The 63,981-nt window shown below is 44.1% G+C and overlaps 1 protein-coding gene across 3 annotated transcripts; it reads left to right on the top strand.

Annotated features, from left to right (window-relative positions):
* Window positions 1–10,658: 10,658 nt before the first annotated feature.
* On the top strand, window positions 10,659–32,082 carry LOC311225423 (sushi domain-containing protein 6-like). Of its 3 annotated transcripts, none has more exons than XM_084310697.1 (9): window positions 10,659–10,822; window positions 11,496–11,644; window positions 14,294–14,485; window positions 19,900–20,097; window positions 20,884–21,075; window positions 21,902–22,096; window positions 28,039–28,171; window positions 28,290–28,705; window positions 29,812–32,082. In XM_084310697.1, the coding sequence occupies exons 2-9, from the start codon at window positions 11,527–11,529 to the stop codon at window positions 29,835–29,837; spliced, it is 1,470 nt and encodes a 489-aa protein (XP_084166823.1). In that variant the 5' UTR covers window positions 10,659–10,822; window positions 11,496–11,526; the 3' UTR covers window positions 29,838–32,082. The 3 variants fall into 3 exon arrangements, with proteins under 3 accessions (XP_084166823.1, XP_084166824.1, XP_084166825.1); XM_084310698.1 differs by having other exon boundaries at window positions 10,688–10,799; XM_084310699.1 differs by having other exon boundaries at window positions 10,743–10,799; window positions 11,502–11,644.
* Window positions 32,083–63,981: the final 31,899 nt, after the last annotated feature.

Here is a 63,981-nt window from a genome sequence, read left to right on the forward strand (position 1 = left end):
AGTACGTTAACTTGATTTTCTAGTCGAGTTGAGTTGTTGTATTTCAGAGAATTAAATAACGTTGAGTAAAGCGTTTCCAGCTCATCCAGTTTTGTCAAAGGGTTTTTAAGAGGTGTAGGTCTGTCTGATTGTGTCAGGAAGGATTCCAGAGATGAGGGATATATCATTTCCTCCTCCATCCTGACCCAAGCAGGTGCCTCCTCAGACGAGTGATTCAGTTTGGAGAGCTGGGAGAGCGAGAATGCATAGTGATACCAGTCTAGTTTAGGCAGGGATAAACCGCCATTTTCCTTTGCTGCATACATTTTGGTCCGTCCAAACAGCGGCCTTTTGCCCCCCCACAGATATACATTAATGACTTTGTCATACTGTTTGAGTAACTGGGTCGGGAGAGTCAGCGGCAACATATATAGGATATAGTTTAATTTGGGAGCTAATATCATTTTCACTAGGTTTATCTTTCCCAGGAGGGACATATTCATTTTGGCCCAATTCTGGGTCAGAGCACTAATGTGTTCGATTATAGGGGCAATATTGGCTTGCATCAACTCTTTCAGACCTGGGATCAGCTTTATTCCTAGGTATATCAATCCTGACGGCATCCATCTGTATTGCCACCCCCTTCTGATATCAGGGGGACAGCATTTAGAGAGAGGCATTGCTTCTGACTTGCTCCAGTTGATTGTGTATCCAGATATTTCGGAGAAGGACTCGATAACATTTCCAATGATCCCAACTGCTGTTCGAGGATTGCTGGATACCAATAAGATATCGTCCGCATATAAGAATAATTTATGTTCTACCTGCCCCGCTATTATCCCTTTGATGTCCTGATTATTCCTCAGTGCGATAGCAAGTGGTTCGAGGAAAAGCGCAAACATTTGGGGAGAAAGCGGGGAACCTTGCCTCGTCCCCCGCCCTAGGTTAAAGGGCGAGGACACAATCCCGTTGGTCAATACTGATGCCATCGGATTTGTGTATAACAGTTTTACCCACCCAGTAAACGATGGACCAAACCCGAAGCGCTCTAGCGTGTGAAATAAGAATGCAAATTCCACCTTATCAAAGGCCTTTTCGGCATCCAATGAGAAGGCCACTGTAGGTTCTATATCATTCCTTACCTTCCACATTATGTGTAGGAGTCTGTGGATATTATCAGCTGAGTTTCTCCCCTTCACAAAGCCCACTTGATCTGAATGCACCAAAGTTGGTAGTACATCTTCTATTCTATTCGCAAGTATCTTTGCCAATACTTTTTCTTCCAAATTGCTCAGGGATATAGGTCTATAGCTTCCACAGCATTGAGGGTCTTTGCCCTTTTTCTGTATTAATGTAATAGTGGCAGATCTCAGGCTAGTGGGCAATCCCCCCTTTATCAGTGAGTCCTCATATACTTTTAATAATCTCGGAGCGATTATATCACTGAATTGTTTGTAGAAATCGGGAGTAAACCCGTCGTCTCCTGGTGCTTTACCCAATTTAAGGCTGTTGATTGCCGCGTGTATTTCTTCTATCGAGACCCCCCCCTCCATTGATTTTACCTGTTGTTTCGATAATGACGGTAATTTGATTTTGTCGAAGAACGGGTCCATTTTTTGCTGATCCACCGCCTTCTGTGGGGTATATAAGTCCTGGTAGAAGCACCTGAAGACATTATTAATTTCCTTTTTGTCTGTAATAATCTTGTCATCTTTATTACGAATCGAGGATATAATATTCTGATTATGCATTTGTTTAACCCGATTCGCTAATATTTTACCCGCTCTCTCCCCTTGTTCATAATATTTTTGGTTGGTCCTAAATAACGCATATTCAGCCTTCTTTTGATATATGTTGTTCAATTCGTATTTGGATTTGCTTAGGTTCCTCCACGTTTCTGGGTCTGGTCTTTGGCTGTGCTGTTTCGAAAGTATTTTAATTTCCTCATCTAACATTGTAATTTTTTGTTTCTCCGCCCTTTTTAGTATCGCACCGTATTGTATGAGTCGTCCTCTCATGTAAGCTTTACATGTGTCCCACATTATGCCACTATCATCTATTGACCCTTCATTAAGTTCCCAAAATTCCTTAAATATAGTTCTAATGTATGTACACGATCCTTCATCATTTAACATTAGGTTATTGAATCGCCATCTCCGAGATCGTTGCCCTTCTTCCATGGATGTGATCACTAAATCAACCGGAGCATGGTCAGATATTACAATGTTCCCTATCCCAGTACTTGCAACCTGTTCTACAAGTGCGCTAGAGATCAGGAAATAATCTATTCTAGAGTATGAGGAATGTGGGTGAGAGTAAAACGTGTAGTCTCTTTCTTGTGGGTTCATAACCCTCCAAACATCCACTAGACCCAATTCCTCTATCAGAACACCAACCGCCAGTCTCCCTGTGTTGTCAGCGGTTTTGGGTTGGTATGATCTGTCTATCAAGGTGTTTCCAACCAAGTTGAAGTCCCCCCCTATGATTACGTTGCTATTCCCTATTTTCCTGATCACCTCACATACCTCATGGAAAAAGTCTGAGGACGACCCGTTGGGCGCATATATATTAGCTAAAGTAGTCCTCTGTCCCTCTAACTCAGCATCCAGTATAACCCATCTTCCCTCATCATGTGAGAAACTATTGTGTACCTTTAGGTCTAAGTTTTTTCTCACCAATATTGCCACCCCCCTCTTCCTAGAAGAGAACGTGCTATAGTATATTTGTCCCACCCAATCCCTTTTAAGCTTGGCCGACTCTTCTTCATCCAGGTGTGATTCCTGAATTAGTGCAATATCTGCCTTTTTTTGTTTCAAGAACGTCAATATCTTCTTTCTCTTAATGGGATGATGACATCCGTCTATATTCCACGATATTATTTTAATCAGCCCCATATTTCTCGTAGTGCATCTCCCCTGTGCAATCCATGACGTAGTCTAGTGCCTGAGAGTGTGAAGATATATATACAGTAGTATAGCATACAATGAAATAAAAAAGAACATATATAAACATAAATACACTTCCCCCCCCCACATTTACCCAAGCTACGTTCGATATGACCCCAGATAGAACAGTCGTACCGAGGGTGAAATCGATACTCACCCATGCACCTAGGTCCCCCTCGACTAACAGAGGAGTGCATACAGCACGAGGCAGATTGCCCAAAACTGTGCCCCTATTATCTTGTAAACCCTGACGTAACGTATGGCTCACACTGTAATCTATATACAGTGCGATCAATTCAACTGAACTTGACAAAACGGTAACGTTTCCAAGCATTAACATTTGTATATCTTTCAGATATATCTTGGTACATTGTAACTTCTATGACATAGCCATGATGGCCTGTGGTTCATTTCGTTATATTTTTCCTGTATCCATCTGGGATATTTCCCCTCCCATACTTTTATTATATTCTTCTAACCATTGCCCTCTATTTTCATTTCACGTCTCTTTTTTTTTTTTTTTTTTTATTATTTTTCTTTCTCTTTTCCAATCAATTTTTTTTTTTTTTTTTTTTTCCTCTATATACATATTGACATTTTTTGATGTTATTTACTCTATGACGATGCCCCCGTGACTTATCTGTATTCATGCGCTTCATGAACTTTATCTCAATTGTCCGCCTCCGACTGTCCCCGTCTGAATCCCTGTAGTTTCTCCCGGTATCCGTGATGACCATTGCCCTGCTGTGTGGGGCGCTCAGTCCCCGTCGTCTGCATGTCGTCCCCCGGTCCCCGTTTTCCTCCCATCGTCTGCCAGGTAGACAGCCGCATTATCTCCTCTCGGTCCGGGTCGGTAGTCGGGTTCACCACGGTGATCTTGAATCCACGCTTTGCCATATCCGCCGTCGCCTCCGCCGCGCTCTGGTACAGGCGGGTGCCATCTTCGTAGAATACCCTCATCTTCGCTGGATACGGTGTCTGGAACTTGAGATTCTTCTCCTTCATTATTCTCTTGGCCTCGGCATATTCTCCTCGCTTCTTCAGTATTTCGGTGGGGAAGTCATGGTCGACATAGAAGCGATCGTTGCCACATGAGACGTTCTTCTTCTGCCATGTTCGGCGTATTATCTCTTCCTTCATTTTGTAACTCCCAAACTTAACCACGATTGACCGTGGCTTCAGCTGTGGGTTGTTAGGCCTCGGGGCCAGTGCCCGGTGTGCTCTTTCGATACGAAGGTCCATGTCATGAGGCAGACCGAGGGCATCTTTAAACAAGCCGTCTAGAAATCCATGCATGTCTTTCCCCTCTTTTTCCTCCGGGATACCATACACCCGCAGGTTCTCTCTCCTCGTCCTGCCCTCCTGGTCGAGTAGTTTAGCCTCCACGTCGGCCTGCCTCTGCATTAGCTTTTTTATTAGAGCCGTCGCCGCATCAAGCACATTTTCATTTTCTCCGATTCTCCCCTCAGTTTCATCGAGCCTGTCGTTCATTTTGTTCATGTCATTTCTTATCTCCCAAAATTGACGCTCATTGTCTTTTCTGAAGTCTTTGAGCTCGTTGTATATGTTCAACAGCGTGGCTTCTTGTTCACAGTCATCGTCGCCATCTTTTCCTCCCGTCACTTCGTCATTCTCTGCCATTCCGTCGTCCTTTTCAGTTGGAATCGTGTGCGCCATACGTCTCGTGATAGCCCCTTTTTTCATCCCTATTAAATATGTACCCTGGTGTTGTTAATAAATGTTTTCCGGGGCTAAGTCATTTTGCTGTCGGGGAGCTCGCGAGTTAAGCAGCCATGTTCTTCCGCGGTCAAACCGGAAGTCCTTGGGTTTGCATCTTGATGTTCCACACACACTCTGCAGGATCTGCACACCCTTTCGATGTCATCACTCATTTTGATCCAATAGACAATTTCTCTGGCAAGGCGACACGTTTTCTCAATCCCTTGGTGGCCCACATGTAACTGTTTCAGGATGTCCTCAGTCATGGAGTCTGGGATGAGTACCTGTCTACCTTTGAATATGACTCCTGATTCCATTGCAAGCTCATCCCTGAAGGACCAGTAAGCACGCAGGTCCTTCGGCAGGTCTTTGATGTGCTCTGGCCATCCTAGGTGAATGACTTCTTTGAGGGCATTAAGTTTGAGATCCCTCACTGTTTCTGTACGGAGAGCATCCTGTTTCTCAGGGGAGAAGTTTATTAATGCAATGGTATATTGCTTCTGATCCTCGGTCTCCATATCAACTCCATCAATGCGCTCATCTAGCTCTATGTCCCCATGGTTTTATGGGTTTGGCAACCGGATGAGGGTGTCTGCCAGGACCATTTGAGTACCGGGTCGGTACATGACTTCATAATTGTACCCTTGTGTCTTTATCAGCATGCGCTGGAGTCGTGGTGGTGCAGCATGCAGTGGTTTTGCACATATGGTCACGAGTGGTTTGTGGTCTGTTACCATGAGAAACGATTTCCCATATAGGTACGTGTGGTATCGCTGCATCCCATATACAATGGCTAGCATCTCTCGCTCTATATTGCTGTATCTTGACTGGCAGTCAGTCAGTGTCTTTGAGCCAAAGGCGATGGGTCTGTTGTTCTGCACCAAAGCAATGCCCAATCCCTTCTGTGATGCATCCACTTCAAGGGTTAAAGGTGTGTTTGGGTCATAGTACTTCAGACATGCATGCTCGGTGACTGTTGACTTCAGGTCCTCGAAGCATTTCTGGTGGTCAGTGTCCCATATCCATGGAGCTTCGTTTTTTAGCAGCCCCCTCAAGGTGTGAGCCTTATCTGCAAACTTTGGTATATAGGGGGACAGGTATGTTAGCATTCCCATGAATCTGTGCAGATCATCTTTGTTTTGGGGTGTTGGCATGTGTTGTATGTCCCTGATCTTATCTGGGTCTGGCATGATGCCTTTGCCTGTGTACAGGTTGCCGAAGAAGGAAATGCTGCTTTGTTTTATGGTGCACTTGTCGCTGTTGAAAACAACACCTGCCTCGCCAGCTCGTTGCATCAGGTTGGTCAGGTTCTTGTCATGCTCTTCCTCGTTTGCTCCATATACTGCTATGTCATCAGCTATGCTGACAACACCTTGGAGCCCCTCTAGGATCTGGTCCATCTTGGCCTGGAAGAGGTCTTGAGAGACACTCAGACCGAATGGTAAGCGCTTCCAGCAGTACCGGCCAAATGGAGTCCGGAATGTTGTTAGGAGTTGTGAGTCTTTATCCAGGTGTATAGACCAATACCCTGCTTTTGCGTCAAGCTTGCTAAATATTTTGGCATTAGCCAATTCTGGGTTTAATTCCTCCACAGTTGGAATTTTGTGTGGGCATCTCCTAAGGCTGGCATTCAGTTTTTGAGGATCTAGGCATAGCCTAAGGGAGCCGTCTTTTTTCGTGCCGTACGTCAGACTGGAGCACCAGTCTGTGTGTTCTTCCACCTTTCTTATCACCTCTTGCTCCACCATTTTATCCAGCTCTGATTTTAGCTTGTCTTTGATGTGGATACTGCATTTCCGTGGTGGGTCAATGAAAGGTTCAGCATCCTTTTTCAAAAAGAGCTTAGCGGTTCCACTAAAATTGCCTAATTTATCAAACTGGTCTAGGTAAGCTTTCTTTAGCTCCGCAATGTTTGATATCCTCTTCAGTGGTCTCTGGCTGTTGTTAACCTTCTTGTTTACTGTATCAACATTGACAGTTACCAGGTTTAACAGCTCACTGGTTGGCAGTCCAACTACAGCTGGACCTGGCACATCCACAACATAGAACCTGGCATTGATCCATTGTGAGTCTTTGTACTGGCATGGAATGTCGATAGTACCCATACAGGGAATCTGATGACCACTGTATGCCGATAGCCTCCTGTAATTTTTCCTCAGCTTTTCCTGCGCACACGCATCCTTGCCATACATCTGTCTGAAGGTGCGTAGTGGAAGAGTATTGCCTGATGCCCCTGTGTCTATTTTTAGACGGAGTGTATGTCTGTGGCCTGGTAGGTCAGGTGGTCTCACGTTCAGTGTTGTGTATGCCTCTTCTCTGGGTGGCTTGCTCTCAATGCTGTGCATGCACTTCTCACTGATGGTGATTGAGTAGAATTTTGTTTGGTACTCCCCTTCTTCATCAGCCTCTGTGCTGTCTATAGCATTGATATGGGACTCACCCCGCTGTCTGTGGTAACTCCTGGAGGCCTGTTGTCTGTCCTGTCTTTGTGGTGGTGGGGGAGACTTGCTTCTTTGGCTTTGACCGAAGCGTTGTTGTCCCTGCCGCCTGCTTTTCCTGCAGCACTTCGCCCAGTGGCCTCTGGTACCACAGGCAGAGCATTCATCGTTGAATGCAGGACATTGACAGGGTTTATGGCTCCTGCCACAGTTTTGGCATATTCGCCCTCTGTCCACTGCATGTATTTTCTCACCATGTGACATACCCAGTTGGTGTAACTGTTCATTGCCTGCTGATAGGGCTTCATATTTCCACCCCTCTTGTAGCACCTCTTGTAGAGGATGGCCTTTGGGTTTGCTGTACAGGTCATTCCTCAGAGCATTGTGGGGTGTGCTGGCAATGATCAGCTCCATTAAACGTTCATCAATAAACTGGCATTTTTGAGCTAATGTTCTGGCTCTGGTCACAAAATCATCAATGCTTTCGTCTGTTTTTTGTCTATATTGCATTAATTGGAGCCTATGGATTCTAAAGTTAACATTCAATTTTAACTGACCTTCATAGCATTCAGCCGTTTCAGTCCTTCATCTCCAATGCCACGACATATTTTTCGTGCCTGTTTAGCATCGCCAGCTTTTTCCTCATCTTCCAGGTAAAGAGACATTTTTTGTTTAAACAATGAAATAGCCTCACCCTGATCCGGGTCGGCCCAATTCATTGTTGGCAAATGTGATGCCATGACGTCTTCTCATTCGGGTTGCGCTTCCAGCGTGTGGACTGCTGCTGTCAGTTGTCAGCTGTCAGATTGCTTCATTAGCGCCGAGTTAGCACTGACGGAGTGACGGGTTTCCTACGTGCCGATGCAGAATTATCCTCAGACAATCTCCCGTCCTGCTTGTAGCAATCCACTACTGTTACCGCTGTCACCATGAAGTGTTATCGAGACAATGAAGACAACAAGTTGCAGACTGGACTCAAGTTTACTTGGTTGACATAGAGACGCTCATACATACTGGTGCACTCTTATATATCGTCCGGGTTGCACACCGGCATTATATGGTACCTACTGCATATCACTACAGAGAACTGTGTGAATAAATAAGTGAACTGAGAAATACATCTGCCTCGAGAGTCGTGATAACGTTTGGAAACCGCGAACGTTACGATACTGTGACATCACAACGGAGCATGTTTGAGTGCCATTTGAATAATATAAATAATATGTACGTAAGGCTGTCCCCGAAGCCTGTTTTTGGGATTCAAACTTCGTCAGGGTTCTTCGAACGGACGTTCGAACCTTCGTTTAAAAAAAAGAAATTAAGAAAATTATAACAACTTTTTTCTTTTTTTTATCCTCAAACTAAATCCTTAATTTGAATAAAGTTATTCAAACTTCGTCAGGGTTTTTCGAACGGACGTTCGAACCTTCGTTTTTAAAGGTGCTATGCATTATAAATGTCATTTTTCAGTCTCTAGCATTGTATTATAGTAATAGGAGTTCGTATCAATGTGTTTTTGGGCCTAAATACTATATTGGCGAATTCCTCAGCTACAGCCCATCCCCTCTTTGCCTCTAGTAAATCAGGTCATGTTGATTTGACGACCTGGTGCACGTCACAGGGCGCTGTTTATAGCGCACGGTGATGTGATTGGCTCTGTGGTTTTAGTAATGCCCGCCTCCATTCTTGCTACCTGCAGGGTGGAAGGCTTGTCCAGAAGATCACTAATCAGCTGAAGCCTGATGCGGTTCCCTCGGTCTTCGACAGACAGACCGGCGTTAGCTCTCGGGACTCGGGAGCGATCGCTAGCTACTTAGCACCAGCCGGGGCCGGCGTTAGCAACCGGGAGCGTCGTTGAGCATTCAGCCTGCTGGCTACCTAGATCCACTTCAACCAGCGTCGCGGAGCATTCAGCCTGCTGGCTACACAGCTTGTCGGTGTGCTGGAGCCTCTGCAAGCTAACGGTAGCTGGCTCCAGGCTATTAGCACATCGACAAGCTGCTGGAGCTCCCGACGCTCGGCTGGTTGAAGTGGATCTAGGTAGCCAGCAGGCTGAATGCTCCGCGACGCTCCCGGTTGCTATCATGTGCAGGTCCTCTTCTCAGACCTGTGTGGCAAAGCACTGCACACGCATCATGCAAGCTACACATCGCTGCATGTTGATCAATGGTGGCCCACTCGGTGCATCACAGTGGGCTACTATTGTGCTAACAACAACCGCGGTGTCCGGCTTGTCGGCCGGCATGAGTGCTCGATTTGGGGTGGTTCTCTCCTCCTTGTGTGCCCCCGTTCTCGCGGGTGTCCTGCCGGGGAGCTTGTGGACGCGACAACAGCGGCGGCCGTAGCGTTAGTTAGCTCATAGCTATTGTGTACCACTAGCGTTACGGCGGGCTCGAGCACCCTACGGCTGCCGCCGTTGTCGCGTCCATGGGCTCCCCGGCAGGGTACCCGTGGGGACGGGGGTGTACAGAGAGGAGAGAACCATTTTGTGTCGGGCGTGCATGCCGGCCAGCGAGCCGGACGTCGGGATATGTTGTTAGCACAATAGCTACCAAGCTAAGCTATGTTAGCTTCTAACGGTGTATACACAATATGTACAACGACACAATGATTTACATTATTACAAATATGGTAACGTGGTTGTGGCTTTTACAAATAGTGGTAACATATATATAGATAGACAGTACTGCTACATCTCTATATTTATGACATACCATATTTGTATGTAACCTGAAACCTAATCTCTGACGGGGAGATGGGCGGAGCTATTTGGTGGGTGGCTGTCACTCAAAGCATTCTGCTAGTATGGTTGGAGCCAAGCCAATAATAGCCTGCTTTCATGAGGCTGAAAAATGCTGGTTTTGAGTACAAGATTAGAAATATAAAACAATGATTATTTTTGGAATAAAAATTACAGATGTGTTACATAGACTCACAGGAAGTGTGTAAATATAGTGCTAGGAATAGCAGTGCATAACCCCTTTAATTAAAAAAGTAAAATAAAAATAAATTTTAATTTTTTCCCCCTAAATTATTATTATACATTTTTTTTATATCCTCAAACTAAATCCTCAATTTGAATAAAGTGATTCATCTGATTAAATGAGTATTCTTTCTTTTATTAAATCAACTTTCCAGCCCCCTGTCAACTGTCAAATGATGTCAACTGTCAACCCGAATTAACATTCAGTATTCAATATTGTCTCTGATTCGATATTAACATTCAGTATTCAAGTAGAACAGCTATAGCTAGCCGTTGTGGACACTCACCTTTCAGCAAAACGGTAGGCAATGCACCTTGGTTGAGAAATGCAGGCAGATGTTTAGTCTATCTGTTCAGTACTGTTCCAAGATACACAATGAGATCTAACAACGCCACTGGTTATATACAAACACGCATTGATTTGGTAACGTTATAGCGAACTAAACGAACGTGCTAGCTAGCGAATCACAAATGTGGTAACCAAGGATACAAACTCTCCCGGATGCTGTGTAACTATGGACATCTCTACTGGTACCTATGGTAACGGGACGAAATCGAGGCAGCACAGCTGACGTTACTGGTTAGCCGTTAGGAAGCTAGCTAATGTTAGCTGCAGCAATATTTCCCCTTGTCAGCCAAGCAAATTGATCTGGCTTATCTATAAAGTAAATGCCTTCGGTATAACTTACTGAGTTGGTTTGAAGTCTTGCTAGATGTCCACGCTGTGACCAGGGTGTGAGTGGAAGAGGGTTGTTGTGGTGGGTAACGTTATGCTGAGACATGTTTGCTATGTTATGTTATCTAGCGCTAGCTATCTGGCTAAGCTATGCAATGTACATTAGCTAGTAAGATAACAATGAAAGATACTAACATTCCCGATTTGATGCCAGCAACATGCTTGTCAAACTACAGCGTAGCAACTAAAGTGATCAGTTTGATGGAAATGTGGCTGTGTTTGTTGTCTCTAGTTTTGGCCTTATTTTATGACATAGTAACGTTACCAAGCGTAGCTTAGCAAGCTAACGCTAGCAATTTTTTTTAGGAAGCGGTGAAAATGGGTGTGTATAGCTGATTGAAATAACATTAAGCAGAAGCAGTAGCCGAGCTCGACTTTTAAGGTGCATTGTTATCAATTTTGATGTATCGCTACGCCGATTAGCTAAAAAACTGGACATTAATTTCGATCGAGCTAGCTAGCTACATTAAGCTTCGAGGTGATCTCATGGTTATTGATTATGTGGTTTTCTTTCTTATTTTCATTTAAAGCAACGGCTTAACGTTATACAGTATGGATCACGCCCATCTCACTGGCACCTGTCCAAGATATGCAGAATATTATTTCCACAAGGCAGGTGTCAGCATATGATCAAGGCCAACGGGGTTTGGTTTATTGCACTGCAGTAAATTGCATCTCTGATCGTTTCTTCTCAGATTCAGTTGACTCTGAAGGGGACGCAGGAAGATGTGCAATGGAATGTTAGAGTCCATATCAAACGCCTTTGGGCCCCCCACCTCAGCCAACAAACGGCCCCTCTCCCTGCTGCTGGTGCTTACCGTGGTGTCCACCGGACAAGGGTCAGGTAAGAGGCTATCATGGGTGATTTATAGTGCTACTACTTGTACAGTACCATTAGGGCCTACATGTCCGGTTATTGCTCTATAGTATTAGCCTTTCTTCTGTCCATTGAGGAAACCACAATTCAGATGCATAGAGTGAACAGAGCTGATGGGGAAACTCCTGTAAGTGGGTGTGAGGCTGCAGACCTGCCTCTTTCTTTCAGTTTCCACTTGGCTCCCTTTACCTACAGCATATGACTCATAACAATGTTATATAAGGCACTCTGTTGAGTGGGTATTTCACAGGCAAAAAATAAGCAAAAACCCACTTGTGCTGACCGACACAACTGCATCGATAATTTGTATCAACAATGAAAATATGCTTGGCCTGTCCATCAAGAGGTATTTTCATGATAGGACCGAGATGCAACACTATAATAAGAATAAAAATAATAAATTGTATTTGTAGTGCACTTTTCATTCACTAGGATCCCAAAATGCTACAGGGTTCAAATATACTTTAAACAAATTATAATAAATAAAATATAATAAAACATAGTATAAACAAAAAAAAAGTTAAAACAACAGCACAAGAAGAAGAAAAAAATCACTAGAAATAGCTAGCAATCAAAGGCCTCTTGAAATAGGAATGTTTTCAGGCCTGCTTTAAAAGAGTCCAGGCTCTGTGGTGCCCTTAGTTGAATGGGGAGGCTGTTCCACAGGCGTGGTGCAGCCGAGCAGAAGGCTCGGTCCCCCATGGTGCAGAGCCTGGTACTGGGGACCCGGAGGAGCAGGCTACCTGCAGATCTGAGGGTACGGGTGGAGGACTTTGGACACTAAATGTGAAACTGGTGCTACTAATCGGTGGAACCAGTACATGATTAGTTGGTATCAAAATACAGTCTCAGCATACAGTATCAACCAGTAATGCATACTCAGTGTTTCCCCTGAAAAACATTTCAACAGCGGTGCTGTGCTGCGCGTGTGCTGCCGGAAACCATATTTGTGCGTGCGCAAAGCGCATGTGCCATTGGAATCCATGTTAGTGCACGCTTCCGGAGAAATAACTTAAAACTACCTTAGAATTGTTCGAGCTAGGTTATTCGTGTTCATGGAGTCATGTGCTTGTGAATTTTCTAGGATGTTTTTGGTGTGTCCGGCAAACTATTGGCAAACTATTTCAGAATTCCTATTGTGGTTGTGAACCAGACTTCAATGAGAACCTGAAGAAGAATTGACTTTGTACTGGTGGTGAGGCCTAGGCCTTTGCAGGGGTGACCTGAAGGCTAGAGAAGCCTCTCCTCCAGACTGGCAGGAAAACCTGGGTGATGGAAGCAAAGAGCTCTAATCTATATCTATATTATAGATAACATGCTCCCATTCCTCTCTTTAATGTCATAACAATCTCCCCTCCTTCCTCTAATATAATCATCTCCCTCATCTCCCCAATGACACTCCCCCATCCCTCAACACCCACTGTTGAGGGGCTTGAGCACAAGGCACTTAACCCCTCCACTGTTCCAGTGGAGCTGCTCAGTGGCCAACCCAGTAAAAGACTGTGGATGTACTGGGCAGTTCCCAGATGAGAATGTGTTGAGCTGCGTCAGTGTGAAGCAGGGCATTGCTGGAAAAGAGCATATGTGCCCAGCGAATCTTCCCTGGGTAAATTAAGGTTCAAGCATATGATCTGACTGAATTGTATTTATTAGTTTACCAACTGAAAGAAAATGTAGGGGACAAGGCCTGGACTGAATGCGGTCACTGCCATGGTAATTGACAACAACATCCAGATTTGAGTGCTTCATGGTTGATGTTTTCAAAAATCTACAATTTTGTTAATGTGTGTTACTTGTTTTTGGACATTACAACATCATCATATCATTTTTAACACGATACTTACTTAATACAATACTAGACAGTATTCTTGTACTTCTATTTTTGTAAATATTAAAACACTTCATAGATGGATAAGAAAAATACCACACACAAAAAAGTACTTTTGTAGAGTCATCAGTCTGATGCTTGCTGACATATTAGGCTGAAGTCATGAGAATAAAACATTTACTTTTGAAAACAAGCAACTGATCTCATCTGTAGGAGACAGAGTATATTATAAGACCTTTCCTCAGACTAGTGGAATACATAGTTACTTATTGGTCAGACTGAAAGTGCAGATGGTACAGGATGACATGTTAAAAGAACATCAACTATTCCCTTCTGCAAATCCAATCCTACGGTAAAATGCTCTTATAAATCAAATCAAATTTATTTGTAAAGCCCACAAACACACGTCAATGTCCCCAAGGTCAAGAAGAAACCTCACAATAAATCTAAAACAAAACACCCATCATGAAATCCACAACAACACTCCCAGACATACCCCAGCGAAGGTAAGGAAAAACTCACTAAAAACCTAGCAATAGGAAAAAAGCACCACACAGGCAACATGGAGGAGAGAAACCTTAGGGCTGTGTATCACCATCATACACATAAAATCATGGTTATGAATTGCCCTCCTAGGTATGATTATTATGTTCTAGGTCAATCCGTTGCTGTAACCCGACTATAGTGTGCAAGGTGTGTCAGTTCAGGCGTACTAAGCCTAAGGTCGTCATCTTTAATCATTCAGATTCAGTAGCAAGTTCTCACAAGGCAGTGTCTTCTCCCACCAGGATGCGTGAGGCCATACATGGTCCAGAACAGCTGGGTCAACCTGACGGAGACCAACAGGGGCTCCTTCCCCGCGGGCACGGTGCTGCAGTACAGCTGTGACCCAGGCTACCTGGCTAATGGACCCAGCACCATCACCTGCACCCAACTGGGACTCTGGTCTTCAGAGCCGCCTCGTTGCATACGCAGTGACGGTAAGGTTCTCTCTCTCTCTCTCTCCCCTCCCTTCTTTATCTCTCCATCATTCTCTCTCTCCATCCTTCTCTCTCTCTCTCTCTAGCATATGAAGTAGATTGATATTCACTCCGAATTGACATGTGATAGTGTTGGAACATCAGGTGGTGTTGATAGTCGGTGCCTCCTCCAGCAGCAGGCAACAAAGTAAGCCACAGGGTTAAGATCGACCCACGTGTTTCCCCGTAACAAGATGTTCCTGTGTGATATAAAAGTAATGGAACTGAGGGTGCTCCTTAGGCATTGCTGCCCATCTGGGTTTTTGTTGTTGCTTGTCTGTTTTAGAATCTGTGTCTGAGTCCTTTCTCAGCACAATCCTCTACTGTTCCTCATTTTAGTTCCCGCTAGTTGGCCACAAACGTGTGCAAGCTGACTGAGCACAACTGAGATCTACTCCACAGGGCACACCATGTAGTAGATTTCAGTTGTCTTCAGCCGGCTTCTATAGAATAGAAATACCTTATTCATCCCGAGGGAAATTTGGCACTACAAATCGCTCACAATAAACAGTAATTATTTAGGTAGACAAAAACAAAAAGTCATGAATAAGAATAAAAATGAGCCTAAGAATAAAATATGGTCCGGGATATACATTTCCTATGTTACATTCTAATATAAAATATACAGTAAAAATATCCAGAATATACAGTAAGTGTAAAATTGTACTATGTCGGTCTAAAAGGAAAAGTTAAAGTCCAGGAAGATGGTACTGTCACCCTGTGCTCAATGATGCAGTGAGGCACAGTGATGCATTATAAAGTCTGAAGGCTGTTGGAATGAAGGACTTCCTGTGCCATTCAGTGCTACATCTTGGGAGTCTTAGTCTAGCACTGAACTAGCCCCTTTCGGGGGCGGTGATGCACAGAGTGAATACACCGTCCCTTATACCTTCATAGGAAAATCTCACAATTAACTCTGAAGAACTGGTCCTCAGCAAAACGCTTGTCATACAAGTATCGCAGACAAATTTCAAAGGTACTCACAGTTGCACAAGGGTTTCAGACAGACAAACACTAGGGTTTGAAAGCTCTGCGTTGCTAATAAACATTTAAAATAATTTTTATAAACTGGTCAACACTGCTCAAAACGGCTTTATTTCCGGCTCTGGCTGCCTGATGCGCCTGTGCTGTGATCACAGTGCATGCGCATCAGGCACCGAACCCCGGAAATAAAGCAGTGTTGACCAGTTTATAAAAAAAAAAATTAAATGTTTATTAGCAATGTCGAGCTTTCAAACCCTAGCGTTTGTCTGTCCGAAACCCTCGTGCAACTGTAAGTACCTTTGAAATGTCTCTGCGATACTTGTATGACTACTTTTGCTGAGGACCAGTTCTTCAGAGTTAATTGTGAGATTTTCCTATGAAGGTATAAGGGGTGCATCACCGTCCCAAAAGGGGCTAGCTCTGAACGTGCTCCTTCTGTCAGCCAGGTCTGTGTATAGTGGGTATGGTAATGGTATGGTATGGTTTATTTCTTAATCCCAGAGGGGAAACATGGTTTGCCACCATGTTTTGGTACAGAGAGAAGCCACCTATTCTCGGTCCTCACTCCACAATGGTGGAATGAACTTCAAGACTTCCCACCACAGTCAGGACAGCTGAATCTCGACCAATCTTTCGCTGTTGACTAAAAACACACTTCTTCAATCAATATCTGAAATGGGGGGGAAAACGCTAACCTTTTTACTGTCCTATACTACCATGCACTCCTCCTACTATACTAAAGTCTATGCACTCAATACTGCAGCACCCAAGTTTCAGCACTGTTTGAAAGAGTTGTACCCCTCCTGCTGACTTGTCGTACAGCTAAATGACATAATGTAATGTAAATGTACAGACAGGAGTTTGACCCCATTGACGTTGCGTTGGGTTGTGGCTAGTAGTCGGAGCTAGTATGAGGAGCAGCATAGATTCTATTGAGAAAAGGCTCTTGATCAAGAACATCATTAGTAAGTAGTAAGGGCTCCCTTTAACCCATTCGAGGCCAAACCCGAGATAAGTCGGGTTAACTCGCCATGCCCTGGCGCCAAACCCGAGAAATCTCGGGTTTTAATTGATATTTCTTTGATTCGCTATATCATTAATTTTTCATCCATCTAGCCTGACGTTATCATTCGGAATGGGTCTGAGCTCGCAAAGGACAAATACCACCGCCTATCGTCTCCCGGATGGTATTGCACATCATTGGAATCCCTCTGGCTGGGGTTGTGCATAAAAAAAAAGAGTCCGGTCCAGGTTTTCCTTCTCGGGCATGCAGTATCGTTATAACAGATGGCTCACTGGGGACACTCTGAGCAGCGTGGATTATGTGTTTTGGATGTATAACGTTGGATCAATAAACGTGATCAATATTTGGAATGGCTATCAGGAATTGGATTAATCTTTTTGCAGGACATCAGATGTGAGGTAAGGACTCTATGTTACCAATCTTGGGTTAATCAGATGTTTCTTTCACAGCGATCCCAACGTGTGTGTGTGTGGTGTGTGTGTGTGAGAGATAAGCTATTTTTCAGCCCGCTTCTGTATCGTGCATGAGGACACATATACTATAGATAATCTAGCGTTTATTTGAAAACGATTCATAAATCAGCCGGAAAATTACAACGTGTTTCGTGTATTCCACTAAAGGGCTATTATCGCATCTTTCTCTGGAATTACTAGAAATCACAAGTTTCAAGTTTCTTTAATAGTTGTCATACAGAAGTACAGAATACTTTTATACAAAATGCTTCTTACTGTTACGCTCCAGAGACTGTGCAAGACAAGATAAGTATGAAATAAAATAACATAGTATAGCATGTAAATTAGAAGTAAAAAAAAATGAGGTCAGTGTTCAGTATAGACATTAGGCTTGGGCGGTATAATTTTTTTCATACCGTCATAATCTGATGACCTAATACCCCGGTATACGGTATATGACGGTATGACTTTCATTTTCATCAGCGGGGGGGGTGCGGCGGAGCTAACAATATACTCTTGTTATTATCACCATACATAACGCTTGCTTATATTGAAACACGTTGAGATTAGGGCCGTTCTTTCAACCTGAAAGTGCACTTTCTTCAACCTCGAAGTAAACAAATCACAGAAGGTAGCCCACTGCCGCCACCATCCAGGTATTGACGTGAGCTAACAGTAGCTAGTTAGCCGGCAGCCCGGCACCATCGTATCAACGTGAGCCAGTTGCATTAGGATTAAAAAATGTCAACACTCACTCACCCCGTTTTATATTACATTCCCAAAGAAGTGCCTCCGTCTCTCGTAGTCGTTGTGCTGGATGAAGTCACTGGCGACTCGTGGCGGCGAGGGTTTTGCTTAAATCCGAACAGACTCCAGTCCTTTAATTGTCCAAATGCGACAAGTGTGTGCAAGTTTAGCTCTTGTTTGACAAAACGTTAGCCATCTGTGGTCAAAGGGTTCATCGTGGGCTGGAGTGACGGTGGTTAACTTCGACGCTTTATCGTTCAATGGTAACGTATTATTATTATTGCTTTAGCAGTCTGCTCAGAGATAGAGGAAATGCATACAGGTTAGTGTGACGCACCTCTGTGTTCTCCTCACGTGTCTCACAATAGCCAATGCTGCCGCCATCTTGCTCAGCTCAGCTCTGTGCTGGAAATACGGACCGCCTCCCCTGCCCTCTGCTGGCCGTGCTGTGTGTGTGCACTACAACCAATGCAGTCCCTGTCGAAACTCCGTGTAAATAGAAACTGAACCCCAACTGTGATTTTGACTGTATTGATTTTCAATACCGTCGGTATCTCTATATACCCCGGTATACCGTAATACCGTCATACCGCCCAAGCCTAATAGACATATGTACAATGTTCGATGCAGAATAAACGTAACTGAGTTACCATATAATATACAATATACTATGCAGTGTACTAATATACAATACTATATAGTGCAAGGCAGAAATGGGATGAGGTGCAATTTAGGTACAATTTACAGTAGGTGTACGAGTTGTAGTGCAAATCTTTTATCAATAAATATAAAGTGTGTTTGTGTGATCTAAAGTGTGGAGAGTGGGTGCTGCAGTGTGTTGTTTGTTTAAGTGAGTGTGGGTGTGTGTGCTGTGTGCATTTGATGGTTGTTGCATAGTGTTTATTGTTCGTTTAGCAGCCTGATGGCCTGGGGATAGAAGCTTCTTCTGAGTCTTTCTGTGCTCACCTTAAGACTCCGGTATCGCTTGCCTGACCGCAGCAGTTCAAAGAGGCAGTTGTTCGGGTGGCTGGAGTCCTTGATGATTCTCTTAGCCTTCCCCCTGCACTGCTTGTTGTAAATGTTCTGGAGGGTGGGAAGCCCCCCTCCAATTGTGCGTTCGGCTGAACGTGTCACTCTTTGTAGTCTGCTACGGTCTTGTGCAGTGCTATTCCCAAACCAGGAGGTGATGTTGCCAGTCAGGATGCTCTCTATTGTACATGAGTAGAAGTTCCTAAGGATCTTCTGACTGACTTGGAACTTCCTTAGGCGCCTGAGGAAGTAGAGGCGTTGTCGTGCCTTCACAGTGTCTTCACAACACTTGTCAATGTGTGTGGTCCATGTCAAGTCCTCGGATATGTGGGCTCCGAGGTACTTGAAACTGTTCACTCTCTCAACCGGTGCCCCGTCGATGCTGAGGGGGCTGTAGTCCTTGACCCCCGACCTCCTGAAGTCCACAATCATCTCTTTTGTTTTGCTGACGTTCAGGGAGAGGCAGTTCTCCTGACACCACTGTGACAGATTCTCTACCTCTTCCAGGTAGGCCCTCTCGTCGTTGGCAGAGATCAGGCCCACCACTGCTGTGTCATCAGCTAATTTGATGATTGTGTTGTTGTTCCGCTGTGCCACGCAGTCATGTGTGTACAGGGAGTAGAGGAGGGGGCTCAGAACACAGCCCTGGGGGGCCCCTATGTTGAGCGTGATGGATGAGGAGGTGCAGTTGCCTGCTCTTACCACCTGGGGTCTGCCCGTCAGGAAGTCCAAGACCCACTGGCAGAGGTCATAGTTCAAGCCCAGGTCCCTGAGCTTGGCTATGAGTTTGGAGGGGACTATGGTATTGAATGCTGAGCTGTAGTCGATGAACAGCAAACTATACTCTTATTCAAAACGGTATAAAACGGAAATGTACAGATGAAAAAAACAATCCGTTTTGTACATGTTGACTGCAAGCAACTCATTGATAAGCGACGGGTGTATTAGACCCATAGCCATAATTTTAAGATATATTCTAAGCACTCGCAAATAAGTCATATCCTACATTGGATAAAGCACTGGCACTAAAGGGTCACAGCGCCCTCTGCTGTTGGCGCCGGAAGTGTTAAGTAAAAAAAAATAAAAAATAAAAAAAATAAAGATTAAATCAATAATGTGTGTTTTCTGTTTTTCATCAGTGTGTCTGCCCCCGTCGGAGCCGGAGAACGGGGGCTACTCCTGCCATCCGGCCCCCTGTCGCAGGTTCTCCCATGGCACTGTGATCGAGTTCTTCTGCGATGAAGGCTTCATTTGCTATGAAGGAGACTTTTATAAATACCTGACCTGTAAAGATGGACAATGGGATGGGCCCATGCCAACCAGCTGTGTCAGCCAAGGTTGGCTCCTCCTCTTCCCAGTCCTCCCACTCAACGTGTTTTTTTAATATCACTTGCTCATCATAATGCCGGGCAGTCGTCTTTAGTGCAGAAAGCCATATTAATATTTCATACTTGTACTGAATTTACCGATTGGCAGCTGTGTTGATGTTAAAGCTACGTTCATGTTTCAGAAAGGTTTGAATGTTGTGTGTGTGCATCCCCCAACTGTGTGTGTGTGAGTGTGAGTGATAGGCCCTGTTTTATGGTGTTTGTGCTCAAATAATATTTTAATATACTTTCCGGACTATAAGCCGCGGCTTTTTTCCCCATTTTTTTACCCTGCGGCTTATATAACGGTGCGGCTTATATGTGACTCGACGTGACCAAACTCGAAAATGTAAACATCTAAATATTGCTTTTTTGACTGCATTGAAAGGTTATTTATCTGTTCCCTTATTTGCTAAACTTAATACAACTTGTAAATGAGTTAATGCTTGTTATTTGTCCGACAGTATTGTGTCCCAAAGCTAATTACATATGGTAATTAAACATTAAAACACCTGCGGCTTATAGTCCAGTGCGGCTTATATATGTACACATCATTCAATTTAGCTGCTGCGGCTTATAGTCAGGTGCGGCTTATAGTGCGAAAAGTACGGTAGTATAGCCTGATAGTTCTGATGACTTGTGTGGCATACACCCCCCTTCTCTCAGGGTGTGTTAGGTCCTTCATGTTGCAACATGGTAACATCTCTCTCTCTCTCTCTCTCTCTCTCTCTCTCTCTCTCTCTCTCTCTCTCTCAGGTTGTGTTAGGCCCTTCATGATGCAGCATGGTACAGCTAACCTGACAGAGACCAACAGCGGCTCCTTCCCTGTGGGCACGGTGCTGCAGTACAGCTGCGATTCAGGCTACTTGGAAGAAGGACCCAGCACCATCACCTGCACCCCACTGGGACACTGGTCCTCTGAGCCGCCTCGCTGCATACGCAGTGACGGTAAACCTCCCCGACGCTTTTTAAAAGTTCTCACACACCCATTAACTCAAAGTTCTCAAGCTTGAACATGGAACGAATACCTGAGCACACTGGTGTTGTTGCCTCTTCACCTTCATGGGGAAACATGCCAACGTGTCCATCAACAGGCCTAAATTATCTTAATTATTCATGTATATTTCCACATAAAGGTGAAGAAGCGAGAATGCCAGTGTGTGCTTGAGTGTTCTTTCTCTGTTCAAAATAAACCCAGAAGATCCCTCTGCATGTGGGAGTCTCTTTTGTCCCATGTCATATCATACTATGTACTCAATAACAGCAAATAACAGAAATCGGAATCAGAAACACTATATTCGTCAAAATACAGAAAATGTACAGAAATGTGTCTCTGTGATAATTGTGCAGAGACATTAAAACGGGTTTCACAGTAGAACAGACATACACGGAACTGTGACGACAGGACAACTTGCCACACAGGACAGGACAGGGGCTACAGGCAGCAGGCTATGCATACCACTGTTCATACATTCAAAACTAAGTACAACCGTAAGTAGGTGAGGGAAGTGATGAGTGTCCAGCGGTACATAGTCCAGGGCTCATATTCCGAGTAGGAGTGCTGATTTGGGACCAGTGACCCAGGAACACTAAGGTCTTCATGACCTTATTCAAATGAACAGAGACTGACTCCAGATCATCACTCTCACCTCAAGGCTTAGGGGATATGGTCTGGACCCTGAGCACCACAAGGTAATTCTGCTGAATATAGTAAAGGGAGCGGGAGAAATACATTGGTCAATCTGACGAAGCTTCCCCTGTTTCTTGTGGACAGTGTGCCTGCCACCGTACGAGCCGGAGAACGGGGGCTACTCCTGCCACCCGACCCCCTGCCGACGGCTCTCCCACGGCACGGTGATCGAGTACTTCTGTGACGAAGGGTTCATCCTGAAGGGCGACTACAAATACCTCACCTGCCAGGGCGGGGACTGGGACGGCCCCATGCAGATCAGCTGCCTGCTAGACCAAGGTGAAGACAGATTAGCTGGCATAAATTAGGGATATTACACTAATGTCTTTTCTCATTAGCTCATTAAAAGACAAACTACATGAGTGTTGTTACAAGGTTTGGAAGTTATGAATAAACCAAAGAAGCAGGGGGGGAAAGACTCGGTTGTACTTGATGCATGTGCTACAGTTTGGGGACTGGCTACTGGCTAGCTAAGGTTAAGCCACTAAAGCACTACACACACACGCCACACAACCTGCTTTGCTGCTATAAAATTGACGATGAATTGATGGGGGTTACAGAATTTTGCGGCCTGCTGGTGCGAACGTTGGCAGCTAGCAACTATCACCATCACTAACATTAAGTTAAGCTAGAGGCGACCAGTACTACTAGGCTAGGGTGACCAAATGTCCTCTTTTGCCCGGACATGTCCTCTTTTCACGCCCTGTCCGGGAGGGGGGGGGGGGTATAAATTCATGAAAATTTCCGGGTTTCATCATTTTTCAGTTTCACTGCACTTTGCGAGGGTCTGAAGGCTCGGGCTGCATTTTTTGCAGAACATATAAATGACAGAATTAAAGCACTATTTGTTGCCGTTTGAATGCCATCTAAATCATCAAAATCCGTGCCTCGGTTCTCTAGTTACATGCCGATATGTCAGGCGTGCAACTTTTTACGCGCGCGCATCAGATTATCACCCCAGACTCCCGAGGCTCCAGAAGTCAATCATCCGCCGATTGCGAAAATTATTGGTCAGCGTTGTAACTTGTAGCCAACAATGAGTGTAGCTTTTCCAGTGATATCCCACGTGGGGGTGTGCGAATCAGGGATCTACCGGTAGGTGAAAATTGACAAGCGAAAACAGGATCAAGTGATAAAAATTCCAAATGAATTTACTTGGATGAGGAAATGGAGAGATGGAGAGCTTTTTTCTTGGCACACGGTTTACCCGGATGTCTCTAGAAGACTCATTTCTGAATGGATTTTTATAAAAATGTTACCTGTACTACATAAGACTTCAGGCTATGGATTTGCGGTGTTTTCCAGCTTATACAAAAAATATATACCGGTATATATTATTTTGGAATATTGCAACTACTACACAAAAACGTACACAAGTTCAACTCAAGTTCAGCCCTATGTTACTCATTAGCACTAAAATGATTTTTCTTTATTGTGTAAGAAACTTCAGAATGTTATCTTTCAAAAGAGACCAGGCTTATGCATGTGCTATAAGCATAAACTTTAAAGTATAAAGATAAGCTTTGCAAAAAAAGTATGCAGTCCTCAAGTTCAAGTAAAAAAATTGCCACTTTTCTGGGCGCATGTTATGTGGTTACATTTGGGGTATTGCAACCATTACAGAAAAATGTGAGTACACAAGTTCAAGTTCAGACCTATATGCTACTCTATTTCATTAGCACTAAAAGTTATTTTCCTTTTTTGCATTAGTAACTTCAGAATGTTATCTTTCAAAAGAGACCAGGCTTATGCATGTGCTATAAGCACAACGTATAAAGAACTTTGCAAAAAAAGTATGCAGTCCTCAAGTTCAAGTAAAAATAATTGCAGCTTTTCTGGGTGCATGTTAACTCATTCCGGGCCAGCACCGCCCTCTGCTGATGGGCCTTCCATGCCAACGCTATATCCAATGGAGAATAGGACTTATTTGCGAGTACTTAAAACATATCAAATATAATAGCAATAGATATAACACAGTGATCATCAATGAGTTGCTTCCAGTCAACATGCACAAAACAGATAATTTTTTCATACATACATTTCCATTTTATACCGTGATGAATATCAATATATTTCTAGAGCGTTCTGTCTCATCTCAATAAATTCCAGCAAATCGAGCTTAAATGTATTTCCTTAGAAATCATGCCATTTGTCGCTTGATTTATGAATCGTTTTCAAATAAACGCTAGATTATCGATATTATATGTGCACTTATGCACGAAGAGAAGCAGGGTCTGAAAAATCGCTTCTCCGTACTTTGGTCGGCGCGAACCTCACACACCCACACACACAGGCTCCGATGGCGGTGATAGGAACATCTGATTACCCCAAGATTCGTAACATAAAGGCCTTATCTGATGTCATGCAAAAAGATTAATCCAATTCCTGATCGCCATTCCAAATATCGACCGCGTTTGTAGTCATATAGTCTAAAACATAATGATCCACGATGCTCCCAGTGGGGGGACTCAATGCAATTGCAATAGTATCCAGCTGCATGCCCGAGAAGTAAAACCTGGACCGGACTTATTTTTTTGATGCACAGTCCCAGCCAATCCAATCCAATGATGTGCAATGTTTGTGATTGGCACAGAAGCGATGGCGAGTTAACCCGACTATACTTGTGGTTGGCGATGAATGGGTTAAGAGGTTAAAACAATAAGGCATAGGGGCGCCTTCGTGGCGCATACCATAGTGCCTCGCGCACCTATGCGGCCGACCCGGGTTCGATCCCAGCTCCCGTCGTTATTTGTCGCATGTCCTCCCCACGTCTCCTCCCGTTCGCCCTCTCCTCTGTCGGTCCTGCGTGACCAATAAAGCTGTAAAAATGCTAAAAAATATATATATATTAATAATAATAATAATAAAAAATAAACAAGGCATCTTTGCGTAAACTCTGAGTAGAGATTCAAGAGGTTTATTCATCACATACATACACAAGACATATAGTGAAATGAAGGTGGCCATGCGATTCGATTGTGCTAAGTATCTCGAGGCTGGGCCCAGCATGTCCTCTTTTTTGGAAATCAAAATATGGTCACCCTATACTAGGCAAAGCTAACATTACCCCCAAGCCGTGTCTTTGCTTCGATAAGGGCGATTTAAATAGCATCAAATACATGTTAATTAACACATCCCACGCCATAAACGTTGTACGACGTGTTTCAAGTTCATGCTAATTCTGCCAATCCACGGCGTACGACGTTATTGAGATCATATAAAAAAAATTCGCCATGTTATTCATATTTCCCTCACGGAGCCTGGTCTGATGCAGTGTGAGCCGGCACAACTCTGCAACGCTTCAATACTGCCCCCTGGTGGATGATCGGCGAGTTGCCAAACCGGAAATGGACGAGTCGATCTCGGTGCGTCTCCGAAATGCGTCCGGCCACTTGCATATTGTTGCGGGACTGTAGACACACGTCCGTGTGTAGCGATCACTGCCATAACGCAATAATCGATACGATTTGGCCGTGTATTATGATTATACAAACCGGAAATGGATTTAGGCGATCGCCGTCAAATAAGTGGGATCTTTTTTCTCCAGTCTCATCGTCGAACGGTAAGAGGACGCTGACGTTACTTTCAGCCTGTTTGTTTATTATTATCCATGCAAACTGCTCTGATCAATATATCACCCATATTACATAAAGCATTTAACGACGATCACGGAATTATAAATCGACCCCCCCCCCCCCCCTCCGTTCATCCGCGCATGATCAGTCATAACGTTTAGGATCATGTACAGTTGAAATTTTTAATATAACGTGGATCGGCAACAATCGGCATTTGATAATCTTATGCATTTATGCCTATATCTCACGTTCTAGGAATTACTGCAGAAAACGATAAAAACATTTATATTCTAGACGATATTTTCGTATGAATGAAAAAGTAAAACGTTCCTACATCCTGAACGATAGATAATCGATGTTGAATGGGCCATAGTAATGTCAATTTAGCAATACAATTAAAAAAAGTTATAGCCCTGCAAAGAAGGTGAACATCTCCATAGACTTACAGTGCTGGCGGAGAATGGTATAAGATGCTCAAATTGCATGGCAGGGAATGTGTTAAGCAAAGATGCTAAAGGAAACAAAGCAATGAAATCGATGAATTGATATCCGATGCAAGAAACTGATAGAACTCCAAGTCAGACAATGCAGAGTGAATGTAGCGTCAGCTACTGTTGGAAATGCACAACACTGGGGCGGCCGGGTAGCGCAGCGGATTAAGCGTCTGTCTACCACCGCAGAGACAGTGGGATCGAATCCAGCTGCGGTACCTCCGGCTTGGTCAGCCGTCCATACTGACACAATTGGCAGTGTCAGCGGGTGGGAAAGCCGGTGGGGTGGGTCCTGGTCGTTGTAAACAGCGACTCCTACAGTTCGGTCGGGGCGCCTGCACAGCGAGGGAAGGATCTGGGGGAGGTAGTGTGACCCTTCCACGCGTTACACTAGGGCTGGGCGATATGACGATATTATATAAATATCGGGTACAGTTCATTAACGATACACTTTTTTAACGTATCGTGGATATCGTGATGTTTTGCCCAAGAGGATTGTGTCGCGTCAATCTGGTCCACCCCGTTCAAACTTTTGAACAACGCCGCTCCCACACACACACTACTGCATCAAAGTTAGTTAGTACTTATGATTAACAAAGGCATTCGTTTTGTGGCATCAACATTATATAGTTACACGTTATATAGTTACACATCAGCGTATTTACCCAAACATAGCAACGTCCGACGACGACATAGATAGCAAGCGTTACTGTTCATATCTCAGTCCGTGCCGAGTTGTGCGTGCCCATTCTGCGGTCTGTTAATAAAGTTTTCAATCAGACAGATGTATGGAAAGGCTTTTATTATAACATTTGTTGCAGTAAAATCATTATGCCTCGTTGTCATGCTGCGGTGCGCTAGTAATCACTCGTCGGCTGCGGTGAGCTGTTGTTGTTGTCGTTGAGCTGAGCTCTCGTTAAAATCAAGGAGGGCATTCAGGAAGTAAAAAAAGAATAGCGCTGCTTGCCGATTGGTGCTAAGCACAGCAGGGCGGGTACAAGCGGTGTGACGTAATTGGCAGACTCGACTGTCAATCAAAATTATTTGTTGCCGGCTGAATGATTGAATGAATGAACGTTATTAACGATTGCAGAATGGGTACAATACAATACAGCTCAATACAACAACAGTGGACTGACTGGAGGATGAAGACCAGAAAAAGACTTTCGGCTTTTTTACATAAGGGTCCTCCATTTTCAATTCATCAAAACATTTAGAGACATACAAATATACAGTAGTTTCATAAAAATGCTAAAATCCTATTGATTGATTTAAAACTTTATTAACATATTGCAGAATGGGTACAGTACAGCTCAATACATACAATTGTTAAGGGGATGCAGACCAGCGAAAGACTTTCGTCTTGTTTACATCAGGGTCCCCCATTTTCAATTCATCATATTTCATATCTAAATCATATAATATCTCATTGCTAAATATATGCAATATATAATCTAATAATCCAATAATCTAAATCTAATATATAATATAAAAATGCTAAATGCATGGGGATTTTATTTTGTCTTTAATGTTAGCTTGCAAACTCAAATACTGTCTTGGTAAGCCTCATAATGAATTGTTTGGGGAAAAAAAGAAAAACATCGTGATGCGTATCGTGTATCGCCGAAAGGTCAGAAAATATCGTGATATCATATTTAGGCCATATCGCCCAGCCCTACGTTACACTCCCCCAGTGAGAGTCCGCGCTGCCAGCTGAAAAGAAGCGGTGGGCTGGCTACACATGTGTTGGAGGAAGCATGTGATAGTCTCCGCCCTCCCAGACCGACGGTAGGGGGTAGAGTGCGCAACGACCAGGAACGGGATTGGGAATTGGCATAACGACTAACATTGGGATGGGAGAAAAACGGAAAAAGGAGGGGGGGGGGGGGGGGGGAGAGATGATCATTGTTTTTTTTTTTTTTTTTTTTACAAAATCTGCTGTTTGTGCAGCTCCAGCCGCTCTGGTGCTCTGGTTCGGTCAGTAGGCTACAACACTCACACATGTGTGTTTCAACAACGTGGAGTCAGTCACTCAGTAAGAGGCTTGTATTGGCCGGCCTCTGGTTTTCCAAAAGATTCATTCCACTTTAAAGAGAACCTACTAAACAAACATCCTCGTTTTGATGATCACCTTTGGTTCAATATCACTTCACAGATCGAGACCCGACTCTGCCGCTGGGAATGCCCACCTTGTCCATAGTGGCGTCTACAGCCAGCTCCGTGGCTCTCATCCTGTTGCTAGTGGTGCTGTTTGTGTTGCTGCAGCCCAAACTCAAGTCCTTCCACCGGTGAGTGTTACAGTTTCAGCTCATATCTATTAACTACAACCAAAAGTTAAAGTATATGGAAAACTGAAAGTGGATGGATTCTCTCTCTCTCTCTCTCTCTCTGGTCTCACACATCCAGGCGGGAACAGGGGGTATCTGGCCAGCCCGTGTCCATCATGGTAGAAGGGGTCCAGGTGACCTTGCCCTCTTACGAGGAGGCTGTGAGTGGTGGTGGAGGAGGTGGTAGTGGGGGCAACGGAGGAGGTGGTGGACTGACCTCACCCTCCGCCCTCAGCTCAGAGTCCCGTATCCAGATAGTGCTGTCGGAGGGCCAGCATGCCGAGGCCGGGCCCTCCTCCTACCTCACCCACCAGCACTCTGAGATGGCAGTCGTCCACCCTGTGCCACCCTCGTCCTCCTCCCCCTCTCCCTCTTCCTCCTGCTGGGGTCTCGAGCAGGCAGGCGCTGTGGCTCCACCTTCACGGAGGAGGTCCTCCACAAGCAGCGAGGAGCATAGCCTGCCCCTCCTGGATTCTGAGATGGACTACTCTGATGGTAAGGCCCTTTCGTAGAGGGGAGGGTCAGAGAATCTTGTGAATTCTCAGGGGAGGTGAATGGATGACTTTACAGGTAATCTCATTTTACAACTTGCTTCGCTTTGCAGTAGATCAGAAGGTCTCGATGTTTTAAAAACAGAGGGACGGCTGTTCACGACCCCCCTGCATAGACATAGTATAGTCACAGAATGGTGAACTTTGACATTAAAATAATGATTTTTAAAAGGTCCCCTTTTCAGGCTATTTATCTTGAATAATGTATAGGAGGGGGGGGCTTTAGACTTCAAATATTCATCATTTCACAGGGGGAAAGTATATCTACCAAAGATTATAACCATGATTGTATAGCCTATCTTTTCAAATCTTTGTAAGATATGTTATGTATATCTTTTCAGAAAATGTAAATCATCTCACAACCCCAAGGTAGAGAATCATGACATTAGATGGAGGTTATCAGCCATTGTCACACATCGTATTGCCACTTTTTCACAGCAAGGCCGAAGAGACTGTTTATCCCTTTAAGAACATATTTCAACAATAAAAGCCTTAGGCAAATGTTTGTGTAGTTCTCTTTCTTCCAGCATGGCTGCCTGTAATATAGCAACTATTGTTTTGTACATGGCAATGGAAGAGACAACGGTTGCCATGTGTTGATTTATGAGAAATATATCAACAAAAACATAACAATTTTGTGTCTTATTACTGGATATTGTAGACCAGTCGCAGTCGAACAGTGATATCAAGCTTTATTATTTATTTTATTTTGCCTAATCTAAAGACTGCACAGGCATTCTCTTTTGAAAGTGGTTCAATTCATTATGAATTGAAAATGGGGGACCCTGATGTAAACAAGACGAAAGTCTTTCTCTGGTCTGCATCCCAGATTGTGTGTATTGAGCCGTACTGTATTGTACCCATTCTACAATCTGTTAATAAAGTTTTCAATCAACCAACGGTTATAGGCAGCCATACTGGAAGAATGAGAAACCACACAAACATTCCGTGCAAGGCCTCTATTATTTGTGGATTTTTGGATGCCGCTTATCTAAGAATATGCAGCCAGTCTTTTGAGTCGAGTCCATTTCTTTTGTACCGTGTTTGCAGATATGCCTTTGTTGAAGGAGGCCTGAAGCTGCAGCCCTCTGGATGTACCCGGTGCCCCGCTGTCGCCCCGGCGACCTGTAGTGTTGAAGAAGAGGCCTCTCTAAACCTCCCCACTAACAGCAGCTGCCGGCACAGACTAGCCCAACCGAAGAGGCACTTGAGTGAAGCGGCGGGTCACTCGGAATAGCTCCCCTCTCTCTCGACCATCCGAGGGGAAGGCAAAGAGGGGGTTCACATGTACATACATGCTTAAAAAGTTTTATAGGAATTCTTACACTGTCTGTCTAATGTCTCGCACATCATGCATCCGTTTACCCCTTTTAAACCATTGGCTTCTATTGGACATGTGACGCTGATGATTGAAACAGAAGGAGTGGCCTTGTGAAGGTGGGTAGATGAGGCGGGTCATGTAGTCAGTTGTATTCCAATGGTTGAAGCTGCAAATGCATTTCTGGAGCTAATCGTCTTTATCGCCAATTCCACGTTCATGTGTATGTTTATTTTTTACAGCATATCGCATTATGTAAACCACATATTAAGGAACGATGCATGACGGCCGGGCAACCTAGATTGTCTCTAATGTCATTCTCACTCACATAATTTTTCTATTTTGAGTGATGGAGAATGAATGGATCACACTTTGGTGTGTGTATTATCACATCAGGCCACGTAGCCTCTCTGTCTGCTTTTCTCACGGCAGGTGATTGTGCTCCGTTGTTCCCACAGGATAAAGGAGCAGTTCACTTTGTTTAAAAATGAAAAAGAAAAAACGCCTATCTCGATTTATCACAAACGGGGAGTCATGCCAATCTATCCATTGGAAGTAGAAATTGTTAGCAATGCTAGTGTAAGTCAATGGGGTCCGTTTACATGTCTGGAAAAGAAATCAAAGTCAAGATAGATCGCGCTCTCAATATCTGACACTGGGTGCTGAAATCCCGAAGATTAAATAGAAGAAAGCAGGAAGCCGGACCAGCACTCTCAGATTCAAAAAGTCTTAATCGCAGCCTTGAACAAACATGTTTCGGAGCAAAAGCTCCTTTGTCAGTGTTAGTGGCTAGCTAGCCAAGCATGTTGCCAAGCATGTTTGTTCAAGGCTGCGATTAAAACTTTTTGAATCTGAGAGTGCTGGTCCGGCTTCCTGCTTTCTTTTATGGAAAATAAATCACACATAGGCCGTAAACAATGTCCTAACTATTTGACAATGTTGTTAACTATATAGAAGGACTATTCAAAGACATGCTAACAGACTAGTTTTGCTAGTGTTGCTAATAAAAAAAAATGTAAATGCTCAAATAAACCATTTCCGCTTACGATATCTTAAACCCCCCCTGGCTACCAGTACTTTTCGGCTGTATTGAAACGACCCCCGATTTGCGACAGAATAAGAGCGAAAGTGAGCCGTTTCTGTGCGAAACATGGTATGTTTCTGCTTCCCACGCTTCCCCAAGTTTAATGTTTCAGGCCTGCTGTTTTTATTTCAGGGGGAAACTATTAATGTCTGTAAGGGATATTGAATATGATGACTTTACCATCTTCTTCCTGACCCGTTCAGTTTCTCCTCTACCCCGTGGAACGAGTGTCTCCAAATGTATTCTATTCACATTCACACCTGCCCCCCCCAATGGCCTTAGCTCTTACACTTCTATGCACAAGCATCCGTAATAGTTTTCAGAGAGAAAAGAATAATGGAGTAAAACAAAAAAAGGATTAATGAATGTCAGCTACTTGGCCTCCACAGCTTAGTAATATTATGGAGCTTTGTCAGACACGCCTCTCTACTTGTACACCTGGAAATATTATACCGTTTATTTATTCAGGCTGTTTTGCAATTCTGTTCTAATTAAGTCTAGATTAGGGAGACAAAAAATGGAGTATTTAATATATTCTCGTCCAGGATGCTGTTGATCAGCCCATGGGTCCTTTTTGATGCTGCCACGATTCTTGGAAAAGTTGTCTTTTTTCTCTTTGTCGTTTGAGTTGACTTTCTACTGTAGGGCACGTAAATATGTGACACTGTCAAATCGATTGGGTGAGTCCGACAGGAAAAAAAACAAACCCAGGTAATTATTGTACAGCCTTAGCGTAATTATGTCAATGTTCTATTTGTTCGACTTTCCGTTCAATTTCCTTTTTTTGGACTGAGCAATGGATTCTTTTTCTTTTGTGCGTGGAGATGGTATTTTAATATTTGTACAAAGTTTTAAGTTAATTTTACTCTGTATATACCATGTGATCATTTTGATTAAATATGATTTGAGGTGTACAACACATCGCATTGGTTTTCATGGTTAAGAGTTCTTTCACGACTTTTCTCACTAGGGGGCATTGAAATGCACTTTCCAGGTAATACTGAGACATCTACAAGAACTAATACATATTTATGTATGTCTCAATGATACATTTAACCCCTCTTGCTTTTGCAGTGTTTTTAAATTATAAACCTTTACAAATAGCGCAAAAACGGATACCATTATTTTACAAAGAAAATATATTGGTGCAGTAAATCTATGTCTAGGTGTGAATCTATGAAAATGCCATTCCATTCTAGCCTAACAAATCAGAAAGTTCTCTGACAATATTACTGGCTTGTGAAACTAATTTCATTCCTCAGTCATTGAATTACCCATTCCTTTACATTCATAGTTCAGTGTAGAGCATTGTTTACTAAATATACAATAGTTCATTCATATTAGTAATCACATTTCTAAATTGAAAGTGGGATCTATCATAATTTTGTGCCAACGAGTATGAACAAGAAAATCCAGTTCCTTTACCCAGATGAAATAGTACTCTAGTAAAAGTAGAAATGCCCAGATAGACCCAATTACCAAATTCACTATAAATATATGGAACAAGATAGTAAAGAAATACAAGCTAGAAAAAGAAACCAAGATACTGAGATGGATAACGCACAACAACCAATTTAAACCAGGGATAGAAGATCATGGGTTCAAAAGATGGGAGAGGGGGGGCATAACAGCAATATGTACAATGATAGAAGGAGGGGAGATCCAGACTCTACAAAAATTGAAAGATTCGGACTAGAGAATAGAGACCACTTTAGATATTTACAGATTAGAGTACTACAACAAGGAAATAAAACTAGACAAAGACAAAGATCAGAATGGGATAATTAGGATAATGGTAAAAGCATACGAAGGAAGGAAGGGGGGGGGATATCAGCACTATATCAGGCAATAATGGACAGCAAGGACATCACAACCATATATATAAAGGAAAAGTGGGAGAAGGAATTAGAAACGGAGATAACAGAAGAAGAATGGTATAACATATGTAAGATACAACCACAGGGTCAAGGATATGGAGGGAGTTTGGTTGGAAAAACATAATTAGATTCTTTATAACACCAGAAATACAGGGCAACTACCAACACAAACCATGCTGGAGAAAATGTGGACAGGAAATAGCAAACCACACACATTCTGGGGATGTCAGATAATAAAGAACTATTGGGAAGAGATAGGAGAGATAATAAATGAAATAGTAGGATATGAAATACCCCAGACAGGCCAAGTATTGCATTTAGGGAACTTAACACAGGAAGGAATTCAGGGGGAAGACAAATACTTGATTAAAATATTGCTAGTAGCAGCCAAGAAAGCATTGAAGAAAATGTGGTATAGAGTAGAAGCACCTACGAGGGAACAATGGACAGAGATAGTGGGGGGGATACAGGAAATGGAGAGAATCACACATAGGCTGAGGCTACAAGATGAGAAGTTTGAGTCAAAATGGGAGAAGTGGGAAGAGTATAGGAAGAAAATAAACGACATCACAGGAGAGTGAAAAGGAGACGAGAAGAGAAATCGAAATGAAAATAAACTATGAAGGTACCAAAGAACCCATGTCACTTTATTCTTGTATCTCTTTTCTTTGTTTTTGTTTTCCCTTTTCCCTTTAGTTAATTTATTTTAGGTCAACTCTTCATTTGATTTTGATATTATTTTCTACTATCAGCTATATCTTTTAGCTCTTATCTGTCTAATTGTATTGTACTGTCTTTTATAATTTTGACCGCCAATTGTATTGTTGTATGTGGATGTTTGTTTGTAAATCAAGAAACTGAAAATAAAAATGTAAGTAAAAAAAATAAATAAAAGAAATGCCCAGATAAAATAGAACTAGAGTAAAAGTAGAAATTCCCAGATAAAATTGTACTATAGTTAAAGTAGACATTCCCAGATAGAATTGTACTATAGCAAAAGAAATGCCCAGATAAAATAGTACTCTGGAAATTCTTGAACATGCCAACATTACGGGAAATGCGCTCATGTCTTCTCCAGAGTTCCTCTCTGTGCATTCAGTAGAAAGCTATCGGGCTGCAAGCTAGCCTTAGCACAAAAGAATAGAAGCCGATACAGACCAGCTAACCTAGCTGTTGGCCAAAAACACCTCTCCCTGTGTTTTAAACTAGGCTAGAGGTTATTATGTCCTCTTTAGAATTGCTAGTTTAAAATTGTGAAGTACTTAATCTTCATCAATGTCTTTTATGCAAAGTATTTTCTTTCTTTTTTCAAAGTAACTAATGGGTTCAGATAAATGTAGTGGAGTAATGGTACAACGTTCCCTAAAATGAAAATACTCAAGTAAAGTACAAGTACCTCGAAGGTTTAAGTGCAGTAAACTTGAGCAAAAATACAGTTTTTTTTGTCACTGTCATTCTGTTCTTCTGTTGTTTCTCTCTCCATCGCTGGCCTGTGGTCAGTCATGAGTCAGTCATCCAGGCCTGTTTGGTTTGGTTTGCTGCTCTCAATGCTCTCCTCTGATCCTGGGTACTTTGTTTCTCCGTGAGAGAAATGGGTGAGAAAATAATGAGCAGCATACGCTTCTTTTTCCTTTGTTTTTGCTCCACAAGTTGAAAAGAGGTTTGGTTTGAAGTCATGAAGTAGAGAGAGTCTCCACTTCTGACCCTGCCTACTCCCCCCTCCCCCATCACAGCATAGCAGGCAGCTGTGACATTTACCTTCCACCTGGTGGCTTCGATGTTTGATAACATCTGAAGAGCAGGATGAAAAGCAAGCCCTTGAGTCCCTGGACCACGATGTAGATGAGGGGGAAGAGGAGCGCGATGACCTAAGGTGTGAGTGTTCCGACAGCCGGTCTCCATGGAGATGGCCGTCCTGCATGCATCTGAAAAGGTAGGGCCAGAGCCATTTATAGCTCTGGGTTAGGGTAGGGGTGGGCCACTATATCAGCAGATATGGGGTGCAATCCATTCCACGGTCTGCAAAGCCACGAATGAGTGCATCACTGTTACTACTGTAGACTTTCCGATGATTGATTTTGAAGATGGCAGACAGACATGACGTCGGGGTGAGAAAACCCGAACCACACTTCCTCAAACAGTGACGGCAGACAGGAAATGAGCGAGACTCTGGGGCTAGCCTGTCCAGGGAGCACTCGCAAAACCTCAGATCTGCCATTTAACACTTACTTGAATTTGAACATCAAAGCTAGAGACATCGACCTAATTTGTGTCGTGAATGAGTCACAGTCGTGATGATGAGCCAATAGTTTTGGCTTGTGATGATTGATGGCAGAGCGACGGTGGTGCCAGTCTGTAAGGGATCCGATTGTTGAAGTCTTGACCGTAAATGATGAGCAGCGGAGGCATCATGTCGAGGGCCGTGGCGGTGGAGCATGTGGTCGTCACCATGCTGGAGATCAATTGGAAAAAGAGTTGCCACATGTTGCCTACGTCTTTCTCCCACATAAATCGTACATGTTCCCTCAGCGCCACTGATGCTGAAATACTGTGAAATGCTCATTCCAACAAATCACCTAATTACTGTAAGAAAGAATTTAATGAAAATGTAGGAAATGCATTGGTTAAAGGTGCATGACAAGGCTATGCTTTCCCTCCACGTTTACAGTGCTAGTAGTGTGGTTCCCTTGGTAGCTACTGGCAGGCTCTCTTAGTAAGCTTGTGTCAATGAATGCTTGAATTAATGACTGCAAAGAGGACAGATCTATATTCATGAAATAATTGTAATTCCAGATCCAGAGAAGTCACAAATAATAACTAGACAATTCCGCTGGGGAAATTGTGAAAGAGTCTAGAAGACTATGACAAATGGTTGTTATAGGTGGTTGCTAGGGTGTTTCTAGGTGGCTACTAAGGTGTACTAGGTGGTTGCTAGGGTGTTGCTAGGTGGTTACTAAGGTGTACTAGGTGGTTGCTAGGGTGTTTCTAGGTGGTTGCTAGGGTGTTATAGGTGGTTGCTAGGGTGTTATAGGTGGTTGCTAGGGTGTTTCTAAGTGGTTGCTAGGGTGTTTCTAGGTGGTTACTAGGGTGTTATAGGTGGTTGCTATGGTGTTTCTAGGTGGTTGCTAGGGTGTTATAGGTGGTTGCTAGGATGTTATAGGTGGTTGCTAGGGTGTTATAGGTGGTTGCTATGGTGTTTATAGGTGGTTGCTAGGGTGTTATAGGTGGTTGCTAGGGTGTTATAGGTGGTTGCCAGGGTGTTTCTAGGTGGTTGCTAGGGTGTTTCTAGGTGGTTGCTAGGGTGTTATAGGTGGTTGCTAGGGTGTTTCTAGGTGGTTGCTAGGGTGTTGCTAGGGTGTCTAATGTAAGTGGTATAGTTAAAGGGTTAACCCATTGTATAGACCAGGGGTTCCCAAACTTTTCAGGCCGCGACCCCCAAATAACGGTGTCAGAGAGCCGTGACCCCCACTATTATAGGAGGTAAAAAAATATATATATATATTATTATTATTATTATTTATTTTTTTATAAATGGAAATGTATGGTTGAAACATGCAAACGTTCAAACGCACACACACTAATAAGCATTGGAGGCTTTTAACCAGGGCCGGACTGGGGAAATCATTCAGGCCAGGAAATATAGTGGAAAATATAGCCCCAGTCAAGCCACTTTTTAAGCAGGGGGTCTGGGGGTCCCCCACCAGGAATTATTTTTGTTACAAATACTTAATTTCCTGCATTCTGGTGCAGGAATTTTTTTATTTGTACCCTTTAAATGCCAGTGTTTGTGATGGCATCACAAATTATTGTTAAAAAACAGGCTAGCATATGTATGATTAGCAACAACACTGATTTGAATGGATTTTCTGTTTTCTTGTAATGTCAGATTGAAAAAAATGCAATCTTTTATTCAACTTCAGCCCTGATCATAACACCACCTATTCATTTTATAATTATAACCCTTTAAATGCCAGTGTGTGTGATGGCATATATTTGCAATATATCAAATGCAAAGTAGATTTGTCTGGGGGGGATTATTACAGGCTAGCATGTGTCAATGATTAGCAACAACAGTTTTTTGTAAGGGTCCCGCCTCCACCAATCACATGCGGCTCCCTTTGTGTGTGTGTGAGAGCAAGAGAGAGAGAGAGATAGTTCTCCAACTTGTGTGAGTTGCAGTGATCTCCTGGTTGTTCCCCACCTAGGTTATCTAACTATTGCGCTGCTGCAACTAGAAACACTGGCCTGCCCCCACTTTGGGAACCCCTGGACCACCGCAACACTTCCGGGATTCTGAAATCATGGCTGATTAAGTTCCGATCAATTTGGAATTGGTTGCGGCGTGTTCAGGAGACTCAGGCGTATAAAAGTCTATTCGATCATGTTTCTAGCACCCCGACAGCTGTAGCTACAACCAAGGCTCTCATCCACATTCATTCATTTGCTCCCCCCGCGATCTCCTCCATGAGCTCAATGTAACACGGAATTGCAGTGGTCTATAGAGGTCATGGCTAACATCCACCAATGAATGTAGAAGTCAGTACTGAGTTGATTGACACCTCCCTTAAGTCTCATGCACATGCAGGTGTCAATCAACTCAGTACAATTCAAATCCTAACTGACGCAAATCCATCCCCAATGCATTTCAATGAGGCTGCGCTTCCTTCACTCTCACCATAATTAAAGCAAAACGATAAGAGATGAAGCTTAGTTTTTTTAATATGAGCACCTGAGGAACTTCATGAAGGGTTATGTGCTATAATGTGTAATTCTGTCGACAAGTGTGGCCCGTGTGGCGATCGGAAGACAAGGGAAGGAACGTGTGTAGCTTATTCCCAGCGGAAGAGTGCGTCGCGTGCTTCCGCGTTTTCTCTGATTGGCCATGACGCCCATGTGACCACGGCAGCGCGAGAGAGCTGCAGCGCGGAAATAGGCTGTCTATTGCCTCGCACTGCATCGCGGAAATAGGCTGTCTATTGCCATTCTCTAAGACAAACTCTAACCTTAACCAGCTCCTTAACAGCGCCTAAACTTAACCCTTCTAACCTTAACCAACTCCGAAACAATGCCTAACCTTAACCTTAACCTTAACCATGCCTAACCTTAACCTTAACCATAACCAACTCCGAAAGAATATTGCCATTCTCTAAGACAAACTCTAACCTTAACCAGCTCCTTAACAGCGCCTAAACTTAACCCTTCTAACCTTAACCAACTCCGAAACAATGCCTAACCTTAACCTTAAGTTAACATGCCTAAACTTAACTTAACCGGCGAAAGAATGCACGTTAAAAAAAAAAAAAAAAAAAAATTGAAGGGATTCAAACTTGTCACCAACGGACCGCAGGACCGCAGCGCTGCCAGTTGAGCTAAGCGTCGAATGAAAATCATCTGGGATTACGGCTACATAATGCCGCAAGCTCTGCCGCAAGCTCTGCCGCTCCGCTCTGCGGCTGCCGCGGGGCGTGTCGCAGCCAATCAGGGAAAACGCGGAAGCACTCGGCAGCACTTTTCCTCTGGGAATAAGCAATAAGCGGAAGGAACAGTGAAATCACAGAGTCCATTAGTGTGTATGTTTCTACACTCTAGTTATTAACATTCCGCCATTCATTCCTATGGACCAAAATTGCCCGTTTAGAGTCGATTTGTAGCCAAACGGTGTGGTGAAACTTTCCTAAAAGTAATAGCAACTCGAGTTGGACCAAGCCAGTCGTTTTGATACCTTACACTGTATGTGGTGCGAAAGCTCTGGGAGGAGTAGTCGGACAAAAAACGGCGGAATAATAAAGAATAAATAAAGAGTAAGGATTTCAATAGTGTGGTGTGACTGGCTTTGCCAGGTCACCCACACTAATCAGAATTATTTTATTAAAGGGAGGGGGAAAATCATTCACAACAGATTCACTACTCAGATGTCTAACAGTGAAAGTGTTAAAGGTGTTTTCTGACCTTCATTGTGCACCAGCTTGTGCAATTACGGTGGTGCCGTGGTTAACACTGTCGCCTCACGGCAAGAAGGTCCTCGGTTAGAATCCCGCTTGGGGACCGGGTGGCCAGGTACCTTTGCATGTTCTCCCTGTGCTCGCAAGGGTTTCCCCTCCAAAAAAAAGAGAAAAACCCAATGGAAAAACATGCAGAACAGATCGCTAACACCGAATACAGAGAGGAGCACTTGGATTGGTCACCGGGCTGCTCCGAAAATGCGGGGGCGACAGTGGCTCAGGAGGTAGAGCAGTCGTCTGGCAGTCCGGAGGTTCCCGGTTCGATTCCAGCTCCTCCCGGGCAGCATGTCGATGTGTCCTTGAGCAAGACACTTAACCCCTAATTGCTGCCGATGAGCAGCTTGGCACCTTGCATGGTTGCCTCCGCCGTCGGTGTGTGAATGTGTGAGTGAATGGGTAAAATGTGAGTAACAAATTGTAAAGCGCTTTGGATAAAGCGAGCTATAAAAAAGCAGCCATTTACCATTTACAAATAAAGACCTTGTCTTCTTCTTCTCTTCAATTAGTGTTGATTGTTGCTCTCCCTCTCTCCTCTCTCACCTACACACCTCCCCATCCCTCTTTACTACTAAAGCTACCTAGCATGTCCTATATGCTCTGTAAATACTAATGTACAGATACCGAGATGGCACACCATGTACCTGTTTATTGCACTGTTTTATTGGATTCTATTAATATGTTGTACCACTGTATTTTATTGGATTCTATTATATGTTGTACCACTGTATTGCACATCGTCGCGGGCAAGACCAGCCGCATTTCATTGTATACCTGTATGCCGTGACAATTAAAACTCTTGACTTGACTTGACTTTACTGTCTTCTCCCCATCCCTCCTGCATCATTCTAGACCCTTCTATTTCTGTAACGTGGGATCATGGCAGGGCCACCCATAAGGGGCCAAGCTGCTAGGGGGGGGGGGCATGTTTAATATATGATGAGTTAAGCAGGTTTGGGGAGGGCCCGTTCACTCCACTTTTTCATGGGGCTCAGACATCTCTGTGTACGGAATGTAAGATGAGATGATAAGATAAGATGGTCCTTTATTAATCCCCTTGGGGAAATTCAGGTGTCAAAGCAGCATGGGGGGTGGGGATATAGAGCTTCACATTCCTATACAATAATAATATAAGTCTTTGGCTGAACATGCTCTTCATTTTGGCTAGCTCCTCATAGAGGGGGTGAGAGTGGTTCTCCAGGATGGCTTCTAGCTTTTTCCTCATCCTCCTCTCAGCCACCACTTCTAGATTATCCAGCTCACCACCCACTATGGAGCTAGCCTTCTTCACCAGCTTGTTCAGCTTGCTGAAGTCCCTTGAGCTGATGTTGCCTCCCCCAGCACACCACAGCAAAAAAGAGGACGCTGGCTACAACCGACTCGTAGAAAGATAGCAGCAGTCGGTTGCACACGTCGAACGACCTGAGTCTCCTCAGGAAGAACAGCCTGCTCTGTCCCTTCCTGTAGAGGGCTTCAGTGTTGTCCGACCAGTCCAGTTTTTTGTTCAGGTGAACTCCAAGGAACTTGTAGGACTCCACCATCTCTACCTCCTTCCCTCCGAGGATTATGGAAGAAGGGGGGCCCTTCCTGCCTCTCCGGTAAGTCCACCACCAGCTCCTTTGTCTTGCTGACGTTGAGTTGGAGGTGGTTACTGTCGGACCACCCTACGAAGCTCTCCATGTTCAGAATCATTACTCATCAAACTCATTTGGTTGGCACATCCTTAACCATGTTACAACCTCAGCCAGAGCCTCTCTCTCACCTGCCTGGCTGCAGGCATCCACGCCCTTATATGGGCATCTTCCTGTCCCTTCTTCCACACTCTGTCTCAATGGAGCAACCTACACTCCTGAGGCTCATCAGATCATCACCAGACCTGGATGCGTCTATTCTTATCCCAACGCATGTTTGATTTTGCGTTTTGCGAATCTGATTGGCCACTGCCGTTTATGGTGCGATCTGATTGGCCACTGACGTTTCTGGTCATGTGACATGTGCGCCCAATCGTGTGACGCGCCCATTTCCGCCTCGACCAGCAGCAAACTACCTAACGCCTACGATCCACACTCTAACCTTAACCAACTTCAAAAGAGTGCCTAAGCTTAACCGGCGAAAGAACTTGCCGTCACACGATATCGCCCTGCTCTAAGACAAACTCTAACCTTAACCAACTTCGAAAGAGTGCCTAAGCTTAACCGGCGAAAGAACTTGCCGTCACACGATTGGCGCGACCAGAAACGTCAGTGGCCAATCACAGCGCAAAATGCGAACGCGGAAGCAAACATGCGTTGGGATAAGAATTTAGGCGACCTGGATATGAGACCTGCGTTCCTGCCACTCCTCGTCCGAGTGTTTTTTTTTTTGATCAAATTTTTTTATTATTAATCACATGAAACAAGACAACACAATAACCACAGTAACAAAAAACATAACTTCACAGGAGAATAACAACCAATAATAATACAGAATAATAAATTATAAAGACAAAAAGAAACAGCTTCCAACCTATCAAATATAGATGGCTACTTCAATAACAAAAGGTCTTCAAACATGCCAACCTTTCCCCACCTTTACAAAGTGGAGTGACTTAAAAGATTGTTTACGAGAGTGTTGCCGCAGATTTACTGTAGATAGCCTAGGTCCCTTACACATGTTCAAGACTGCCAAACTCGCAGAAGGTAAAGTGTAAGAAGAAAGAAAATCTTCCTCCAAGTTGGTTGACAGGTCAATCAGTCTGCCAATATTAGTCCCTTGGGGAGATGGCATGTGAAATGACATATAGCGCAGAATAGCTAAATATCAACCCCCCCTAAAATCCCCCCAGTCAAAGTTAAGAAGGACAAGACAAAAACCAAGACAGACAAGACATTTCCTCCTCCCCCTCCCCAGAGACCGCCGGACCCCCCCGATCAAGCGCCCCAACCCCGCTCAGCCGCACACGCCGGTCTTTACCTTCTCAGCTGCTGCGAACCACAGGTCAATGCCAGCCTGCCCTACCCCAATCACCCGAGCCGTGGATATCTCAAGATAAATCACATCCAATAGAGTTAGGGACCAGTTAATCATTGTAAGCTTCTCAGGCTCCTTCCATCTCATTGCTATAAGCTTCTTCGCTGCTGTGACGCCCGCTAGGACAACCCTTTTCAGTTGTACGGACGCGGGTAGTGTCGTTATATCGTTCAGGAGTAGCGTAACAGCTGTGAATGGGATAGTTAAGCCACACAGATCTGAAAGTTTGTCCGTTATTGACCTCCAGAAACGGGCCACTGGTGGGCAATCCCAATACATATGCATATAAGTGCCAGTAGCCTTTTGAGAGCACAAAGTGCACCGAGAGTCGGTTATCAGTCCCATAGCAAATAGCTTCCTAGGTGTAAGATAGGTCCTATGAATATAATTAAAATTAATTTGCTGGTGATTGGGGTTGCGGGAAGATAATGCCACATTTGCCCAAACATCATCCCAGTCAAACTCGGGGTCCAACTCCGGGATATCCACACGCCAGATTGTATCCAATGATACATTTTTATACGTGGATTGAATTAAGAGCGTATAAAAGTCTGAGACAAACCCTCTGGATGTCGTCCTGTCCACTATGAGCCTGAGGAAGGGGTGTGGGTGCAAAGCTTGAGCCCACGGTACGCCATGCGCCCTCAGTGCTGACCTTAGTTGAAGGTAAAGAAAGAAGGACTCGCCGGGAAGATCATAAAATTCTCTTAAGTCCTGAAACGCACGGAGGCCGTTCTTATCATAAATATCCTCCAGAGTATGCACTCCCCTCCTTTGCCATTGAGGAATATTAACCGGCTTGTGTCCTACAAGTAATTGCTGGTTATTAAAAATTGGAGAGTCCAGGTGCCATGGGCATTTAACCCCACACGACCTCTGTACATTACGCCACGTTTGGATCACGTGAGTTATGATCGGTCCATACCTCAGCCGGCATTTCGAAATAGAGACAGTGGAGTACACTACATCCTGCAATCTTAGCGAAGATACCGCCGCCGCTTCTAAGGAGCGCCACGATACAGCCTCTACAGGGTCTAGCCAGCACATCAGAGGTCTCAGTGAAAAGGACCAGAAATAAAGTTTAAAATCAGGGATTGCGAGGCCCCCATCTTGTTTTCTACGTTGAGTAGTAGCCCTTTTGATTCTCGGGCGTTTGTTATTCCAGATAAATTTAGATACCATCGATTGTACCTTGCGCCAGTGGTCTATTGGAGGGGGTAGGGGGAGCATTGAGCTAATAAAATGTATCCTAGGCAGGATGTTCATTTTGATTATGGAAGCCCGGGCTTGTAAGGAGTTAGGAAGGGACGACCACCTGTCTAGATCCTGGCGTATTTTATCACAAGTACCCGTGAAGTTGTACTTAGTAGTTTGGTTCAGCGTGGGGAATATCTCTATGCCCAAGTATTTAAAATGTTCTACTATGGGGATATCAGCTGGTAGTCGTACCGCCTTGGCCAGCTCATTAAGAGGTAGGCAGGCTGATTTGTTCCAGTTAATCTTAAAGCCTGACAATTTACCAAAGTCATCGATTATCCTCAATAATTTTGTGGCCGACCGGGAGGGGTCGTCCATGAAAATCAGCAGGTCATCCGCATAGAGAGCAATTTTGTGTGGAGTATTATTGACCATTATGGGGACGATGTCCTCCGATTGCCTAATAAATTGGGCCAAAGGTTCGAGGGAAAGCGCGAACAGTCCTGGGCTCAGAGGACAACCCTGTCTAGAAGATCTGGAGACTGGAAAGAGTGTGGAACAGTTTTTGCCTGTCAGTATCATCGCAGACGGCGAGGCATACAGGACTTTAATCATATGAATAAAACTCTTCCCGAGACCCATGACCTCAAGTACCTTCCACAGGTATGACCACTCAAGTCTGTCAAACGCCTTCATGGCATCCAAAGACAGAACTGTGGATGGAGTTGTATTGTCTTTACTGTTATCGATTACATGCAACAGCCTCCTAAGATTATCTGCAGCCAGACGCCCCGGGATAAAACCAGTTTGATCGCAGTGTACCAATACAGACATAAATCTCTGCAGGCGACGGGCCAGCACCTTGGCAAACACTTTTAAATCGGCCCCGAGAAGACTCAAGGGTCTATAGCTACCACAATCATTGGGATCTTTGTCCTTCTTCTTCTCCCCTTGTTCGATAGCGTAATTGATCATATCGAGCATCAATGGACCCAGTTGGTCCCAAAAAGCTAAATACACTTCGGGTGGAATACCATCCCAGCCTGGTGCCTTACCCCTCTGCATTTCAACAATCGTCTCCCTCAATTCCACGAGAGTAATCGGTCTCCCCAGTTCCTTGGCCTCTTCCTCAGAAATGTGGGGTATCTCAAGCCCGCCAATGAACGATTCAAATTTAGAGTCATCAAGATTACCCTCTGAGCTATATAACTGTGAGTAAAACTCTTTAAAAGTGTCATTGATCTTTTTCGAATCAGTAGTGACTGCACCCTGGCTCGTCCTGATCGAGGGGATATCCGAGAAATGATCATTTGAGCGTATTTTCATTGCCAATAGATGGCTAGGTCTGGAGCCGTGAAAGTAGTAATTTTGTCTTGTCCTATGTATCAAGAACTCAGACTCTTGTTTAAGTATGGAGTTTATTTCTTTTTTGACTATCTTACGTTGTGTGTTTAGTCGTTCACTATAGTTAGTTTGCAAGGATGCGTATAGGTCCGCATATAATGATTCCAGTCCTTCTAGCTTTTTTGACCGGGATTTTCGCACATTGGAGGCAAATAGTGTGACATGACCCCTGATAAATCCTTTCAATGCGTTCCACAGGACCCTAGGGTCTTCTACTGTGCCAACGTTGATCTGCAAAAATTCAGCTAGTTTACTCCTGAACTCAGAACAGAAGTCATCGTTCTTTAGCAAGGTCGAATTAAAACGCCATCTGGGAGCTCTTGCGGAGAGCCTGCCAAAGGTTGCCGTAAGGAAAATCCCCTTGTGGTCTGAGAGAGCCAAGGGAACCAATGAGACATCGAAACTATCAAACATATTAGGGGACGCGAATGCATAGTCAATTCGAGAGAAGCTTTTGTGTCTGGCTGACAGGTGAGAGTAATCTTTGAGGGTGGGGTTGGATAAGCGCCAAAGGTCTGAGAGCCCCGTGTCCTGGGCCCACATCCTGAGGGCCTTAGAGGCCCGTTTTTGGTCGCTCGTTTCAGAGGGCCCGGACCTATCCATCTCCGCATCCCAGCACGCATTAAAATCGCCACCCACAATGAGAGCGTATCCATTAAGTTCCAACATATTCTTCGTGATTGTATTATAGAACGCTGAATCAAATGTGTTAGGAGCATACAATGCTATTATAGCCATCTTCCTATGCGAGAATTCAACTTTTGCTATAGTAATCCTTCCCTCCGTGTCCGACCATACATCCAGGACTTTGATATCAAGGTTACGTCTTGTAACTATGACGACTCCTTTCGTCTTATCATCGGCTGAGGATGAGGAGATAACGTGATATTGCCGATTTGCCAGTCTTGACACGTCACCTACCAATAAATGCGTCTCACTAAGGAGAGCAAGGTCAATATTTCTCCTCTTCAATAGCCAAAGGACACTGGCACGCTTGTGTGGGGCGTTAAGCCCTCCTGCGTTCCAAATTAAAATATTCAATTTAGCCATGGTCGAGCTTGTCTAAATGCGTAGAGAACATACCAGTGCAGCCAGGCTGAGTACAGAGGCGCTGATCCAGGCGGGCCCAGACGGTCAATCCCAGGAGTTCAGAGGAGGAACAATTACACACATATAAGACAACAGTACATAAAACACATAAAAATACCACCCCAGCTACAACCCCCCCTCCTTCTACTCTAAACCCTAACCCACCCGTCCTATTATAAGCCCTCCTATACCCACTCTCCAGTCCCCACCCTATGCCCCATCCACTGAGGATGGTCATCTTCCTATCACTTCCCACTAGAGACATGGATCCAATAAGACGCTCCCCACTCCAACCCCCCTCTAGATAAACCCCTGAGTAAACCCCCACTAGTCCAATAAACACAAATAATAATAAAAAAAAAAAAATTCAATAAAGATATCGGTCGAAAACCACCTGAGCCTTGGCCCCAACATGAGACAACCATAATGGTAAAAATAGCCATTATTAAATAATAACTCCACATCAACCTGCAACCATCTATTTCCGAATCTGCACTTCAACGTCGCAATGTTATAGCCCAAATGGGTACAGGAAAATTCAAAACAAAATTCAATTAAAGCATCCCAGCCGATAGTCTAAGGCAGGATCGGGTCACAGGTTAATTGTGCAAAATTGTGTGAACAATGTCAATTAAACAATGACAATAATAAGAAAGGGAAAAAAGGGGTTATGGTCAAAGTGCACCCCTGTAGCAGTCCCTCTGATCAGGCACAACGGCTGAAATGACATAACCTATGTAAGAATAGAATTAAACACATTCATTAATCCGGGGATGGTAATAGGCAATACCTGACACAACCTGTTATCATATATTGTTTCAATAAAGATATCGGTCGAAAACCACCGTGAGCCTTGGCCCTAACATGAGATAACTATAATGGAAAAGGAGAGAAAAAAAAAATAGTCATTATTATATAACAACTCAACATCAACCCTGCAACCATCTATTTCCGAGTCTGCGCATCAACGTCGCAATGTAATCGTACAAATGGATAAAGGAAAATTCAAAACAAAATTAAATTAGAGCATACCAGCATATAGTCTAAGGTAGGATCGGGTTCCAGGTAAATTGTGCAAACAAATGTCATTTAAACAACGATGATAAGAGGAAGGGGAAAAGGGGGTTATGGTCAAAGTGTACACCTGTAAGTTCCCCTCTGATCAGGCACCACGGCTGGAATGACATAACCTATGTAAGAATAGAATTAAACACATTCATTAACCCGGGGATGGTAAAAAGCAATACCTGACACAACCTGTTATCATATCTTGTTTATATATATATTCAACCGATCTTCTCCTACCGGAGCCCAAAGCTCAAAACAGCCTGGATATAAAAATAACAGCATACAAGAAGTTAGTTAAGGACCCCATCACCGTTGAATTGTGCAAGCCGATTGCACTTAAACAGCAACAACAACCAAAGTGCGTAAATATTAACGGGTCTCGAATGTCTCAGCGCAGACGATAGACGCAGCCCGCTAGCTAGCCCGAGGCTAGCGCGTAAGCTAGTGATGAATCCGGATAGCACGTTAGTCTATTATGTACATTGTTCAGCTAGCTCGTTAGCTTCCAAAGAGGCGATACACAAGTACGACCATGAGGTCAGCTTTAGCAAGTAACAGAAGTCATTGGGAAGCCCCGCTAGTTGGATGGGCAGTGGGCAGTTAGCATGTCTGGGCATGACAGCAAGTATTTGTGAATAGTCGGCCTAATCAATGTATATAGGCCCACACCGCCAAGTCACTCACCCGACATAGATATCAAGCAACAATCTCGGGTATCCCCGCGAGATATTCCTTCGCTTTAGCCAACGACCAAAATGAACGCAGACCATCGACCTTCTCCAACACAGATAATTTCGCGGGAGCGAATAGCGTGGGCCTCAGGCCTAGTTTCCATAGCCTAGACAGGACCACCTTGTATTCGCCTCTCTGTGCTTGAACCTCCGGCGTAAAGTCTTCGAAAATGGCCACTTTGTGATCGCCAAGCCTCAGATTACCCCTTCTGGTACGAGCCGACCGCATGATGAGTTCTCTCTGCTGAAGCCTGTTCAGCTTGACTATGATGGGCCTCGGCTCTTTGTTCACGCCGGGAGAAAACCTGCCCGCCCTGTAGGCCGACTCACAGACAGGAGGCGAAGGGAGGACGTCCGTTCCTAGTACCTTCTGCAGCAGTTCGGGCATGGTCTCAGAGAGACGGCCTTCACCGCTGGCCTCCGGTACTCCAACAATCCTGACGTTGTGGCGTCTATCCCGGGACTGCATCTCCTCCATTGCCGACTGTAGTTTGTTGACTTCAGCCTGCCTAGCCAGCAGGGCGGACTCGAGACCCACCATCTTCTCGCCCTGTAATGATACCTCCGTCGTTAGCATGGCTAGTTCGTTAGCATTAGCCGAGGAGACAGCGTGCATCGACTCCATCTTGTCTATCAGCGGGACTACCGCCAGCCGTATTTCTTCTGATATCTCACGATGGAGGTTGACACAAAAATCCGCCAACACTTTCTTCTGTGCTTCAGCGAAGCATGTCTCAGAGTCTGCGTGTAGCTTGGTCATGACCAAGAGCACAGCTTCGCTTATCTCCCCGACACCGGGCGACGATGCGGCCAGGCCCGGTGGTGGTGGTTTGCTGGTTGGGGCGCTCATGGCTCTGGTTTCCACCCCCGTCATCGCAGAAAGTCGAAAAAAGTTGATGACAGTATACTAACCACGACGACCTAGCAAACAGATAAAAAACAAATAAAAATTAAATAAAGACTAATGGGGAGAAACGTATATTCAGCACGGTAGAAGGGAGCTCATGTGAAACACGTCTACTCCATGATCGCTCAGCTCCGCCCCCCCCTCCTCGTCCGAGTGTTGCTTCACCTGCCTGGGTATGAGAACTAGAACCTGTTGCTTACGCTGTCTCTATTTTTGCCTTGTCCTAACCCTGTTTTTCTGTGTGTAGGATCACACACCCTCCAGTCTTCGCTCCATCCTGAGACACCGCCAGCCAAGCCGTTCCCTGGGAATCACACGGAATGACCCTGCTCTCTCCTGTCGCACATTCTGTCATTCAAACCCTGTCTGCTTGGTACCTAGTGATTAAACATCCTAAACCGCCTCATTCTCCTCTCCTCTTGTGTTCTGCTCTTGGGTTCAAGATCTGACGCTACCCTAACAAACCATACTATACAGGAAATTATTTCTCATCATCATCCAATCAACAAAAATGGGAATTTCTATCCACACCCACTGAGATTCATAACTCTCTTTTGCAGGGTACCATGGGAAAGCCCTGTTTAGCATTGTGGTCATGTGTGGGTATGTTATTGTGGCAGTGGCCCTGGAGAGGTCTTCTATTTACTTCAACTTGCACATTTACATTTAGTCATTTAGTTGACGCTTTTATCCAAAACGATTTACAAGTTATGTAAGTCAGTCAGTAGGAAGGGTAAGTGACATTGTTCGTCAAAGTACTTGAGTGCCAAGGCTATCAATTGATAATTAGGCAACAAGGCAGAAGGTTAATTTAGTATTGTCTCCAGTCTTTACAAGGGGCCAGACCTTCTCCGTTTATCGCAACCTTCTTGTCTCCACTCACACTCCACTGGACCAAATTATGTCAGATAAAGCGAAAGAGTTGTTCTTTGCCCTAATCTCCAACAGTATGATACAGATTAGGTCAGATTATGTGTATTTTAATCTCCACTGAACTCAAGGCATGTAATGCGAGGCACTGAATTCCACACATTGCTTTTCTAACAAGTTCTCTTGGAAGTAGTGTTTTAGGGTAATATAAAATATGCGCATACTATTGTAATACATTGGGCATTTGAATAATTCAGTAGTATTTACTAAGACATTGCCATCAAATACTGTAAATATCAACGCCTCTCTCTTTCTCTATGAATCTGTTTGCATGTAAACGGGCTGCCTGTGCTGTGAGTAGTCCCTTGGAATTGATTCCTTGCCCCAAAGAAGAGACCAAGCAAGTGGTGATCATGTTGCCTTCTATTCATACTGTGCCTTGTGAGCCATGTCGAGGTTCAATCTTCTTTCTATTCATGTCGTGCCTTGCAGGTAATTTAGTGGTTCAGTCTTCTTTATATTCATACTTCTTTATATTCGTACTGACGGATAGACTCTGAATGATCACATGAGCATACACACAAAAGCACCTTAGGTGACTTACACACCACAAAAGCACACTTATTGCACGCACACACTGCTGCTACTTACACATGCTCATTTATTTTTATATTTTATCCACTGTTTTTACCTTGTATAAAACATATACCTTGTATTGTATAGGTCGTTGTATATTGTTGTTTACAAATCTGCTACAAACACTCACCTTAACACTCACTTTAGACACTTTAACACTACATAATATTTATCTATTATTTTTTTGTGATAATTTTTTTTTGACAAGGACATACAAAAAAATCACACATTGGTAGGGGACAAAGAAAAACAAATAACCCACCGAGCAGAATAAAAATAAAAAGGACAGAAATACTCTCTCGCTCCCCCTCCCCATCCCAGGACCTTTCCACAAGTTATTGTTCAGTATATACATTATTTACAGTATTCAATGGTTATACATGCTCCTTCAGCAGCAGCCAACCAGACAGCACAGCAGTACTAGACTCCCTGACCCCAATCACACGTGCCGTGGATATCTCCAATTATTACATGGCGTTTTAACATTCGCCGAAATGCTTGATTGTGATTGTTCAATAGCCCCTGACAGCGGTGAATTATTTTTCGATAACTGACCGCTGCCATGGGCAACGCGCAATAATCACCGGTGATTATTGGCAATAATGACCGCTGTTCGCAGCTGGAGCAATCAAGCCCACTGACACACACTGCATCTGTGCAATCAGTCCACACACCTGCCGGCTAATAATAACTTTATTTGGGCTGACAGCGGACGGAGCCACAGAACAACTGCGTCTGCATTTGATCTCGTCTTGTCGATGGTGTAAAATGAATTAGGTATATTGTTAGTAAGTTAGCCATGTAATAAGCGGGATAATGTATAGCTATACTCTGTCATTGTCGCAAAATAATTGACCTTCACTACGTTTAGAACACCTCGGCGAGGCGCCTCAGTATTCTAAACTCTGTGTCGGTCAATTATTTTGCAACAATGACCTCGTAGCTATACATTATCCCTTACGTAGATCACGTCAAGATAAGTGAGGATCCACACACTTAGACAGAGCTTGCCTGGGTGTATCCATCGTGTGGCAATCAACTTCTTGGCAGCTGTGAGGCCAGCAAGAATAAGTCTTTTCACATGTGTAGTAGTCGGCAATTGAGGCATGTCATTCAGAAGCAACACAGAGGGAGATACAGGTATGGTCAAGGAGAAAATATCTGGAAGTTGAGAGGTGGGTCAATATAACCATATAGTGCCTTTCAACCCTCACAATACTCAGACATTTTAATCTTAATTTCCCATTCCCTTTATGTCTTATCATAAATAGTAGATATTCAAGTTGTAGAAATATATATAAGCTGAGCTCCCACACATATTTTCAGATAATTATGGGCATATATTCAGAGAATAAACCATGAGATATGTCCACCCTGTCATGGACATAATACATTACTGTTAAATATATTTTCATTGCAATATTAAGATGAAAATTACTTTTTCAGAAAGGTATGATGTCCTTTTCCTGAACAGGGTTATTTGTTTGCTTTAAATTATAAATAAATAAAAGATTTTATGTAAACCATCTGTTTTTAAAAGAAACACATACAATTCGCACATATATATTTTATAATTAGGAGAAAATGTGATATTTGGATGCAGTTTTTTATTTGCATATTATTGCCCCCCACTTAGCTATTGAACACACACTAGATCAGGGGTGCCCAACCTTTTTTGAACCAAGATCTACTTTTTAATTTGCCACCTAGCCGAGAGCTACCAGCCCAAATTTGTCCTATACTCTCGGCTAAGATAAGATAAGATATTCCTTTATTGATCCCCTTGGGGAAATTCAGGCATAATAGCAGCATGGGGGAAGGGGGGGGGGGGTACAGGTGGTAAAAACAACACAAATGTCAATATAATTTACTATCTAACTAACTGAAAAATATATTCAGTGTCATAAGGTGCATAAGGCTAGTATTAGTAGTAATAGTATTACCCATTCAATATGCACATGACAGAAAATATTATATGCCATATAATATTTTCTGTCATGTGCATATTGAATGGGTAATACTATTACTACTAATACTAGCCTTATGCACCTTATGACACTGTGAATATATTTTTCAGTTAGTTAGATTCTAACTAACTGAAAAATATATTCACAGTATTCAGTGTCATAAGGTGCATAAGGCTAGTATTAGTAGTAATAGTATTACCCATTCAATATGCACATGACAGAAAATATTATATGCCATATAATATTTTCTGTCATGTGCATATTGAATGGGTAATACTATTACTACTAATACTAGCCTTATGCACCTTATGACACTGTGAATATATTTTTCAGTTAGTTAGATTCTAACTAACTGAAAAATATATTCACAGTATTCAGTGTCATAAGGTGCATAAGGCTAGTATTAGTAGTAATAGTATTACCCATTCAATATGCACATGATAGAAAATATTATATGGCATATAATATTTTCTGTCATGTGCATATTGAATGGGTATATAATATAATATGCTATTTTATATATCATTGTAACAGTGTAGTGTAGGACTTACAAGAATGACAAGACTGTAACTGTAACTTCTCAAGTTTATTTCACACTCTGCATACACACTGACAACACACACACTCAGTTCAATGGGCATGAGAAAACATGTGTTTACATTGCCAAAGCAAAAGTGGAACAATACAATAAAAATATATGTACAATAAAAAAAGGAATAGGAATGATGTGTAAACAGAGCTGTCACATTGCAAAATGGAATACAATCAAAAAACAATTCCACAAAAAGGTCTGTCAACAGTCACTGATAGTTCTCCTTTATCTGTTTTTTTTTTTTTTTTTTAATGTCTACCTTAGTGAGAACGCTGGCACTGGGAAGAGGTAGCTAGTTTTTCAATGTCTGGGTTGTAGGAGCTGGTTGCAAGCCTCAGGCAGTCCACAAGATGGTCATCTGTTAATGTGGTTCTGTACTTGGACTTGATGATCTTCATGTGAGAGAAAGCAGACTCACACAGGTAGGTTGATCCAAAACATGCTGTTAAGTTCATGGCACATCTCCTGAGATTGGGGTACTTCTCAGGCAGCAGTAGCTCCCAGAACTCTGCCTTCATCCCTTGTGTTGCCCTGGCTTTAATCTCAATGTCAGTTTGAAGTGTGAGGATCTCGTTCTCCACAGCATGGCTGTCCAGATTAAACAGTGTGGCCACTTTGGATGTGATGTCATCCACATCTACAGTTCCAAATGGAAAACACATGTAGCTTGCAACAGGTTCAAGTATTGAAAAGTCTGTGAAGCGCTTATCAAACTCTGACAAGATGCTTTGAACTTGCTCCTCATAATGTGTGCAATCAAACTGTGCGGTGTCCTCACCCTGACGTTGAAGTTCTGCTTGCATGAGAGGAAAGTCGCGTAGGTCACTGCGTTGCAGCCTTCTCGCCCACATGGTGAGCTTGCTTTTAAAAGCATTCACTGAGCTGATCATGTTTATTACACATTTATCCTTTCCCTGCAGCTCTAAATTCAGGTTATTCAGCATGCCAGTGACATCGGTTATGAATGCCAAATTCAAAAGCCAGTTGTTGTCCTCTAGATGTGTATATTCGGCATGTTTAGCAAGCTTGAGAAACTCTTTAATTTCAGGCAGCAACTCGCTGAATCTCTCCAGAAATGTACCTCTGCTCAGCCACCTTACATCTGTGTGCAGCAGCAGGTCTGTGTGCTCCGCCCCTGTCTCCTCCATATGTGCACGAAATAGCCTCCTCTGTAGGCTCCTTGCCCTGACAGAGCACACAATCTTCATAGCGATATCCATAACGTCCTTCATATTTAAAATCTTTGCACACAGCACTTGTTGGTGAATTATGCAGTGGTAATTAAGGAAGTCCGGGAAAGCGTCGCTTTTTTTGCACAGTCCGATGAACCCATTATTACAGCCAACCATGGCTGGTGCCCCATCGGTTGTAATAGAGATGAGTTTATGGAGGGGTAGGTTGCTCTGCTTAGAGAACTCCATGAAGGCTTGAAAGATGTCTTCACCTTTAGTGTATCCTTTAAGAGGCAATATGGTGAGCAGCTCTTCTTTTGCGCTCATGTCGTCAAAGGCCATTCTAATGTAAATACATAGCTGTGCCACATCTACCATATCAGTCGATTCATCGAACTGCAGGGAATAACACTCGCTGTAATGTCCCTCATGAGTTGCTGGTGGACATCTTCGGACATTTCCTCACAGCGCCGGGTCACAGTATTACGTGACAGCTGAAGGTCTTTAACAGTATCCATAATCTCTGTGTGATACTTGGAATTACCGAAGAGTGAATCGGCAGCTGCAGTCAATGCCTCTTTTACACATTCGCCGTCTTTAAAGGATTTTTTCTTTTTAGCGAGAATGTGACTGACACGATAAGAAGCAATTGTTGCAGCTTTTGCCTTGGTGCTGGGCTTCGTAAAAGTAGACTGTTGTCCCACTAGTGAAGACTTCAGCTGCTGGAGTGCTGTTCTTCGTAGTACTGTTTTTGGAGGAAAATCCGCACGGTGTTTCTTGTGCATCGTTGTATAATGCCGCTCCAAATTACCCTTTTTCGGCACAGCCACAGTTTGTTTACAAATCAGACATACTGACTTTGCGTTGAAATAAACAAAAAAGTAAGCCTCTGAAGTATCTCTCTGTTCTTCATTTATCTCTATCTAAGTTCATTGATCGTATAGTTTTCTATATCACCCTTCTCCTGCATTGGTTAGGTAGTTCTCAGATGTTCGGTTCAAGTAAGGAGAGACTGCTGACAAAGTGGTCAAAAACAACTGCAGTGTTTATTAATACCACAGCTTAGGAATCTACACAAGTACATCGTCTCTTTGGTTCAATCTAATAGTCTCTTTCATGTGGCTGTTGTCCATGCTCGGATCAGTTTAGGGTTGATCAGAGTTTTCTTCTTCCGGTGCGGTTCTCTGGTTGTTGTCTTGGTTTCCAGGCCAACATGCGCCTTCTCTCTCGTGGTTCGCTGGTCTGGTTGTCAAGGCAACCTGGTCTCCTCGCCGATCAGGCAGGGAGCGCTCGATTTCGTATCGGCGGAGTCTGCTATGAACCTCGGCTCGGTCATCTGGTCTCAAATGGCTCTCTGTGTCATCGGCTCTTCAGTAGCCGGCTTGGCGAGTCTCCCTCTGTCGGTGGAGGTTTTCAGCGCTCCAGCTGCGATGCGATCTCTGTCATCGTCTGTGTCCATGGCTCTGTGGATCCTTCTCCAGGTCCCTTCTCGCTGTGTCTCAGGCTCGGCTCTCCCGGGATCCTCTCTTGTCTCCTCGCTCCCGTCACCGGGTGTGTGTGTGTCCTGTCCGTCGCCATCAGCCCTTTTTATCAGGGGGAGAGAGAGAGAGAGAGAGAGAGAGAGAGAGAGAGAGAGAGGGGGAGGGGGAGAGAGAGAGAGGGGGAGGGGGAGAGAGAGAGCGTCCCTGCCTGCCTATTCACGTCCATACGCTTTCCTTATTTGGCCATATTCCTTGTAGCCGGCTTGTCTCAACATGTTACACTTATTCTGCTGACACAACCGTTTCACCATAGAATCTTGCCGGGCCGTTTAATCATTACTTGATGTGAGGATTCCGTTTTACTGAGTAATACATCCTCATGCTTGTGACAAAATGTTTACATAGTATAGATAAGAAACAGACTACTCTGTGTCCTGACTTGCTAACCTTGATGCATTGAACACTTGGCCCAACTTGGGTGCTGCTGACTCATCCATCTTCAGTCTGAGGCTCTGTTTACAGTCCGATTCACTCTGTCCCCTGACCACTCTGCCATGTCGTAACCTGAAATTCCTTACTTAGGGTAAATATGACCTTTTGATCTCAACTGTTATTTTTAGTTTGGTTTAGTTCCTTCTAAGATAATGATCTCCTTCCTTGTCTCATACCACTTACTTTAAACAACCTCGCTTCCTGCCAGCTGGCCGGGTGAGGGGCCACTGTCTCTCAACCTCTTTAGCCTGGGGCCACAGAGATAACTTCACATGGTGTTCAAATCACCCTGTCTTTCAAATCAACTTCTCTGTTTTATCATTTGGTACATTTATAGTTGCTTTATTCATGTTTTCATTTAGAAATATACGACAATCCACCCTTAGGGGGTTTAATAACCTCCTATACAGCATCAATATTCTAAATTAAACATGTTTATCATAATCATAATATTTGCTAATATTTTCCAAAATTTCAAAAAAATCCAAAATTTACCCAAATCGAACTACCAAACCCCTTTCCATCTGTACAGTTACAAAATCATCATTTCACCTACCTCTTACTCCTTTCACAGTTTATACACATTATCAGTTATTATTATGACATCCAGTCTAGGTCCGTGTCTTTATACAAAAAGAATCATCGTACCATTCTCAGCTTATTTCAATTATGACTATCCATTATCCGTGTAATTAGCTTAAATGTCTATTTTGTGTAATGGACTCTGCAAGAAAAGATTAATACATCACACCACTAAAATATTAACACTCTAAACATTTGGTCGGAAATTCAAACAAGCAACATAAATAAATTTTACTCCTTAAAAAGACCACTGAGGCCTCAATTACCTCCCTGTCAGTTATCCCTATTTCAACCTCCTGAGGCCTTTACTGCTAACTTGTTTTTGACCGTTTTCTTCTTCTTGTTGTATTTTGTGCTAATCACCGCCTCTTCTTCGTTGTATGCAGGTCTCGGTACTGCTCCGATTCTCCACAGAAGGAACGATTTTCCCTCTGTCCTTTTTGCATTTTGGATTATTATTTACAAAACACACAATAGATTGGAAACTTTTATTTTCGCAGATACATCTTTACTGTTCTGCATTTTGACAATACATTTTTCTCCAAATTAATTATCTATGTATTTCACAGCTTCTTACGTTAGCATTCAATCAAATCACCTTTGTCTCATTTCTTTTTGTGCTGTACTGTTTTACTAGATTAAATATCTCAAGATCAACACAACTACCACTTCCACCCTTGAAAGTGGAATATCCATTATTTCTATATCCTCATCCTAACCGAACATCCCCTATCCCCTACGCTTCCTAAGTGCAGCGCCGGCGTGTGGCTGAGACCAGAGTCAGGTTGTGAACCCTGAACCCCGATCCCCTCCAACACCAACTTTATCCTGGTCCATCTCATTCCTACCTAATGCAATAGCAACCCCAAAATGCGAGACTGCTTCGACCATTACCAATCTTAAACGCCATCACTACTTACCTAGTCCTGCTGGCCTGTCGAAGTGGTGATGATTATTCTATTTCAGTCGTAGAGGCATCGACGAGGGGCTGGTCCAATTTCCAGAAGCAACTTGTTGTCGTCTCCAACCGGTTCCGGTCGAATGCAGCACGGGTCACCGCACCAATTGAAGTATCTCTCTGTTCTTCATTTATCTCTATCTAAGTTCATTGATCGTATAGTTTTCTATATCACCCTTCTCCTGCATTGGTTAGGTAGTTCTCAGATGTTCGGTTCAAGTAAGGAGAGACTGCTGACAAAGTGGTCAAAAACAACTGCGGTGTTTATTAATACCACAGCTTAGGAATCTACACAAGTACATCGTCTCTTTGGTTCAATCTAATAGTCTCTTTCATGTGGCTGTTGTCCATGCTCGGATCAGTTTAGGGTTGATCAGAGTTTTCTTCTTCCGGTGCGGTTCTCTGGTTGTTGTCTTGGTTTCCAGGCCAACATGCGCCTTCTCTCTCGTGGTTCGCTGGTCTGGTTGTCAAGGCAACCTGGACTCCTCGCCGATCAGGCAGGGAGCGCTCGATTTCGTATCGGCGGAGTCTGCTATGAACCTCGGCTCGGTCATCTGGTCTCAAATGGCTCTCTGTGTCATCGGCTCTTCAGTAGCCGGCTTGGCGAGTCTCCCTCTGTCGGTGGAGGTTTTCAGCGCTCCAGCTGCGATGCGATCTCTGTCATCGTCTGTGTCCATGGCTCTGTGGATCCTTCTCCAGGTCCCTTCTCGCTGTGTCTCAGGCTCGGCTCTCCCGGGATCCTCTCTTGTCTCCTCGCTCCCGTCACCGGGTGTGTGTGTGTCCTGTCCGTCGCCATCAGCCCTTTTTATCAGGGGGAGAGAGAGAGAGAGAGAGAGAGAGAGAGAGAGAGAGAGAGAGAGAGGGGGAGGGGGAGAGAGAGAGAGGGGGAGGGGGAGAGAGAGAGCGTCCCTGCCTGCCTATTCACGTCCATACGCTTTCCTTATTTGGCCATATTCCTTGTAGCCGGCTTGTCTCAACATGTTACACTTATTCTGCTGACACAACCGTTTCACCATAGAATCTTGCCGGGCCGTTTAATCATTACTTGATGTGAGGATTCCGTTTTACTGAGTAATACATCCTCATGCTTGTGACAAAATGTTTACATAGTATAGATAAGAAACAGACTACTCTGTGTCCTGACTTGCTAACCTTGATGCATTGAACACTTGGCCCAACTTGGGTGCTGCTGACTCATCCATCTTCAGTCTGAGGCTCTGTTTACAGTCCGATTCACTCTGTCCCCTGACCACTCTGCCATGTCGTAACCTGAAATTCCTTACTTAGGGTAAATATGACCTTTTGATCTCAACTGTTATTTTTAGTTTGGTTTAGTTCCTTCTAAGATAATGATCTCCTTCCTTGTCTCATACCACTTACTTTAAACAACCTCGCTTCCTGCCAGCTGGCCGGGTGAGGGGCCACTGTCTCTCAACCTCTTTAGCCTGGGGCCACAGAGATAACTTCACATGGTGTTCAAATCACCCTGTCTTTCAAATCAACTTCTCTGTTTTATCATTTGGTACATTTATAGTTGCTTTATTCATGTTTTCATTTAGAAATATACGACACCTCCTCCCACTCTTCATGGAAATGATATGTTTTTGGTCTTTTGGCTGCTCCGGTTCTGCTTGCGGCGCTGACGCTGGTGCTATCCGGCAGCTCATCGGAGGCGGCGTTGGAGCTGCTCCCTGGCGGCGGCGGTGGCAGGCGCAGCTCGTCGGAGGGTCCTGGCGGCGGCGGCAGTGAAGTCTTGCTTGCGTTGTTGAAAACGAGCGTCCTCTGAATGAACCTCTTTTTAGCTGGTGGTGTTCCATTCATCTTGCAGTTTCGAGTGACTGGTCTCAGAGCCACGTTTATACTGTACCTGCCAGGTGATGGGCCCGACCCCCACTCATGCCACTCCATGAAAACAAAGGCATCAATTTGCATCCCTATGGTGAAGCTCGCTGTCCGGAATGTAGACGGTATCGATTGGCACAGGCTGCCTTTTATACACAGGACTGCTCGAACGTGTATTGTCCTCCCCTCCAAATCAAATCAAATTAAATGATTTTCCAAAATAATCTCGCGGCCTACTTGAAACCAGCGCGCGACCTACCGGTCGATCGCGATCGACTGGTTGGGCACGACTGCACTAGATTATTTAAACAGATATCTCACAGTATGATTGAATTATTATTTAAAAATATCAAGATGACAGGGTGGACCAGTGCATGACAGAGTGGACCAGCACATGACGGGGTGGACACACAAAGCAGAACACACAAAGCATCACAACATTTGAAAATGAAACATTTATTCAACTTTGAAAATGGGTACATTCTCAATCTATTTGAAATAAATAATTTACCATAGAACATACCACACACCATAGAACATACTGCTACTGCTCGCCATGAAGTTGAAGTAGCACGCTCCCTAACCCGTAACTGCTTGCATCGGCAGACACGGCGGTGGGCTTGCTCACGTCGTAGAAGGCGACTACTGGTGCTGTGGTCAACAGCTCTTTGATCCTCTGAAAAGTAGTTTGCTGGGCATGATTCCATGCCCATGCATTCTTGTGCTTCAGGAGCTCATACAGCGGCTGTCCTGTTGAGAGGTCTGGGACGTACCTGCCGAGATAATTCACCATTCCCAGCACCCTCCTCGGCTCCTGCACATCTGTTGGCGGCGCCAGCTGCCGGATAGCCTCCACTTTCGCCGGATCCCGGACTGGTCGATGATGTGCCCAAGAAACCGTAGCTGACTTTGCTTGATGGAGCACTTTTCTCGATTCAGCTTCAGTCGTCTCTTTGCGCTGCATCACCTCCAGGCGACTGTCATGCTCCTTTTCTGTGGCCCCATAGACGAGAATGTCTTCCATAAATATCTCGACGCCCTCTAACCCGTCCAGGGTCTCCATCATCTTCCTCTGGAAGATTTCAGGCGCGCTTGTGATCCCGAATGGCAGTCGCTTGAAGTTGAACCTGCCAAACGGCGTGATGAAGGTGGTGAGCTTACAGCTGTCTGGGTGCAACAGGATTTGGAAGAATCCACTGGCGGCATCGAGTGACGTGAAGACTGTGGCCCCGCTTAGCTTTGCTGTGATCTCGTCGGTAGTGGGCAGGGTGTACTGTTCTCTTTTAACAGCCTCGTTCACCATGGGAGTGGTCTGCAAGGGCCTTGAAATAAAGCCCCAGCCCTGCCCGAGCCCGTGAACTTCAGGCCCTGCCCGAAAATAAGCCCGACTGTAAATAATATTTTAAGCCCTAGCCCGCGTGAAAACCCGAAACAAATTATTATTATTATTATTAAAATATAATTTTTTTTTGTATTTGTTTTAAATATTCGAAACACGGTTTTATATGAACGTAATAAATAAACAAAACTAAGAATCATTTACATAGCCTGTTTCGCTCTTAATGCCGTCTCTCCCAGTGCTCGCTTATAGACTGACTCACACATCAGCCTCGTAAAACGTATTGAAGGCTATAGAATCTTCTTTGACACACACACACACACACACACACGACACACAATAGCCTAAACAAACAGAAAACAGAAATCAGATTTCGAGCCGAGCAACATAATGAAAAGCACAACAAAACAGGTAGCGACCCAGCAAATAATAAACATCACTCACCACGACGTCAGCAACGCGTTGAACACCGTTAACAAAACATCGCCAACCGGCTACATACATCCCAAGAACAAATTAAAACGTTCGCCAACTGGCTATATTCCAACACAACCAATCGAGTTGAACTTGTCCCCTGAGTTCTCCCTGCGCGCTGCGGTAATTACATCCAAATGTTTCTCTGGCGCAAAAGAGAAAACGAATCTTAAGGAAAACGAAGGTTATCCTATAACCCTAGTTATATGAAAAAAGAAAAGAAAACGCAATAAAAAAATTAAAAAAATTAAAAACGGCGGTGCCCGGGCCCGGCCGAGCCCGAATTATTTATTAAAAAAAAAGCCCTACCCAGCCCGAACCCGCCGGGCCGGGCCCCGTCGGGCCTGGGCAAGGTTGCAGTGCACACTGCACACCAATCGGTAGGCTGTGTCACCCTCTCGATGATGTCGTTCCCCTCCATCCTCTGGAGCGTCGAAACTGGCTACCACGATAGCTATGAGCTAACTAACGTTACAAGCTCAAACACCTTATAACTACTACTATTGTCGTGTCCATAAGTTCCCTGGCAGAATACTTGTGAGGACAAAGGTATACAAAGAGGAGAGAACCATTTTAAATCAGGCATTCATGCCGGCTAACAAGCTACACGTCGCGGCATGTTGATAGCACAATAGTAGCCCACTCTGTGCATCACCTGGCTGCTTCATTACTTGTCTTAAGGCAACCTTCTTGCGTTCAGCGCCCCACGTGACCACGCCTAGCACGCCCCCGCGGCGACGCGGCAGCACCAGAGCAGAGTGGCAGAGTCGCAGCGGCGCGCAGGTTGCCGCACGCAATCCCCCCTGTTTTAACATCGATGGTTAGCTCAACTCGTTCGCCAGCTTGCTGTGGAGCCTGCAGTCCAGTTGGTGACAAGTTCGAATCACTTCAATTTCTTATTTTTATTTTTTTTTACGTTTAATTAATTTATCGCCTCTCTATATAAACGTCTTTCTTTCGCCGGTTAAGTTTAGGCATTCTTTCGGAGTTGGTTAAGGTTAGAGTTTGTCTTAGAGCATGGCAATAGAATGCCTATCTTTCTTTCGCCGGTTAAGTTTAGGCATTTTTTTTTTTTTTTTTTTTACTTTGGCCATTCCGCTTGCTCTTTTTTGCGTTTATCGCATTTACTCTGGTCAAGAATGACCGACAGAAACAGGCTGAATGGGTACAGATGGGGGGGAAGACACTCTGGGAAAGGCACGGCTGCAGTCCGGGATTCGAACTCGCTAAACCCCAGATCCGTGACGAGCACGGTTGTCCCCGGCGCCGAAATAGCGCTCGAGGTACGCGGTGAGCTACTGGAGCTCCCCAAGTTTAGGCATTCTTTCGGAGTTGGTTAAGGTTAGAGTTTGTCGCAGAGCATGGCAATAGAATGCCTGTCTTTCTTTCGCCGGAGCAGCAGCCTATTTCCGCTCTGTCGTGGTCACATGGGCGTCGTGGCCAATCAGAGAAACGCTGAACGCAAGTAGGTTACCTTAAGTGTTCACGCCACCTGGCTACCACGATAGCTATGAGCTAACTAACGTTACAATGATCAAACACCTTATAACTACTACTATTGTCGGGCGGCTACGTGGCGTAGTGGGCAAGGCGCTCGCCACGAATACTGGAGACGCTGGGCTAGCCCAGCGCTCCACATTGCTTTCAGTTTAGCTGGTCGTCCGTACTAATACACATTGGCCGTATTAGGGGGTGGGAAACTGATGGGTGGGGATCGGGCGTTGTGGACAGCGACTCCTACAGGTCGGTTGGTGCGCCTGCGCAGTAGAATCAGGAAGTGTCGGGGGCAGCGTGAGCCTCCCGCGCGTTACTCCTCGCCACTGAGAGATCGCGCTGTGCAGGTGAAAAGATGCGACTGCTGTTACCTCAAGTATCGGAGGGGACTCGTGCTATGTATGACTTAGTCCACATTGCAGCCGGCTTGTGGGAGGCAAGAAATAGCGTTCGTGACAGGGGAGGGTTGAATTGGATGATACGAAATTGGGATGGGAGAAAAAATAGAAAATGGGAGAAAAAGTGGATAAAAAAAAATAACTACTACTATTATCGTGTCCATAAGTTCCCTGGCAGAATACTTGTGAGGACAAAGGTATACAAAGAGGAGAGAACCATTTTAAATCGGGCATTCATGCCGGCTAACAAGCTACACGTCGCGGCATGTTGATAGCACAATAGTAGCCCACTCGGTGCATCACAGTCTGTGATGCACGGAACCCTGAAACGCGGATGCGTTGTAAAAAGGCTACACGCGTCTCGCCAGAGCTTTTCTCCAAATCGTGTCTAGGGGGAGGTCCTTATAAGAGGACATAAATAAGTGGCGGTAGAAAGCAGAGACAAATCCCCTCGATGTACCCTTGTCATAAAATAATTTGTGAAATTGGTGATGTACTAATGGTTTGTCCCACGGCACCCCATAAGCCTTTAGCGCTGCCCTAATTTGTAGATAAAAGAAGAAAGAGGTTCCGGGGAGATCATACCAGCTGGATAGATCTTGAAATGAACAAGTGAACCAGAGTTATCAAAAATATCGCCCAATGTATGACTACCTTTCTTCTCCCATCTGGGAAACCTAATAGGCTGTTGTCCTATAAGTAGCAGATTGTTGTTAAATAAAGGGGTACGAGTATGCCACAGAGGTTGGATAGCACCCGACTTCTGGGTAACACGCCATGTCTGAATCACATGTGTGATAAGAGGGCCAAATCGTAAGTTGCATTGCTTAAGAGATGTTGGTATAAACAACATCCTGAAGTCTGTATGGGGAGACCAGCGTCTCTTCCAATGGTCGCCAGGATACGGCTGCCTTCGGGTCAAACCAAGTAATCAGAGGTCTTAATGAAAAAGCTTGAAAATAATATTTGAAGTCTGGGAATATTTATCTATTATTAAAAAGATTTGCACTACATTCATACCTCATTTGCAATTGCACCTTACCTCAAAGTTGTGTACCTCATTTTCTGCATTGTACCTCACTGTTTACAATCCTTTTTTTTATTTATTACTTACTTACTTTTTTACTGTATGAAGCACACTCTCAGGGGCTCATACAGAACCAAGCATTTCACCATAAAGTATGTGTATTTTATTGTGATATTTAATAAACAAACTTGAAACCTTGCTACGGTTAAGGAG

This window comes from Notolepis coatsorum (genome assembly GCF_963971535.1).
Source record: "Notolepis coatsorum genome assembly, chromosome: 3".
Taxonomy (NCBI): Eukaryota; Metazoa; Chordata; class Actinopteri; order Aulopiformes; family Paralepididae; genus Notolepis; species Notolepis coatsorum.

Excerpts from the sequence above, each read along its gene's own strand:
- LOC311225423 (XM_084310697.1), top strand. The coding sequence starts at position 11,527 with ATGTGCAATGGAATGTTAGAGTCCATATCAAACGCCTTTGGGCCCCCC. Across the intron at positions 21,076-21,901 it reads TCGCTGCATACGCAGTGACG|TGTGCCTGCCACCGTACGAG; the intron begins GTAAACCTCCCC and ends TCTTGTGGACAG. Across the intron at positions 28,706-29,811 it reads TGAGATGGACTACTCTGATG|ATATGCCTTTGTTGAAGGAG; the intron begins GTAAGGCCCTTT and ends CCGTGTTTGCAG.